We start from the raw sequence: 72,089 nt of genomic DNA on the forward strand, positions 1-72,089 counted from the left end.
GTATCTCAGCATGTGAGGCATTGTTCATATTGCCTGAAATGCTGTCCACAGATGCAGCTTTAATAATGCACCGAGCTCTTCCTTAGCCCAAGAGTTTTGTCATTCACAGGAAATGCATCCTAACATTTCAACCCTGAAAGCAATGGGGAACCAAAAACATGTCCAAAATGCAGCTCTTTGAAGTAGAACAAAACAAACAGTAATATCAAGCTACATCTGAGAGTAGGAACAAAGGCGTTAATTTAAAACAAAAGTGATCTTTTTGTCCTTCCTGTTGTCTTTACAGTGCAGGTAAAATATGAGATACGGCTCTCTGAATTCTACTGATATAGCATCTCCGATTGCCTTAAAGAACTAACAGCTTGCTCAGCCCCTTTGGGGATTTTCCGTCATGATTCATATAAATGAATGTGTGGCAACTGCATGAAAGAGTGTGAAGTCTAGAGATGCTGTAAAACCATTGATGCACTTGGGTAGTTTGGAAGCCCACCACAGTGACTGACGTATTTTTAACCTACAAGCTTTAATTTAATTAATTAGGATTTCCTTCTGCAACTACTTATCAAAGTATCTTTATATGTAGCAAATTGATGACATTAAAGAGATAAGAGTATTTATTCAATTTTATCAACACACCTGAGAAGATAACCTGGCCTAGTGTTATAACTGAACCACAGAGATTCTGTCTGAAAACAAAGCAAGGCACTTTTATTCACTGGGAATGCACTAAATGGCAAATTGTATTGGCAATAAAATAGTAAGTAAATCCTCTGTATATAAATTTTGTTCAGAAAAGTTATTTTTAAATCCAAAGATTATAGCGAATAATTTTTGGAATTTCTGGCTTATTTCTGTTAAAAAATCCATAGAGTTCAATTCATTGCGGCTGCCAGATAGTTTCTTACACAGATAGTTTCAAATTTATTTCTATGTACATTTTTTAGTTTTTATTTTTACAATTACATGACACTATTATACACTAGATGAAAGGGAATAGCTGTAACTGTATTTTCTTAATAGAATATTTTCTTATTATTTTCTTAATAGAACTGTGCACACGTAAATACAAAGTACCACTTTTCCATTTGCAGAGGATCTTCTTATCCTAGTCTAACTGTACCAACAAATCTTATCCAAATCTAGACTCTTTAAATTCTAGCAGCAAAGAACAATTTATTCAATGAAAATACTTGCTTTATTCTTTTCTCTTCCTTACAAGTGTGATACAAATCACCAGTGAATTCCAAGGATATCATTATGAATGATATAGAGTCTTTTATGGAATTCTTTAAAATCACATCTAAGTAGCCAGACAGATGAAAATGATCAAGAAATTCAAGTAATAAATTTGAGGATTTTTTCTCATTATCTTAGCCATTATTTGGGTATGTTAAAGTGATCTAGGATATAAAAACTTCAATTCTGCTTTGTTTGCTTTTACATGCTTCGAATGTCAGCAATGCTTTGAATCAATAGGGAATATTTATTTATGGTTTTTATTAACATGAAGGTGTTACTTTTTTGACACTCAGTATTAAGTGGCATATGCCAGGTTTCTCCATACTATGGAAAGACTGTATTCTTAATAACATCTGAATAAAAATTCAGACTATTTAGCAAGCATAAAGAATGTTCAGTAGGCCTAAGATGATTTTTTGAAAGCAGAATTCAACTCCTAAATGGCTTCTGAGTTCTCACTTTCTTGGTCACATTAGAAGTAAACAGAAGACTTTGATTGCTGATTATGAGTGTCATGTCACAATTTTTACTGGTAAAGGGCTCAGTTCATAGCTGTCATAATGATATAAATTCAGCTTGATTGTGTGCTAAGTGTAAAAAAACTGTAGAAGTGCTCTAAGGGTACAAAAAGCATGACAACAGGTGATAGTGAACTACAAATGTAAGCATGCAATTAAAAGTCTTCATGTCTATAAAATATATTTAAAAGACTAAATCTATTGAGGGCAATATATCGCCAATGTGTGAGTTGTCTGATGCATCTCTGTGGTGATTTGGGTATTTACTCATCTTTTTTATTTCCTTTTGCTGTTATCCTTAGGTTTTTTCTTACACCTAACCAGTTCAAATGTGATAGAAATTTGCCACACAGTACGAGGCTATGCCTCTCTTTTCTTGCAATATTATTGATATTCTGACTTAATGATACTGAGTAAAATTTAGCTCCTCTCTAGAATCATAGAATTATGCAGCTTAGAAGGACCCCAGAAAGATCTTCCAACACTGTAAATAATTTTTGCAAGTTTACACTGGGAGTTTTTCTTTTGATGCACCTAAATGACTGTTTCATCAAATTCAGATGAGATTGAATGAGCCAGGAAGTATTTTGCATTTACAACATCTCAGGCATTATGTTTTGGTTTTGCAAGTACAAAACCACCCCATGTTTTGGTATTGAATTGTCAATCCAAAGGAAACAATGAAAGAGAAGAGTGGTAATTATGGCAGCAGAATTATAAGATTTATTTGCCTTGCTATTGGCTGGGGATTTGTTGGAATACAAAAGTTAAACTATGATTTTCTTTTCCTATGTTCCTAAAAAAAAGTTGTAGAGTCTTTTTGAGTTCTCCAATCTTTTAATTAAAAGATATTTTGTGATTATTGTTCTGGACAATACCTGACATAGAAGTTTCAGAAGTAATAGGTTTGACATTTGAACCAAATTCTGGCCAGGCTCAAACTCCAAATACTTTACAGCGTACAGAAAAATCATAGAACCATGAATCACAGAATACCGGGTTGGAAGGGACCTCAAGGATCATCTGGTGCAAACTTTGCTGGCAAAAGTACAATCCTGACAAGAATGTTCAGCACCCTGTCCATCTAAATCTTAAAAGTTTGCAGTGTTAGGGAGTCCACTACTTCCTCGGGGAGAGTATTCCAATGGCTGATTTCTCTCTTTGTGAAAAATTTTCCTTTTCTGTCTAATTAGAATCTCTCCAGGAGTAACTTTTTATCATCGGCTTTGATCTTTTCAGAAAAGAAAGCCTCTACCTTCTTCACAGCTATGTGTTAAATACTAATGGTGATAAAGGTCTCCCCTAAGCCTTCTTTTCTCAGGGCTGAAAAAACCCAGTTATCTCAGCCTTTCCTCACATGGGAGGCTTTTCAATCCTCTGATCATCTTTGTGGCCCTTCTCTGGACCCTCTCCAACCTGTCCACATCTCTTTTGTAGAGCAGCGGCCAAAACTGAGCTCAGTGTTCCAAGCGTGGCCTAACAAGTGCTGAGCAGGGTGGGATAATGGCTCCTTTATCTGTGCTGGTGAAGCCCTCATTGAGCCAACCCAGTGTCCTGCTGTCTTGCTTTGGCACAGCAGCATGTTGGTCACTCACATGAAACTTGTTTTCCACTAAAAGCCTTCCCACAGATATTCTTCCCAGCTGGGTAGACCCCATCCTGTGCTGTTCCCATGGATTATGTTTTCCCAGGTGCAAGACATTGACCTTGTCCTTGTTGAACTTCATAGGGTTCTTGTTAGCCCATTCCTCCAGCCTGTCCAGGTCTTTCTGCGGGAAGGCTCTCCCTTCCAAAGTGTCAACTTCCCCACTCAGTTTGGTATCATTGGCAAACTTGGTCAGGGTACATTTGACCCCATCTTCAAGATCATTTATGAAGACATTGGACCCAATACTGACCACTGGGAGACCCCACTTGTGACCTGTTGACAGTTTGAAATGAAACAATTTACTGCCACCCTCCGTGTGCTGTCCATCAGCCAGTTCCCCACCCATTGCACAGACTACTTGTCTAGATTGTAAGGCAAAGAAAAATGTCTTTTTTGTGCTGCCTAACCCAATGAAATTATCTTTCAGTAATTTATTCTGATAGAGTTTCAATAAATTCTTGTCTGGTTGGAGTTAATGACAAACACAGCTGTGCATTCTGGACCTCAAATATGAACTTGAGAAAGAGTAATGCATTTTTTTAAAGAACATTTTTTAAGGAACAATCTAATGGCAAATATCGAAGGGGCAAAAGGACTTCCATATTGTAACTTGTAATATTTCTGGGAAAATAGTTTTTTAAGTGTCAAGTGTATGAAAAGGCAGGAAGAGGTTCTAGGCACTTTTGAAAATGTGACCTGCTATATTTGGGAACAGACTCTTGAAAGAATCTGTTTTCTGTTTTGCTGTTCTTGGTAATCATTTTCAAAAAGAAAAACTAATTCCACCTACAAACTAGAAGTTAATCAGCTGTCACCCTGCTGGGCATCATAAATGAAAACAGTTTCATAATGAGAAAACAGATCAAAACATGTTTCACTTCTGGTGACTGCAAATACAAAGAAATCGGTCACAAGAGGTAACAGTCTTCTGGGTAAGAAATACCTTGATGAGAGTAAATAAGCTTGAAAGTTCCCTACTTCAAAGCTGAAGTGGGCAAAAGAAGAGAGAAAAAAGTAGAAAGTTGAAATCTCTTCTTCCTCTGGGTGTGCTGGGATGTACGGAGCTGGCTGCTGGCCAGGGCTGATCTGGTAGCTGGCACAACACAGAAGACAACCTCCTTTCTTCTCCTAACCTTTATAGCAGCCAAACCAACCTACTCACAAGGCAGAGGCAGCCTGGGGAATGTGCTCTGGCTTGGAGGCAAGAAAACATATCTCACACACCCCATTCCCATTCTTCTGTGTCCCATTCACATGTGTCTTCCCCGTGTCCCTTTATGGGCCTCAACATACTCCCCATGGAGGAAGAAGGACAGCTCTGCCATTTGAGCACCTCTACTTTTGGAAGAGCTTTGTGTACCCACACAAAGTTACTGGCATGCCTCTTTCCAATGTAACAGTAACACACACAGATCTCTGGTGAATTTTGAAGAAGCCACATTCATAAATAATTTGGTTTCTTCCTGGCAAAGTTGACTGAATTGTGGAAGGATTTCCTGCTTCCTCACCCAACAAATACAGACTTAATGTTATGTTTCTTTCCTAATTTATGTTTCCATAAGTACTTACACTAATTTACATCTGCCTGTGGGTTGAGCCTGGGTGCTTCAGCTGCTGGATAAAGACTGGCTAAAGATCCAAAGCGAACACCTCCTTTTTTTGCAGCCCTGCTCCCTGTCTGAAGTCAATTCAGAGCCGACTGAAAGCAAACCACTGTCCTGCCAGTGCTATTTCAGTTTTAAGGGAGTCCAGGATTTAAACCCAGACCTGGATCCAAACTTCCTAAATGGCTTCCATCCTTTTAATTGGCTAAATCATAACCTTGGATTCAGAAACCCTCAACAATTTCACATTATTCCAAAGGGATTTTACTGAAACATTACAAAACTAGCTTTTGGTGTATTTTGGCAAAGAGAATAAAGTGAAAATTCAGCCAGTGAATAATTTGTTGTGGGATAGAGAAAGCAGGATGCTGGCAGACATCTTCCTCAGAAATCTTGACATGTAAAATAAGATTTCTATTACAACAGGTGTGTAGGGTGGAAAATTAGGTCAGACAAGATTTTCTCCTCTGTGTGCAATCACTGCTGACAGGCATATGTCTCTCAGAAGACCTAGGGAGCCAGATATTGCTCCACTGTTGTTCTGAGTCTCAGGACTGCTACAGAATTAGCTATTGCCTCAACCACTTTTAGGTCATGGTTCACTTTTAGGCATGGTTCCAGTTTTTTATGGACATAACTGCACTTAAAACACCCATAAAAGATGGGAATTACAAAATAGTGGTTTCTGTGGAAAGCACTACATGGAGCATATCTTATCTTGTTTTTCCCTTCAGTCTCAAGGTTTTATGTCCTTTCTTCATGTTGATTGCTATGTTTGTAAAGAACATCCACACAACTTTCCAATACTTTTATTTTTGGTTTAAGTTCATATGTTCAAGGACAAAGGCAATAGCTATCAGCTGAATATTTTTTTCCAGTTAATGAATTTTTGTTTGGTTTCCCATTTTTTTATTTTGCATATTATTTCAAAGTCTTATGATGCAGTAACAACTATATTTAGCTCAGTTTTACTAGCCCTGTGACTTCCCAATCTAACAGCTGACTTGCCAGCAGACCAATTAGGAAAATCTAAAGATGAGAAACTAAAAGGCGGAAAAAAGATCTGTATGTTGTTATCTGTTACATGGTATGATTCTTACTGAACATATTTATTGTTTCTGTAATTCTACCTCAATCTCTATTATTAGTATGTAAACTAAATGCATTAAGTACAAGAAAAAAAGCACAGAAACAAGACAGAAAACAGAACATAAGCAATACCACATAGGATTATTTTGCCTTATGGAAGCCGATCACTCAGTGCTAAAAGGATTAGCTACAGACACTAGATTAGGCTTATAACTTGAAATGTCTAAATTTAGGTGAAATTTAAATTCTACTTCAAAACGTGACTGAGGTTCTAATATAACTCTTCTTCAAAGCACAAGTTAAATGATCCATTGGGATATGCCTAGAGCTACTCAACAGGAAAAAATAGTTCAGGTAAGGATCAGATGCACCCCCAGCTGCGACTTCAGAGAGTGAACTTGACTTTTGGGGTGATGTGTCTGACAGCATGAGGGCCAAGGGAGGGGGCTGGGAAGGAGGTTTGTTGGTACACTGGCTCAGTGCCCCTTCAGGAAACCCAGGGGTGGTGCTCAACAACAAAGAGTAGCTGACCTGCCAAACACAGAGCTTCAGGCCAAGGATATTGACAGACTTGAGGCCTAGGCCAATTGAAAACCCATGAAGTTCAATATGGACAAACAGCAAGTTCTGTACCTGGGGCAGAAAGAGGACACATATCAGTCGAGGCCCTGGTAGAAAATACGTAGGGGTTTTAATGAATGCAACATTGAAAATAGGACAACAGTGAACTCTCACCAGAAATAAGGAAAACTGAAACATCAGGAAGTCAAGGCCAGAATGTCATGGGAACTTATGACTGCCCTTTATACAGTGCCAGTGGGGCTATGCTTGGCATAATCTGCAAAATTTTGGGCTCTCCCCAGTTCAGGACCAATGTAACAAAACAGAGCAGGGTCCAGCAAAGATCTATCAAGATCATTCATACATGTATGAAGGAAATTTCATCCTCAGAGATCTTGGAGACTCCACCAGACCATAGCATGGCTGACTTGATCTGCTGCTGGCATTTGTCCTGTTCCACATGAGAGATCGCACTTGATCTCCTACAGGGCTCCCTTCCAACCAATGTGTGTCTAATGCCATGATACTGTGATTTTATTTGCCTGTGATGCAGGGGATCTGAAACTTAGGTCCTTGCTGGTCTCAGGGTATTTGAGAACCTAACTCCTGAACCGTTTTTAAGCAAGTGCTGTTAGCTGCTCTCCAAACATCCCAATGATCTTGGTCAAGATTCAAGTAAAACAGAAAGGAAGAGAGGGAAAAAGAGAGAGAGTGACAAAGCAAAAAGACACCAAACTCAAACTCCTGTCCTGTGTTTTCACTTCCTAGAATCATGGGATGAAAAGCAAACAGAATCTGGAAGAGGAATTTAAAGCAGCTGATAGCCTGTCCCACTACAGCTCGGACTATTCTTCAAAGTGAGCAGTATGAGTCACTGCCTGACACTTTCGTGACTAAACTCCAATATAAGCATAATTTAAGGAGTATGAAAATATCCCAAAGTTTCTGGTTGGTGGGCAATTGAGGGTGAAAAACCTTAAAGACTGCTGATAGATAAATCAGCAGTGGAAAGAATTGAATACCCTATTGAAAGAGGGAGATGTAATTTTTAACTTTGTATTTGTAAGGATGGTGAAGATTAAAATGGGGGAAGGGTTGCAAAAGATGAGGAAGAGAAAGAATAATGAGCAGAGAAAGCTGGAGGGAGAGAGGTAAAAAATTGTTGCTAAAACTGAAGAAAAAGTTTAAGATTAAAATAGATTAAGTCTTCAGTGTTATTATCAGGAAATGTAGAACAGAGTGACAGCAAGAAAATAGAAAAGTGGGGAGATCTCCCTAGATCTGGATAGATTCTTTAAAGGATAAATCAATGTTCTTTGTAAAAACAGAGGAGAAGTCAAAATACTTTCTATAATGAAGCCTAAACGCAATGAGAAATGAAGAACCTCAGATATCATCTTGCCAAGAAGAAATGCTTGACTGAAGAATGGCAGCGTAAATTAGAGTCCTGTAATTCTACATGCTAATGAGATTTTTTATAAACGTGTACAGAAACACAAAAACAGAAGCAAAGAGAAAATTTTTCAAAATGAGCCAGCAGTGGAGATTAGTGAAACAGACAGTGGAAAAGAAGAGATGGGCAGGCAGACCTGAAGGGGTGCCAAGAGTGCCGTTAAAAAAAAAGGGCCAAAACCATCTGACAACAAGATCAATAGGAGAAGAACAAGGACCTGAAGACAAACAGAGGTATTTAAATCCTGGGGAGTACTCAGACACTTCCTGAATATTATTCCAGACCAATGACCTGAAGGTGAGTTCATTTCCCTGCTCTGTCAGTCTTTAACTATTTTGCTAAATCTGCCCGGGCAGAGATCCACATTATTCTAATTGAGGTACTGGGATGAAAATGAAGTGGTATAGAGACAGAAGACAGTACTCTAAAACTACCTGTTTCTCTGATCTAAATTGATTAAAGAGGTCTAGGATTTGAAATAGTGACTTACAACATCTCTAAAGATAAGACATTGCTGCAATGACAGCATTCAATAAATGTTTCCAAGATATATATTAATTATCTAACTCTGGAACTGCAGGTCTTGTTCTGACCCCAGACTCTGTGTTACCATCAAACCTAAGTATAAAGTTAAATCACAGAAATTTGCCTGTGCTGCCTCCAACTATGCCAACTCTTTACAGCAATTCAACAGTGCCTCTACTTTACAGGTATCATAGTATATGTGCTAACCAACAGCTTTAGAGGAAATATAGTCAGTATCCTGTCACTAATCCCTAATAACTAATCCCTAATAAGACATACCATAAAAGCATGAAATTTAAATTAATGAAAAAGAAATAAGTTACAGAGGTGTTAAAAGGGTTTTTTTTTTTAAATTATATTAGTTATAACTTAATCACTGGCTATAAAATTGAAACTCTGAAACTGGACAAAACCCCCAACTTACTTTGCAAGTGCAGAGCCAGCATTCCAGCCCCAAGCATTGCACATATTTATCTCACCACATTCCACCTAAAAGTGGAATCCAGTCACTTTACCGAAAATCCTAATTTTAAGTGAAATACATGTGTGTTTTTAAATATTAAGTTTTAACTGTTCACAACCACAAATTCCCAGATGGTAAGCAGTTGCAAATAGAAAAGGGAAAGCTTGCAAAGCATGGAAAAAATGCTCTCTGGCAAAGCTAAAAAATTATAGGAACTGGCTTGCCTTTGCTATACTTTTTCCAAGATATAGAAAAGAAGCCGACAGATGGCTGCTTGCCATTTGTCATAACCCATTTCAAATATGTCTCCTTGTTACCTTTTCTCATACACTTTTCCTATTGTATCTTCAATAAAAATCTACTTCTTCTCAAGAATTGTTACAGCAGAAAGATTTTTCAGGTCTTAGAATGTCATTGGAATGCTATGAGATTGGACCTAGTGTAGGGGTCTCTCACAGCTTTGTAGCACACGCTGACAAAAACAGGACAGTTTGCCCCTTTGATTCATTTGGTCTTACTGCTCTGAACTGTGAGTGTTAAAGATACTATGAATTAGATTATTGGAAAGCAGCTCTCTGGCATTAGTCTTCAAATCATATTCATTTTTGTCATTCAAAGTTTTCACATAGCAGTCTTAGAATGTCTTGATGAATATTAAATAATTTATAAATTAGTTAACCTATTCAGGTGCCTAAAGAGGGAATTCTAGAAGCATCCAAGATACTATAAAGTATTCTTCACCCAGGCCCCAGATGCATTTACAAAAAGACACAGGTTTCTTATGTCTCTTATGTCATACATGCTGGGCTCTTCAGGGTGTCTGGGGTTCCCTAAGGAACCTCAGGGGATACAAGACATTTATGGTTTCATACACGAACTGTGCCCTGATCACAGCTCCACTGAGCTTTTCTAAGTTGATCAAGAATCAGTGATTTTACCTTCCAGTTGCAAAGCTATCATGACTATAAACAGTGATAATAAAATAATGTTTTCCACTGATGTGGTTTTAATTCAAATTTATATTAAAATTATTAGCTGGCTGTTTGAGATTTTTTTATAATTCTAGTATGCCTCCTTTCCCCTTCTTTATTCTTCTATGAAATGAAAGCTTTCTAAACTCTTGCAGAATACAATTCTCTTGTTTTAAAGAGAACCAAATTGGTTAAACCTATACATAAATTGTGTCTGGGCCAACCATCTAGAATCTAACAATGCAGAGATCCAGAGATGAAAAGCAAAGTTACTATATGCAAAAGACTTCATAAAATTATGTATGGGAACTTTTTAATAAGTACGTTATTTTGTGGAAACACTTTAAGTTCATTCCAGCCCTTACAGCAAATGGATTGAATTCTGCATATTCCCTTGCACAAACAGGATAAAGCTCCCTTTTCTCACCCTGTAGGGCAAAGGATATTGGATCTTAAGGCCATAATATATCTGTACATAGGAAACTTATTACAAATCCTGGGTCTGGTCCAGACATACAGATATTTTAAGGAAACCATTCATTTGGAGAGAAAAGAAGAAATTATATCCATCTCAGATTGAAGTTTGAGGTTCTGATTTTTTTAGGTTTTGTTGTTTTTCTAATGAATAGCAGCTGTTCAAATGTGCTCAGAAGGTAGAACGCTGAATAAGCTCCAGTGCATGGGATTATTGGGCAAGGATCCGGGGACAAGGTCAAAGGGGAGATATAAATAAATATTTATATAACAGCTCCCATTGTTGTCAGTAAGGGATGATGGGTCAGCAAATCTAAAAATCAGCAAAGCTTTATTTAGGTGTCTGGATATGAATATGAGAGACTGTACACAGTCCAGATATAAACTATGCTATGTAGCTGGAAAAACTAATATGACTGTGTTAATCTGACTTCTTACCTAGGCTATTGATTCCTAAAGACAATACTTCTGATTGTATGACACTGCTTTTTTAGATACATCCTTCATTTTAGAATGGAAAAACAGTACATGGAATGTATTGCACAAATGTACTGTACACATGTAAAGGTATATGTGTTTACAAGGTTTACTTTTTTTTTGGAAAATCTATTTCAAAAATTAAGAATTTTTTCTGACATTAATGTTGGTCTTCTAAAGTACAGGTTATAGAAACCTAACTTTCAATCAGAATATATTTTGTTGATGCTGAGAGGAGTTGTCAATGGCTGAGAAAATAACGCAGACGAGCTAAAGATATTTTACTAAGTCTTACTGCTTTAACATTAGTGCACTGTCTACAGGCTTAATCCAAATTTCTCATGCAGCCATCTTTGCTGCTACTTGCTTCTGCGTACATACACTAGTACCCTCTACTGGTCTTAAATTTACTGTGGTGTTCAGCTAGTCTGAGGAGGTAGAGGCAAACCCTAAATAGACATCTGAATGATGAATATTTTCTTTTCTTCTGTTTTGATCAGGAGGTCATGATCTCTGTTCCAGTTAAAGGCACGACATTACTCGGTAATGTGGGGTGGTTTCTATCTGTCCTACAGTTCATTAAAATTGTGCATAAAAGCACGGATAGGGGAATCAACAATAAACCAGCACTGCTGGAAAAGACATAAAATACTGCACAGCTAATCATAGAGAAAATATGGCCCCTATAACAGCTCTTTGTTCTCTACATTCTTGCTGTCATCTGTTGTGCTGTTTTCAAAAATGTCAGATGTGAATTGATTGGCAACATCTTTCCTTGAGGGGAGCAAAGCTATTTAATGTATATGGTTTTCAAAATTCTATAGCAGCCTATGAAATGCTCTGGAAATATGTAAATTCAAATTTAACTCTAGCTGAAGAAAAAAGATCAGTAACAAAAATGTTCCAAGAAGAAAATATGGCTAAAAGGAGCACCATGGACAAGAAAGCATTGCATTTCTCAAAAGGCAGATAAGTAATTGTCCACATAAGAACTCTTATATGCCACTTGTACAGTTTGACAAGTTATAGCAAATAATGCAAATCATTGGATTCCACCAAAAAGCCCCACATTTTTCAATACACAAATGACAATTTTTATCTTAAATGCTCCTAACACAAATATTCCCAAAAGGTTTCTAAGTGGGCATGAACTTAGTCATAATGATTTCCTAACATAAACCAATAAATAAAGCTATTTTAAACCACAGTTTCCAGAAAATGGAAAAAGGAGTGATAATTCTTATCCTGAGACTTTGAAACATCCATGCCAATATTTCCAGTTTAGCCACTGACTAGGATGCTGAATTTCAGTAATATTTAATAAAGCATGATATTGTGCACAGATCCTACAGCTCCCAATGGCTGAGATACTCTAAAAATAATAAGTTCTGCTTTAGCAATGGCACACACTGATGAACTTTTGAAGCAAGAGGTTGGCATGGTTTTTCAGTGCCAGTGCTAGAGGATTCTTGGAGCCCATAACTAGAGCTGTATCACCAGATATTGTCACCACCAGGTTCAGCTGAACCTAGAAAGCATGAGCACCAAAAAAACTGCTGTAGGCGGAGGGAGAGCTACCCTGGATGTTTCATTTGGATTTTTTTTATCTTATTTGTTTGGTGTTTATAGACTGTTACTTTGCATCAAAGAAATACATCCAGAAACTTTTCTGGTTTGGGTTATTTTTACTGAGCAAATGTTTTATATAATACTAAAGCCCTTAAAGATATTTTTTTCTATTATGCTTAAGCTTGGTTACCCGTGGACTTTCTCTCCCTTTGTTTTCATGCTTGGCCTTGTTACAAAGGATCACAAATTTTATGCACACCAAGGAAACCTTTGAACAGTAACAATAAGTTAAGAGACTGGACGACTTATTCTGAATGCTTGCTTTTTCAATTGTAAAATGAGAAGAATGATCTTTCCAAGGGAAAAAATTAAAAAAGAAAACACTTTCTTTTTCTCTTGAAAAATGCTAAATGATTTTTAGTGACTTTTCTTATCCAACTAAATGGAAATTACCTTAACTGATTTCCTCAGCCTGGTTCTCTGAGAAAGATCTAAATAATCTCTAAGATCTAAATAATTCCCATCTACATGTCCATCTGAATGTCATTCCCTTTATTTCCCCTGTTCCCTTATCCAGTAACCTATTAAATTCTTAAGCTATTAAAGAATATATGAGAGGGAGGTGAATGATCCAAGCTATAGTATGTTCTGATATTGCCATGAAAATAAGATGGTAAGAAGATTAGAGTTCCCTGTGTCCCCCTTGAAGGAAAAGGGAAGGAACACTAAAGAGGTAGTGGCTGGTAGGCCAGTCAGGAACATACATCTCTAAACTCCTGACTTGGCACACTACCTCTTTCTTAGCTAGAGAGCAATAAAATGTGCTTAGGGGTTATGGTACTAAGTTGAAAATATTGTGATTGCTTGGATCATATAAGGAAGTGAAGCACTGTGTTTTAAGCAGCAGGAGATGTAGGGAGGTATGATGAAGGGCCGGTAAGAGGAGGTTGGTTTGCTTAGTTCTGCTTCTCAGAGAGCCATTAGAGGATACTTTTAGTTGTTTGTAGTTTTATTTTTTTTTAATTAGCCTGATTGTATCACATTTCTTTTCAAGTGTGAACTAAAGATTATGAATATTTCATTTTCTGTTTTATTTCCAGATTTGCCTGCACCTTTGGATTTGGTTTGGATTGCATCTTAGACTAGCAGGTAAGGTATGTTATAAGGACAAACCAATTCACGTAAGAGGAAGAAACACCCTTTTCCCACTTCTCTCTGAATAGAGATAATCAGATATAGAAATCATAGAATCACTGAATAGTTTTGGTTGGAAGAGGCCTTAAAGATCACCAACTCCCCTGCTATAGGCAAGGACACCTTCCACTACAGCAGTTTGCTCAAAGCCCCATCCAACCCAGCCCTGAACATTTCCAGGGAATCCCCAGCTGTTCTAGGCAACCTGTTTCAGGGTCTCACTGCCTCACAGAAATGAATTTCTCCCTAATATCTAATCCTACTCTTTTGTTTTAAAGCCATTACTCCTTGTCCTCTGACTATATGACCTTGCGAAAAGTTTTCTTAGGGGCCTTCTTTAGGCACTGGAATGTTGCTGTAAGGTCACCCTGGAGCCTTCTCTATTCCAGGATGAACAACCTAACTCTCTCACCTGTCTTGATAGGAGAGGTGCTCCAGGCCTCTGATCATCTTCAACCTTTCTTACACAGAATAGAAGGGACATTCTTCAAGAAACAAAGAATTGGGAAAATAAAGCTAGAGAAGTACTTGGGAGAGAATTTCATTCAACCCACAGTACAAATCTAAGCCAAATGCACTTAAACTATTATTTTAAAAGATAGGTTTGTTGAATTAGTCTCAAATCTTTTGATGACAAGTATCCAATTCCACAGTCTTTGCTACTGTATATATTACTTAATTCAGGAGAGAAGAATTGACTCTTCTTCAATGCCTTCATAAGGTTTAGAAACAAAAACTGCTGCATTTTGGGTTCATCCCAAGTCTCATGAGGGATAATTAATATCTTCTATGTTTCTACTAAGACAAAATAAAAACAGAACCAAGACAAACAGAGAGATAAATGAACAGATAAATGGCAAACATTTTAATTCAGATAAAAGTACAAAATAATAGATAAAAGAAAATAGGACAAGGACATAAATTAAACTACCATCTGCTAGAAGTAATTTCTGGGAATACAGCTGTCAAGTCCTTTAAATTCTAAGCAGTACTGCCATTGTGGGGATCTTTTATGCCTAAATTTTGCGTTCACAACTGCCTGTGTGTTTCAAAAATACATAAGAAAATTATAATCTTAATTAGATTGAGAGTGCAAAATGAAAATCAAATTCCAACTATGAATTCTGGGAAACAACTTTAGATAGAGATCATGCAGGGATGATTCATTTGACAAGTATCTAATTTAAGTAAATATTGCTGGGTTGCAAAAGTAATTTTAAAGAAAATGCAGAGCTGGTAGTTACAGTTGCCCTAGGGAAAATATATGAGTGATATTGTCTTCATACTCCTACTCAGTCTACCCTTTGTAAAAATATTTTTATTGCCTGTTTTTCAGTCTTGGTTCACATGATATATTTTTGCTGTGTTTGGTTGAAAATCATTTATTTTACAAAATATGTGGAATATATACCCTTTCATTCACAAATGTATACATATATGTGTAGATATTTTTTCACAGAGAGATAAAGAAGAAAAAGAGTGGATGTGTGTCACGAAAGCAAAGACAATCAGCTTCCCTGGCTTGTAAAATGGAAACAGCAGAAATGTATTTTATCCTCAGGTCTGAAAAAAGTCTTCCTCCAGTTATTAATGTCTCAGATGACTGTTTTCTGTGAATGAATGTCTGAACCAAGCATAGCCATAGGAAATTTAAACAGCTATTATAAACTGTCATGTGTAAAAACAGTTGAGATTATACATGGGTGGAAGATTCACCTTGACTACTATATTATAATTAATGCCCATCTTAAAGCGTCCATTTGGCAATTTTTTTGTTTGTTATCAAATGTTTATATTTTATTTACTGCCCATCCCTTTTCCCTGTCTCCCATGAGAGTCATTTCATGTTTCAGGTGCCGAAACAGTTTCAGAAACTGTAGAAACTGTCCATGTATAAAAAATGTGACAGAATTGTGACCTCTGAGACAGAGAATTTATTTATGCTGATATTTAGCCTTTTTCAATCCCTTATTTCCCTTTTCAATCACTCTCTGGAAATGATACTTTACTAATTTTAGATTGCATCATCCATTTCAGCAGCTGTATAAGAAACAAAGAATCTTTCAATCCAGCACTTGTAATAGAATCACAGAATTAATGAATTTGTAAGTGAACAGCATATAATACAAATAAAACTAAAAAGTTTTTTTATTAGGCTTATTTTTTTCTATGCTGGTTCTGGCTAGTCCAAAAAAAGCTTAGATGGAAAACGTTGTGTCATTGTTTCTATTCTAGAAACTCTATTATTTTCAGAAGTTTATAACAGAATTATAATAAATATATCATTCTGTTTACAAATTACAATGCAGTTATTTGGGTTTTTTTAAATATAATAATCTTCAGGGGAAGAGATAGGATTACACTAAGACACCATAACTAAAGAATGGAAAAATTCCAAGTTGGTATGTATATATATTTGAATCATTTAAAGTGGCACAAAATCTTCTACAGGACATGAACATTAACTTCATTTAATTAAATGATAATATTTGTACAATCAGCAGGCCAAGGTATCTCAAACTGCTCTATTGTGTGGGGCCCATGGACCCTTTTCTTCTGACTGGGTGAAAAAGCTATAGACTATATTTTCTTTGAAATGTGTCCTTTTGTTTGGTGAAAGCTGTCCCAAAGCAATTAGTGTCACAGCTTTTAAAGAAGCATAAGTAAAAATTGAAAAAGCAAAACTTACAAATCTGCCTCTCATGCCCATAAACCAGTGCAAAGTTGAGTGTCCTGGTCTAGTGAAGTAACCCTGTTGGAGGAGATCCTCACAGCCTAAAGGTGATTTCTGTCATGAAGCCACAAGGCTGCCTCTCGTGGGACATGTGTCCAGACCACCCAGCCTTTAACGTGGTTTTATAAATGTGGAAAACAACAGTGGCAGCACGGTGCTGGGCATGAGCTAACATGCACAGGCTTTTAATTCCAGGTTGCTTTATCTGGCTGTCCCAGGGCATGGGCCAAACAGATGCATAACTGCCTCCAGCTGCTCATGAGCATATCCTGCATGCAGATTTCAGTGAAGGAGGGGGAAAAGGAGGAGAACATACCCTTCACAGCAAAATTTGGCTGTAACCAATTTGTTTTGATTACCAGATCCCCTATTCAAAATAACTATCTAGCCAGGTCAGCGTTTGGGCAATAAAAATTTGCACATCAGGCTAAGACCAGATGCCTCAAGGGAGGCCCTGTTGCCACAGACCCAAGTCCCAGAGATGTGATGCCACCAGAATGTGCTTCTCATTAAAAACCACACAGCATTGTATGCTGCCTGTTTCTAATATTCTTAGGCAAATAGATTAATATTTTAAAATATTCCTGTCTTTCCAGTCTTCTAAAAACTATATCCTGGAATAGACCAGGTTTAATATTTGATACAGGTACACCTATTCAGGACTTTCAGCTCAGTCTAATTCTCCTAGGAGGACATTTGGCAGAAAAGTCATGACTGTGTGCTCAAAAAGATGAGGAAAAAATCATTTTATTTTCACATTTTGCTTTTGACAGCAACTATTTTTGCAGACAATCCCTGTTCTGTGGTACACCCCATCAAATAGAAAAGACATGTAAATGGCAGCATTGGTCAAACTGAAAAGCAGAGTAAGCTTCAAAGTCTGCACAAGAAGAAGGGAGGTTGCTGTAGGATAGGACAGGACAGAGCAGGATAAGGTAGTGAAGGCAAGGCAAGTCAAACTCTGTTTTTTAATGTTAGTTATATTGGATGTCTCTTTCCCACATTATGTTGATATACATTCCACCTTCCATTTGCAGTAAAAACTAAATTGCTTAGTTGATTTATTTCATATGAAATGAATTTCTATTGAAGAAAAAGAATTGGCAGGTTCATAGCTAAGAATCTGACTTACCTAAGTGGCTGATAATTATGCCACTAACTTGAGTGGATACAGAACCAAATCTTTATTAACATGTGCTTTCTTATTGACTCACTGCATTTAAATTGTGTCTATAAGTGCCATCTACAAAATTGTTCTGCAGGCATTTTGTGATGCTGTGTCACACTATTACTTATAAATTGGTGTAAAGGTTATACTGAAGAGCAATATCAGGAAATTAGTAACTTGTACCTAATAAAATCCAGACTGTATGCTAGGCAGCTGCTTTCTCATTGTGAGACTAGTTTTTCCTCACAAGGAAACTAAAAAAATCCAGAAAATGGCCTAGCCACAGTGCAGTTCTCAAGAAAGTCAGAACACAGGAAGTTCATATACCTTGGAAGAAAGCAATGTGTAATTTCACAACCCTCTGCATCCCGTCTAGATAATTTAACTCTCTGTCTGACAATCAAGGAATGACACAATAAATCACTAAGATGGCTGTTGCATTATAAAGTAGTTTATTTCTGGTGTATCGCTTCTAGATACTTTGATGAAAAATATTTCTTACTGAAATTGGATTTTAAGCTGTTCCCCCAACTACACCATTACATTCCTTTATTCCTTTCCTTTATATCTTGATGTACTGGGTTTTCCTTTGTTTTCCATGAAGTTCTGTGTAATTTTTAAGGCCATCTATGATCTAAAACATGGCAGAGAGGTGGTTCATTTTATAAAATCAAAATGGAGTATCTAATGCATATAATGTATGTTATTGACACAACTAGTATCCAACTGCAATGGAATCCCAGAATTTTGTCTATAAGGTAAGACACAAAGAATTTTTAAGATTAAAGGTAACTATGCCAAAACCTGGGACCCATCCATTTCAAAACACATGCCCAGGTGATGCCTCACTGGAGTGAGGGCTCAGAGCACAGGAAAAGGTGTCCCTTGGAAATCTATTAGTATAATGCACTGTTGCATGGCCCACTGTTCCCAGATCCAGCATACTTGCCACACGGAAGCAAGATGTTGATCCACCACTTTATGGTGCCAAGTATGCAGAGGAAACAGAAGTGTTTGTCCTCTACCCTCTTGTTGGCAGTGCACTGGAGAGCAATCAAAGCTGGATGCTGCACATAAATATCACATGGAGAGTGATTGTATATTGGAAAAAAATATACAGGTTTTGCATCACAGTACAAGTGCTGCCAGAAGTGGGTACCACGCAAGTGATAATGCAGAATACCACTGTGATATAATTCAACAGAAAGCTATGAGAAGGTAAGTACTTGATGTATGTCAAAAGTTGTTTCAGTAATTCCCCATGTTTCAGCAATGTTCAATAAACACCCAGTGATATCCTTAAAGTTCACAATTCATGACACTCAGCTTATATATGGTTTCCATTAAATTTATGGATTATTCAACTTTCCTATGCAGCCATCCCCTTGAAAAAGAGCATTAAATGTTAAAAAATCACAGTTGCACCCCTGTCATTTGACTTTTTAATATGTATGTGTTTGAATGCAGCTTCCTTCCTTCCTCTACACCTCCCCATTGTCCAGTTTCCTCTTAGATAATATATACTTCCTAAAACAATGAATCTGTACCTAGCTAGAAAGAAAAAGAGAAAAGGGGCAGACTGGATTGGATCAATCTGATCACTCATATTATACATATCTGTATTAAATGCTGAATTTAATCACCAAGTACATTATACATATGAGAACGCTGCAGCATTAAGCAATAGAAGAGATCCACATGAAGATCATTGAACAGATATCCCACAAACATGGGTTTGTTGGCAAGCTTAATCATGCCTATTATACCTGAACCATATTCCCTTTTTTTTTTAATTAAAAACATGACAAAACCAGAAGTTGGGAGCTATTCAGTCATAACAACCACAAACCCTTATTAAAGTGAGGTTATCCTGTATGTATTGAAGCCATAATTGAATTTTTGTTGACTTTAATGGGGAGAAGATTTTGCAAACATTCAGAAATCTGTAAGAGTTAAAAAAAAAAAGTGAAGACACTCAAGCTGGTTTCACTCTGAGTACTAAATAAGAGGAAACCATGATGCTAATCAGGTTTGACTTCTAAAATGCAGTGTTTATGGAAAGAAGTTTGAACATTAAGAAATCCACAATGGGGACTATTCAAACAAAAATACTTTATGATGATTTAATTACTTTGGGTTTGGTTATAATTTTGGCTTTTTTCTCAGGACTGTCAGCTGCAGTAGTAATGAGTGTTGATAGCTCCCTCAGGATGAGGATGTGGAAGGAGGGAATGACTGATCTTTTCTATATCACAAAAATATTTTAAGTGTTCTAAACATTACAGTTTGACTTTTCGGTTCTGAACCATATATAATATGGTTCATATATAACCACATTATTCATAATAACTACATTATAATTGTTCATAATAACAACATTATTAGTTTTCAATCCTGTGCTTCATTAAACTACAGAGGTATCTAAATTACTTCTATGAAAGCTATTTGTGAACAGCGAATTTATTACCGGTTGGCCAAAATTGTTCCCCACCTTTCAGATGCTCCATGAGAAAATTGTCAATATTTCAGAACAGGAAAATGTTAATTGGCTCAGTTGTTTAAAGCATGGTGCTAATGATGTTGATCTTGTGGGTTCAACCCCTACATGGGCCATTTGCTTGAGAGTAAGGCTTGATGATCCTTGTGGGTCCCTCCTTGCTCAGAATGTCCTGTGATTCTGTGAAAAACTGAACAGAACAAGGAAAAATAATTTATTTATTCATTAATTTACAAAACAACTTCAGACAGCCTTTGTTTTCCAACTTAGAGCAGACTCTTTATTACCTACATAATAGAAATTGCATTTCTGTTAGAATCAAAGACAACCAAACACTGAAAATATCAGCTGTGAAAGAAAATCTACAGCTTCAGACATTAATAGTGTGAAGCACCCAATCCAAAATGTTGTATATCTGGTTTTCAAAAAAGGCTGAAGTCCAAAGATTTCCCCAGTTCAAAGTAGAAATCAACCTTAAAAAATAGGTTTAACTTTTATCTGGATGTCTAAATATGACTTAAAAGCCTTGGCTAAATTATTTTCCACTATGAAGACACCATAACACATCTAACTTATCTTCATAAATTTTAATATGCCAGAGACTATTTTATCCCTGGGAGGCAGCATGGAACTCCTTTCAGTCACACAAATTGGACAGCAGTAATGGTAGGCATCCCTGCTCCAAGAAAGAAACTTTGATATCAGGTCAATATCCATCAATTCTTTATTAGCTCTTCCTTAAAAAAGAAACTCATTAGAAAGAAGCAGTTCGTATGAAAATCTTAAAATACAACAGGCCTGTTTGGCAGCAAGGAGTCCTCATAAGTGACTTCTATACTTGATATTCACAAGATGTGAAGTTTTTTACTTCACAGCTAAAACTCATTAGGCCCAAAGGTCAAGCCCATTTCTCTCTTCAAAATTCTTTTACTAGTTGTCTAGTTTTTATACTCTCTCTGTTGGGCTGAGCTGTGTATTCACTCCCCCCCATGCTGGTCTGCCTAGCTCAGGAAGTAATTCCCGTTCTTTTAGGGAACTCAGGGAGCTTGATACACTCAACTGTTGATAGCTGGTTATCTAAACCAAAGGTCACCCTTTCAGTTCTCTTTTCTGCTGAGATAAAGTCAGTTTCTTTGCAAAATCTGAGGTTAGTCTTGCCTTGCATTATTTGCTGAACTTCACAGTCACATTGTCCTTGACCATCTTCTCTGAGCCTTCTCTCATCTTAAGCATTTATTGGTCAGCGACACTCAGTAAGGTGACTTAAAAGCATTTTTATATCATTGTTTCAGTAGCTAAAGGTTATAAAATACAATGATACCAGAAAGCTCCTCTTTGCTCCAGGTGTAACTTTAGTGTGTGCCAAAAGGAAGCAATTCGGCAGGCCAAGTGGGCTTCACCACCTTATTTAACTAGCACTGTAAAGAGGCAAGATTCTGATTAAGAGACCTCACTGCCTGTAGAGCTAATGTTGTACCCTTGGCAAAGAGCCAGTTCCATGCCCCTGGGTTGTTTAGGCTCTACAATCCATAAAATAACTTGACGAGCTTTTGACAAAATTTTCACATTCCCCAAGTGTGTAGAAGTTATTCTTCATGCAGTCTTCAAACAAGCTGACACACGAGAAGCCTGCTGGGGTTGGCTCAGTTTATCTGTAATGAGCCGAAAAAAGACAGAAGCCAATATTCTACTCTATAACTGGAATCAGCAGCTTATCTCATTAACTATTCACAGTGGAGCTGCTATGCTTGAGGAAGCTTGATAATTCTCCCTTTCTTTAGGTGAAAACATATTCACTTGAGCATTGTGAGGCTGCAATTTACCCTTAGCACAAACCTCCATGAAGTAACTATTTTACTATTTAGAAAAAACTCATGGCCACTTAGAGTTTTTACAGCATTTTAGCTAAAGATGATTCTAACATTCCAAAACATAGTGTGATGATTTCCATTTGCTAGTCAAAGGTATTTCAAATCTTTACAATGTCTGAAAGCATGGATAAAACTCTCAAGGAACATCTGTAAGTTCAAAAAGCTACCCTGAAATCAAACTAGCAATAAGTGTTTCTTGACTGATATCTTAGATGCCAAATTGTACTCTGGAAGCATTTTTATAACCAGATTCCGAACTTTGAAATAGGGCTTTAGGTTTATAACAGAAACAATTACAAAAGCAAGGCCAAGTCCCTGCATCTGGATTCAATGGTCGCACCATTGGTCTTAGAAGTTCCAAATCTAAGTCTGTACAAATAAATGCTAAGAATTTCTGTAGTGCAAATACAGTGGAGGTATATTTTTTTCTTTAAGAAAAGAAAAGAAAATGGTAGTAATAAACAAGAAATATTTTTAATGTATCTACCGTTCGAGTAGGAAAAAAAATATTTACATTTCATTTTTCAGAACATATTTCTGAAAAGTTTAACCTAGTACTTTCAGCTGTGTTAACCCCTCTCCCTAGATATGGCCTCAAGTGTCATTTGTAGCCGAAAGCCTAGATTTTGCTATATCTGCTTATCAGAGCAGCCATATGAAAACCACTGATTTCTAATGTTCTGGCCACTGGATTTCATTCAGACATTCAGATCACACAGATCTGTCTAATGCTGCACTACTAAAAACATTATAAAACTGAATAAGATACAGCAAAACATAATCTAAATCTGCACTGATCTGTCCTGACATGCTGAGCATTAGGAAAACATATTTTGTCTTTGATTACATGCTGTTATGCTACTTACCAGCTCAGATATGTAACAATTGTATTCTGCAAATCTATACATGAGTAAATAAAAAAAGCTGTTCATTGCTAAAATCCTCTAACTTCTAAAATGATATATTGTTTTTGTTGTGTCCAGTTCTGTTCTTATTGAGGGCATTAAGGTATCTATAGCCTATAGGAATATTTAAAAGACAGAGCAGAACACATCTCATGATTTCTCCAGGGTTTGTGGCATGTTTTGTTAACACACCTAGAGTTTTGTTAATTACCTGGCACCAGCTATACAAAGCCTCTTTCAGTACAGCCAGTTTTACTGCTGAAATACACTCAGTGTCAAGTCACCTGGGCATCCACTTTAGGATTAAATTTTGCCTTCCACTATGTAAAATCCAGCAACTCTGAAGTGTTTCTCTGTTAGTTTTTGATGCAGAAATGCACAGTATGAGAATACCAAGAATGGTAGGGGAAGAACTTGTTTCAGTCAAGAGAGTGTTTCTGAAAGCAGGGACAGATAAAAATGGAGCTGGAATAGCTGTCCAGTGAAAGAGGGAAAATATCTCTGATTAGTGCTCCTGAGGACCTTGTTAAGTTTCTGGAAATAGTTGTACATCAGGATAGCCTGTGTTATTAGGAGGCTAAGTTCATTGGCCTAAGAGTCATATGTGCTTCCTAGTCAGGTAACAAGTAGTGACAACACATTGCAGTGTTTCAAGTGTGCACCTCAAAAAGGGTAGCAAATCTTGGAGCTTAAAGGGAAGAGCCAAGTATTTGGGTCTAAGTTTTATTGGCAGACGGGACTTGAACAGCTGAGCAGCAGTTTGGCACCATTCTTAGGACAGAATTTGTTCTTCGACTTGAAATGTTGTTCTTCAGTATAAAATGAACAACACAGGCTGAGAAGGTTAAAACTGAGGAAGTGGAGAAACTTTTTGTAATTCTCAATGCCAAATAATACAGTGAAACCACAGTACAGTGAAGAAGACTCAAGTGGAGAATGTTTACTGCCCACTACTACAGATTATTCTTTTTTTTTTTTTTTTTTTTTTTTTTTTGGTAATACTTTAATAAAAGTTGAATTCTTAGCTGAGGAAAGAAAGCAAATGAAATAAAGTTCTCATCACCTCTTTTATTTCAGCTCTTTTTTTGAAAAGAGGGAAATATTTTTCTTTCCTCAGCTAATTCTTTAGCTGACAACATAAAGAAGAAAATTTGGCTCTCTTATGCTTCATTTGAAAGATGTGGAAGTGGCATAGAAAATGCCTAACAACAGTTTCCATGTTATTACTCCCAGGTTATTAACAGTCTGATAGAAGTATCCTATGCAGTTAAAAGAAAAACTTCCTCTTCACAACATTTCACTGGGAAAACAGAAATAAAATAAGAGAAATAAAGAGATACTGGCACACAGTCAGAGGAAACTAAACCTACTTCTTCTGTGGTATCTCTCATTACAGATTGAAGTAGATTATTTCATTCATCCTTTTAATCACAGTACCTCTTTATTCCTTCACTTGTTAATACTTTAAGAGGCTACACCATTTCCTGCCCTTCTGCTTTGTAACTTAGAACAAAGGTAAAGCAGCAGTGCATCTCTCGAGGTAACAAGAGGAACTTGCCTCATGGGTTTTCATCCAAGCCACCCCTCAGATAAGCCAGGTCCAAATGTGCTACACTCGTTTGGGGGAAACTGAAGAGCCCTGTGTAGCTGTGGCAGTGTATACAGCACTCGTCTGTCCTGTGCTCAAAGGTCTCCGGATGCAAGTCAATCCAGAAATACGTGATGGGCAGAAGTGTCAGCCCAGCACTGTGCTCAAGCAAACAAACTCTGTGGAAAGGCAGACATGGGATCAAGCTAACACAGCTATGCAATCCCCGTCTGGAGCTGCCCTGCAGACACAGCCACTGGGCTCCAGCCACCCACCAGACATGCCCAAAGGCACTGGAAGCAAGAACAGCCGTGTGACATTTTTGTTTGCACTGGCACAAGAAACAGTTCTGTTTTGCTGATGGCAGCTGAGGGCCCACCAAGGCTGTGGCAGCCCCTAACACCCTCTGTTCCTAACTCCCTGCTTCCTCTGCTGCCTGTGTTTCCTGCATACCTCAGTGAGCCTTGGCCTAGCATTGATTTCCCTCCCACACTGCTGACCCTCATTTTTTCTTCATTTCTTGTTAATCAGCATTTACTTCAATTAGTTTGTGATATAACTTGTCAGGCATTATAGTTCAAACACATGAAAGATCAAAAGTAAATAAAGGAAATACTGACACTGGCAGTAGACCCAGCATGCTCTCCCAATACAAATACTCAGTGCCTGAAGACAAGCAGTGAACAAGTCATGACAGCACATGGGTATTATTTCTGTAAGCTAACAGTTTGTTTTTCTGCATCATAAAGTTGAATGCAGTCCATCAACTTTTCTAGAATTCTTCATTTTTCTGCTGGAAGTTAAACAAGGCCCTAATTCATCTGCAAAAATTTATCCCCATTTGCTGCCAAGTGGTAAAAGCAATAGTTAATTTATTACCAGCTCCAACAGAAGGCATTTAAAAACTTTTGCTTTTTCATGTGGGTCACTCATGGGATTTTCAGTCTTCTGGGCTCCCTTTTTCTGCTCTTTTGGAGACAGCTGTCAGGAAAGTCCACTTGTCCATCAAGTTTATTCATCAGTAAGACTGTGATGGTCTATTCTTCGCTTTGTTAAACCATAGCAAATAAAAACCATCTGTTTCAACTCCAAAAAATTTCTCTTCTTTAATAAACAGAATTTCAGCCCTCTCTCTCTTTCCTGCATGAGGCTGCTTGACAAGAGAAACTGAGAGAGAATCCCAGCTCGTTGCTATGAGAAGGATGGCACTGGACAGAGATAATAGGGGAGGAAAGAAGACTGGAAGTTTCATTGAACCTACAGCTATTCTTTCAGCAAGGACCATGGGTTAAAGCAGTACACTTTGTATACCAGGAAGCAGAAGCTGGGGCAAGAAGGATAATCATAGGATGATAGAGCAGGTTGAGTTGGAAGGGACCTTAAAGATCATCCTTCTACCACTTTACTCAGAGTGCCATAAAACCTGGCCTTAAAATCATAGAATAGAATCATTGAATCATCAAGTTTGACAAAGACCTCCAAGATCATCAAATCCAACTTTTGACTGAACACCACCATGCCAACTAAACCATAGCACTAAGTGCCATGTCCAGTCATTTCTTGAAGACTTCCCAGACTCTGTCACCTCCCTGGGCAGCCTGTTCCAATGTTCCTCATGTTCAGCCAGGTGTTGACCAACACCCCCAGGCCCTTTTTCACTGGGCAGCTTTCCAGCCACTCTGCCCCCAGCCTGTAGTGTTGCACAGAGTTGTTGTGCCTTGAACACTTCCAGGGATGGAGCGTCAACAACTTCTCTGGGCAACCTGTTCCAGCGCATCCTCACCCTCACAGTGAAGAATTTCTTCCAAATATCCAATCTAAATCTACTCTCTCTCAGCTTAAAACCATTAAGAGCAGCTAAACCATGTAAAAAAAAGTCCAAAGAGGCAAGGAGAAGATAAGTTGTCTGAAGAAGGGTATAGAGAAGAGCCCTTGCAAAGGGCAGTAACATACTAGCACTGCAGCTGCAAAGAGAGAAACAGATAACTGGCTCCTAGAAAACCCAAAACTTCATTTCTGAGAGAGCAGTCATGCTACAATAGTTTGCCAAAACCATGCTTTGATGTTGGCTCTTGCTGAAGGTTGAAGGTAACTTCTCAGCCTGTGAGCTAAGTGACCACAAGGACAGTGGTAGTGATGGAATTTTCCCTCAAACATTGCCAATCTGAACAAAGTGAAGGTATTTCACAATTAGTAAACTTCAGTGAAAATAAGAAAGACAGTTCTCTCTAACTGTATCATTTCCTCAAACTTTCATGCTTGACCTACCCTTAGCTGCCTCCCAGCCCTGCCAAAAAGCCTGTCATTTGCTGCTACCAACAACAAACAGGTTCTTGTTCACATGAACAGCCTTTTACCTTCAGACTAACTTTCAGAAATGACTGTATCAGAAACTCACTTGGTGCGCCCTACAGTTCAAGTATTTCTACTTGGTTTTTCTTGTTCCTTTGAAATATTTTCCTACCACTTCATAAATCTTCTGTGTAAACAGCAGGTGCCACAGCTGAAATGGCAAATATCACTGACATGGATAATTTTCTTCACCATTCATGTGCTCTGCCTGTCCCTATACACAGTGTAAAAACTTGAAACAGTTTGTAAAGATGTTTTCCAACCATTTGCTGTACCAGATGCCAGACAATCTAGCATCAGAGAAATTATACTGCTGCAGCAGCTGTCTATCTAGATACCATTAAATGCCTCTGCTTGAAATATAGCTGAAACCTCAAATTAAAAAACTAAAAAAATACTGTGACCACAGGGCTGTCCAAGCACATGTAGCATCTACAAGTTTCATATCACGGACAATATTTGCTGCTAACTCCCTAACTGTAAACACTACACATCACTTAAAAAAAATCCTGTCCTTAATACTTTCATTCTCACAATTTACATTTAAAAAATGGTAAAACTTTGCAATAAATTAAACATACATATTGGAGCTGGATGTGCTTTGTTATTAAAGTAGTGTGGTTTTTACCCTGTGAACTGTTGATGCATTTACTGTTAATACAGAGTTGATACAACAATATGGGTTGGTATTGGCTTTGCTTGGCTGAAAAAAATTATGCTGAAGATAGTGAACATCATGTTAGTGTTGTTATTCTAAATGTCTGCAATATTTTATTCTGGCATTTATTTAAATGTAGCTTATATGGTGCTGTGTTTTAAATTTGTGACCAAAGCAGTGTGGAAAACACAAGGATGCTTTATCTTGCTGCTGATCAAGGCTGGTGTGGTGCTGGGGTGTTTTCTGCTTCTCACACTATCCTGCCAAGAAAACAGGCTGGCAACACACAAGAAACTGGCAAGAGACACAGCTGGGACTGCTCCTTGGATCAATTCCCAACTGATCCAAGGGATATCCACCATATGGTGTCATGCTCAGCATGTAAAGCTGGGGCAGGAAGGCAAAAAGGGGGGATGTTTGGAGTTACAGCATTTGCCTTCACAAGTCACTTTTGTTCATGATGACACCCAGCTTTCCTGGAGGTGGCAGAACACCTGTCTGCCCATGGGAAGTAGTGAATGAATTCCTTGTTTTGCTTTTGTTGTGCTTCATCTATCCAACTGTCTTCATCTCAACCTGTGATTTTTCAAACTTTTCCCCTTCCAATTCCCTTCCCCACATCAAACTGGGTAAGTGAGGGAGACTTACTGGAGTAAGTCAGCTGTGTGGAGCTAAGCTGCCAACATGACATAAAAGACAACACACAACACAAAAAAAGATTCTGCAGGTAAAAGCATGGATAATGAGCTTTTCTTTTGAAAGTGAAACTTTATTAATGCATTTGGAAGATATGACTTGTCCAGATTCTGACAACAGCTTATTGCAAACAGCTAAAGAGGTTTGCCCACAAACCCTTTTGATAATCACACCTCTCACACATTTCAAAGTCAAAAACAGTTAATCAATTAGGATTCTGATTATTTCTATTAATTTGGTGATGATCCACTGGCCACAATTTTACAGCCTTGAACATAATGCCATTCCCTATATTTACTTACCTTTGAGATGGAATTTGAAAGTTCCATACCAAAACTCAGAGGCATTCTTATGACTCAAGATCTATCCATGCTCATTTCTGCAACTTGAAAGACTGAGTTTTATGGCTTTTTAGAACAGATGAGGGAAATGGTCACATTGGCTATCTAGGGAACAGAAAATTGTGCATATCCAAAATCCACACAGCAGAACCAATTAGATACTACTGCATGGTCTTCTGAATCATGCATTTTTCACTGGACTAGAGATAGGCTTACTTTTCTGTACTGAAACAATTGCTAAGAGAGAAGTTGAGAAGAGGGATGTCAACGATTTAATGACTTTAAACTAAAGTTTGCTTCTCTGGTGTATTTTAAAAGGCAATTAATGACCGCGTCTATGTTTATTCTGGTTAATTACTGGTTCTTGTCTTTTCCTCTATTGTTGTAATTTCCTCTCTATTTCAGTTCTGAGGTTTTCTGTTCACATGCATTTATTGGAGTGTCTGTCCTTGAGTATGAGTACAGAGACCAAATTCCCACATACAGACAGGATACAGGTCTCTGCAGCAGAATTGCGCCAGTATGAAGTATAAGCATTAATGTCAGGTTGGTTCTTTGTGTTGTGATGGGAGACCTATAACAAAGAATCTTTAAGGCTGGGAAAGATCTCAAGATCATCGAGTCTGACCATTAACCCTGCACAGCCAAGCCCACCACTAAACCGTGTCCTTAAGCACCATATCACTATGGGAAGAGGAAGAAACCCAGACTGGTGGATCTAGTTAGGGATTATGTGCTGAACTCCTGTGTGTATACGTGTGTGCGAGCGCACAAGATGCGTAGCTGCACGTCTTGAGTGCTTCAACAGTGCTGCATGTACCCAGGTCCCAGAGACAAACTTTCCGTAAACCTCAGAAACGGCAATTGCCGCGACCCCTGTCCGCCGGCTCCGGAGCCTATTTCAGCCACCCCCCCCCCCCCCGGGCCCGCCCGCAGCCGCCCCCAGCCCGGCGGTGCCGCCCACCCCGCAAGAGGAGCCGCTGCGCCGCGCCCTCCCCCAGCACAGCGCCCGGCGCGGGGAGGCGGGCGGAGCGCGGCGCCCCGGCACCCGCATCCCTGGTCCCCATGCGGCGGCGGGCGGCGGGACGCTGCCGCCGCGGGGAGAGCTGCGCGCCCAGGCAGCCCGTCCGGCGGCGCGGGGCCGCCCGCATCGCCCGCCCGCCCGCTGGCCCACGGAGCTCCCGGAGCGACGCGCTGCGCTCCCGCCGGGGCTGAGCGCTTGCGGCGTACCGACTTTCGGCGGAGTCGTGGGGCACCCGGAGAAGCGGAGCGCTCGGAAACAATAGCAGCCAATACAAACCAGCACCCGGCGGTGCCTGCCCGGCTGCGCGCATCGCTTATGTTCGTTCGGGGGGACCCAGCCGCGGCGGCGGATCCCGCAGGATGATGAGTGATGAGGAGTCCTAAGTGGGCGTCGAGGCGAGCCACCGCAGGCAGCGATGAGGGTCGGCGAGCCGGTGCCGGCGGGGCGGCCGGGGTCCAGGTGACCGCCGGCCCCGCGGTGCCGGCCGCCCGCAGCCGCACGGAGCATCCGGAGCGGCGGGCATCGCCTGCCGAGAGCGCCTCGCCCAGCCGCAGGTAAGGAGCGGCGTACGCCACCGCTGCCGGAGCGCGGTCGGGTGCGGGGCGGGTTGGGTTTTGGCGTTCCCCGGCAGGACTGCGTGGGAGCGGGGAAGCGGCTGGGCTGCCTGGCTGGCGGCCGTCGGGCGACCCGCAGCCGGTGCCGCCGTGTGTCGGCGCTCGCCCTCAGCCGAGCGCTCCCGTCGCCCGGTCCGGTGGGGACATTCTTCTCTAATGGGAAGCATCTGTCCTCCGGTACGGCAGAAAGAAACACGGAGGCGAGGGGGACTACGGCTGCTCACGGCTCCCCACAGCCCCCTCCGCCCAGCCGCTCCTGGCGCACGGCCCGGTCCGAGCAGCACCGGCCGCGCCCTCCCGCCGCCCGCCCCGCCGGGAGCCGTGTGGGCAGCGCCGCCGCTCGGGGCTCCGCCCGCGCCCCGCCTCCCGGGGCGGGGCCGCAGCCCATTGGCCGGCAGGCTGCGCGGGGCGGTGGAGGCGGCCAATGGCGGAGGTGGGGCTGAGCGCGCCCCCGTGCGGCGGGGCGGCGCGGTGCGCGCTGCCGCGGCAGATCCCGGCTCATCCCGGAGGAGCGGGGCCGGCCGTGCCTCCGTCCGACTCGGGCAGAGCGCGGTGAGTCCCGCCGGCCGGCCCTTCCCCAGCCCCTCACAAGGCACTGCAGCCTGCCTCCTCTTCACCTCAGTAAGCATCTCCTGAAAGGGACCTCTCACAAAAGGAATCTGAATGAGTAGGCTGTTTTGTAGAAGGAATTTTCATTAAGGAGAATATAAGGAAAACAGCACCTGAAAATTCTTCAACAAATTACAAGCTATTTGTCTCGTAAAGAATGCTAAACGTCCCATTAACTTGACCACAGATATTTGGGAAAGCTCTTCATCCCAATGAGCCTCTCCTTTGAACTGTAATAGTTTGCACATGGTAATCTTAGGGAAAAAATGTGTATCTTGTTGCTTGCAGATCTGAGAAAATCTGAATTTTATACTGCAAGCAAATAACTAATGGAACTAATAATACCTGGTACAAGTGAATTCTGTCATTGTCACAATGTTGTATAAAAGCGGGAATATTAAATGTCTGTTACTATAGCGGGCTGTGTTCTTGTATGACTTTAATTTGAAAAGCTTTCAAATTATTCTGTTGGTACAAATAAGAATAGAAGTGTTTTAAACCCTGTTGTCCAGAGTTAGGGTGCTTAATTGGTAATAAGACATTACATAAATTATTTGATTTTCAGAAATTACTAGTGCTCAAAGTCAGTAACAGTTGTGTTTTCTTGTCTGCTTCTTTAAATGACTCTCCATTGTTGTAGCCATTCACACTTCGACGTGCAGTTCCAAGAATGTGAACTTGAGTATTGGTAGACATACTATAAACTTTTTCTCTGAGGTCTGTGCTTATGGTTTTAAACAAATTGTCTTAGCTTTATCATTTCTGATCGGTCATAATACCTGTTTGGTTTAGATTGGAATGTTAGGGTATATCCAGCATCACAGAGCAACCCACGGCAAAGGATGACAGAGTCTAGATCTATGGCCAACCAATTATTTCTTTCACTTTCTATCTCAATAATTTCCCGCATCTATTATGAATGAGATTAATTGAGCCACATTTTACCATACCAAAAGTTAATAGCCTGCCTAAAAGTTAGGCAGCTAGGTGAGGCGAGTTTGCTAATTTGGGACCTAATGAAGCTCAATTGTACTATTTCTAGTTATCTGATGAGATACATAACTGATATTATTCATCTTCAAGTGATTATGGCTTGTTTTTTTTTCTTTCACTGACTGTAGAGGGAGCCCTGGCAATTTGCTTGAGCTAGATATGTCCCTAAAAGTTTTCTAGTTTTTCTGTGAGATGAGTACTATTCTTGGTGTTCAGAATAAGCCTATAAAATTTATTACCATAGGGAGATAGCATAACTTTTTTAGAATAGGTATTTAGTAGAAGTGAATAATGGGGAAAAAATTGACACTAAAATAGAAAATGACATGGAATAAAGAAAATGGCTTTCCAACTGAACTTGGCCTTGATTGTCTACAGACTTTCTAGACAATGCAGGCAATCACTAGGTATAGAAAGGGTTTAAAATATATAAAGAATGTGTAAAAGCTTTAAAAAATAATAATTTCTTCTCTCTTTTCTTCCTCCCTGCCTCCAACAACGCAGGAGGAGCCAGGCGAGGGGAGGCGCCAAGATGGGGGAGCGGGCGTTGGCTGGGGCGCTGTCCGTGGTGCTGCTGCTGGCGCTGGGGCTGCCGCTGGGCGCCCTGGGCTGCCCCCAGCCCTGCGCCTGCTACCTCCCCACCGAGGTCCACTGCACCTTCCGCTCCCTGGCAGCCGTGCCGGCACGAATCCCCAAACACGTGGAAAGGATCAACTTCGGGTTCGTATGGCAGCTCGGGGAAAACAGTTTTGTGCTCTCAGTGCGGGAGCCTGGGATGCTTCGCGCACGTGTGGCAAACCAGGATCTCTGTGGGTGCTTCTCAGGTAGAATCATAGACATGGGTGGTTACCCATCAGTGCTGAATTTCCAACACTACAGCTGCTGGCATGGAGGAATTAGCTTAGCCTTTTTGTTTCAAACAAAAGTTACTGTTATTTTCAAATAAATCTTTATACCAAGTGTGAGTTCTTTTTTGGCAAATGGAACATTTAGTCTTTTAGAGTGTATAAAAAAAAAGATATTTAATTAAATGTGTTACAAGATTTCTACAGAATATGGAATTTTATACCTGATGTAAAAAATTATATACAGTAGGAGTAAAATTCTATGGTGTAACCCAGGAGCATTTTGGAGAACAATGAGATATAGCATATCTTAAATGAATACAGTGGAAAGAGATTTGGTCCATTGCCTTTGGAGTTGTGGTTTTGTTGCAGTTTTTTTTAAGCGACTAAGCGCAGTATAAGCATATTTTGGGAAGAGATTGCTCAGACTACAACTCACTGTCCTCTGCCAGGATATTGCCAACACACATCTGTCAGATTTTGAGACAAGAAGGCAGGGATTGTTGGTAGGCTTCATATCACAAAAGTCCCATGTTGGGTCATTGTGTGACACAGAGCAGTGCAAGAGTTGTAGTCCTCTTCTGCTTGGTGTCAGGGCTGCTGCACTGCCCATGATGAACTCACCCTGACAACCTCAAGGCCTGCAGCCTAAGCTGCAACTGATCATGCAATGACTGGCAATAGTGATATATTGGTTAGGGGTTTTTTTTTGCTTCTCTATAGTTAAATTTTTTATCCACCAACATTTTATCCACCTAAAGCCTAATTTTATTCTCAAAATGCTCTTGTGCTCAGTAAAGCTACATTAAAGACATATGTACTCAGATCCCTCAATTGCTTTTGGAAATGGGATGTAGGCTTCTAACTTACTAAGGCGTTTGGGCTGGTTTTTTAGTAAAGTACACTATTTTATATACTGTTAGCATAAAAAACATTTCCTCCCTTTGTATTTCATCCCTACAAATGACATTTTCTGAGCTATGTCCTTTCCCAGGAAGAAACTGTCTTAACTGTCTGTCATTGCACTTTCACTTTGAAAGAGTACCTTTATCATATTGCTGTTTTAAGTGCTATACATTTAGAAGGTGAAGGTTTTTTTCTAACCTGTAATTATTCAGGAAAAATTTTTATTTAGACAAGTTAATATTTTTTTTCAAAGGACTGATTTTGAAATAATGAATTTTAATAAGATGTCTGCTATAAGCTTAGTTGATCTGCAGAAGGACTAAAAATATTAATACAGTATTATAAAATTTTAGCAAATTAAGGATCTTTAGATAATAACATAGTGAAGATCCAAAAGTATTTTCTCCATATGCAAAGTATGTTAATTTCATGCTGTGTCTTCTCTTGCTTGCTAGAAAATACCAAGAAATTGGAAAAAATCTCTAAAATTCTATGCTTAGTTTTAAGACTTCATGCCTAGATTAGATACTACATTTAATTTTCTGTATACATATGAAAACCACAAATCTAGAGCTAGGCCACCAAATGTAACTCTTCCAAACTGGTAAATAAAGCCTGGTTTGCTTGTCCAAAGCAAAACTGATTCATTTTCAAAGAGTAGATTTTTCTGTATTCCTTATCTAAGAGGAGTTTCAAGGCTCAAATGATGGAATTGGAAAGTCAATTCCTAGATCTTCTGTGTTGAGTTAATATAGCCAATTACATGTTGTAGCAGTAAGTGAAGCAGGATGTGCTTCTTGTGCTGTTTGGGAGATAACCCATTTTTAATGTTTACTCTCCAAATCTCTATGTATTTACTTTTAAATGCTGCTTTGGCAGCACTGCAGCTTGTCTAGTTTGCCAGGCTCCATAGCATCATGGTTTGGCCACAGGCCATTAACTTATTTCCATTCTATAAACTGAGCTGCATGGAAAAATATACTGACAACTATTAGAACTTAAATGCCTATTTATTACTTTTACTCCTAATTTATGGCAAAAGTGTCACAAAGTGAGTTGAAAAAAATCGTAGTGTAAACATGAGCTAAGTATGCTTGGGCCTTGTAAGAGTCTTTCAGTAACTTCTGGCCTTTTGACAATGCATTAAAGTCCCTCCAGTTTTTCCTGAAAGTTAGATTATACTAATTTTACATTTGCAGTCCGTGACTGTCAGTGTATAAATTGTAACTGCATGTGTGATTTTTTTCCCCAGGTTCAACAGTATACAGTCTATATATGAAAACTCCTTTGCAGGACTTACAAAATTGGAATTGCTCATGATACATGGAAATGATATTCAGAATATTCCTAATGGCGCTTTGAAAGATCTTGTGTCTCTACAGGTAATGCTTATATTTTCCTAAATTTCAAAGCTAACTTAAATGAATAACAGAAAATAAAACAAAATGTTCTTTATTGTGCCTTTTTTAGGATTAACATACCATTTCCCCCAAAATACATTGGATATCTATTAACTATGCCTATGTCTAACTTGATAATGCCAGCTAACACTCAGTTTTATTCTGACCAGTATATCATTTTTCAGTGGTGCAAAAGATTTGAATGTGGGAGGAAAAAATTTGCTTGATTGCTATTCTATTTGGATTTAGATAATAAAAATAATCTCTGGTTCTTTTTTTTTTTTAATTGATGTTTGTTATGTTTTTTGTTTAGGTTTTCAAAATTAGTTACAATAAATTGAAAGCCATAACTGGCCAAACTCTCCAAGGACTTTCAAGCTTAATGAGACTGCACATGGACCACAACAGAATTGAGTTTATTCATCCAAATGCTTTTAATGGTTTAACCTCTCTAAGACTTGTCCACCTGGAAGGAAATTTGCTCCAGCAGCTTCACCCCAACACCTTTTCAACATTTCTGGTCCTTGATTACTTCAAATTGTCAACAGTAAGACATCTCTACCTATCTGAAAATGGTCTTAGGACCTTGCCTGCCGGGATGTTTCAAGGCATGCCACTGCTGGAAAATCTTTACCTTCATGGAAATCCATGGGACTGCGACTGCAGTTTGAAGTGGCTCCTTGAATGGAATGAAGTTTCTGGAGGTAGGAGCATAGGCTACCAGTGTTTATTGAACTCCTAATGATGATTTTTTTTCGTGTTCTGTGTGTTGATTGTTTTGTTATTTCCTAAGTGTTATTACTTACATGATGTCTGTGCAGTATTAAATTATGTTACTGATCAATAAAAAACACTGTAAAAAGCAAGCAGTTTTGTTTCATTAGATAAACATATGTATTTAACAGCAAAGAAATTAGCCATTGCATTTGGGATGATGGAAGTGGTAGTGAAGTTTATAACTGGAAAGGGGTTATAACCTTTTACTCCATTTTCTTGCACAGCAGTGTACCTTTGGTAAGGGCTGCCGATTGTCCTCAGCCAACAAAGCTGCTGATTGTATCCCCTCATGGAAGGTGGTAACATTGGATTTGAACTTGTTTGTCCAAGGAAGGAAGGGAATCAGGTTACCAAATTCCTGGTTAAGCCCTCTAACTTTGAATCTACTAATATTAAGGCTGTAGTATGCATTCTTCATGTCCATCTGTATTTCTTCATTGACCACAACTTCCTTTTATGATGAAGCAAATATATATTAAGTATTTTTGCGTGCTTACAATGTATTTATTTTCAACCATGTATTTTTTTTCATAAAATAGCTTGTCTATCTTTGTTCAGTCTTAGAGATGAGAGAAGTATCACAATGTCTAGGCTGGAATGCTTCTGTGTGGAGAAGCAAAAACGAGAGCTTTATAATGCTTCTGTATCAGGAATACACTAAATGAGGAGGGGTTTGAGTGTCAGTTTTTAGTTTGGGTATCTCAGTGCAGCAGAAGAGCTGGTGTCACACCAGAGCTTCTGCTAAATTATTAAAAGGGAATTGGCATTTAATTATAACTGAAGATGTCTCAAATAAGTGATGGAGTCCCAAGGTTTATATAATTATTTTGGAGCACGTATGGTGAATGATGGTGGGTCTTGTAATCTTAGAATACATAATTCATTGCAATTTTGCACTTGACTGTAGGACAGTGCTTTTTAGGAATGTGTGCTGCTTGAATTAGTAATATAAGTCTTCCTGACTAAACAGATATTTGAGTCATCTAACTGAAATACTGTATTTCACTAGCTTACATTTTAATGTTATTACATTCTGTTCTTGATTCAAATTGTGTGTGTATGTCTAATGGGTGTACTTAAGTTTTACTGTAAGTTATAATAGTGATATATTAGCTGAACATTCTTTCCTTAGTGCAGTGTTGGCTTGCTAGCATTTTTATTCAGTTAGGTTACCTCTTTATGCTAAAACAGTAGTGATTTTTGGAGGTAGGAATAATTTATCCATGCCATTTTCATGTATGACAGATTTTGTATCTGTATATGACTATAACATTTACTTCTTTGGGAATTCTGTCTGGAAAGAGTTATTAAATTTCTTCAGATTAGTGTAGCCACTGCCAAGTTGATTGTGGGCCAGTTTTTCCTTATCTTTGAAACATCCAGTTTGAATCTGCAAGTGACAAACTGCAGATATATATATATATAAAATAGATGTGTGTATTTAATTTGTAACACCTTTTCAAGAAAATTGATTTTTCAGACTAGCAAAGCATCTATTTTCAATTAAAATAATGGTATGAAAATTTGCCATGCATTTCCCTTTCTCCTGGCATTTTGCCTTATAACCCACTGGTATATTGTTCCTTCATTCAAAGATACCTCATTCTTCAGGACAATACTTCTTCCTAGAATAACTGTAATACATTTTATTTACTATATGGTTTCAAACTGAATCCCTAAGATACATTTGACATTTGAGTGAGCAGAACAATGTAATAAATATATGATTGTTACTTTGCAGGCAACAGTCTGCATTGACAGAAGAGAGGAGTCAAGGCTGTAATTTCCTGGTCTAGGTCTCCTTCTCTCTTTTACCTTTTTTGTATTATTACAAAGTTTGCAGTTGTTTCAGAGGTCAGGGAAGAAGTGGCACTTTATTTTTTTCCTGCTGATAAATAGCTTGTAAGTGCAAGAACTAGTCAGCCTTTTTTGGTAGCTACAGTAAAATGTTTTGTGTACTGCCAATGCTGTTCTTTATAGAGAAAAAATAAAAAGCTTCCTGGATTATTTAATGAGGAAGTCCTGCATTTCTCTGGTAAATGCTATATTTTTGAAAGCTGAAAGGACCCACTCCTCTTCATATTAGATCCACAAGTTAGGCTGCCACTACAAATACAGACTTTTTGACACAGAGAGTAGTTTGATGCTGATTTAAATGTTGCCCTGCACACTTGGGTTTCTATGCAAAGAAGTCATGGTCAGATTGAGAATCAGGTGCCCATTCAGCTGTAAAACAAAGAGGTGCCACTCTGTAAGTCTTACCTTATAATCATAATGCAATCCTCATGAAATTTATTTCATATTACTGAGAGTTGTCTAACTAGAACAGTTTTTCAGCTTATTTATGTCTTGTTTTCCCTTTTATTTTTTTCTTCCTTTTTTTTTCAGGTGTTTTAAAATGCAAAAAGGACAAAGCCTATGAAGGGGGACAGCTGTGTGCTAAGTGCAGCAGCCCAAAACAACTGCAGAAAGAAGATATTCAAAACTTGGGAGATATTTCCTGTAGGAAGCCTGTAATTCAGTCCTCACTGAGGCAAAATAGCAGCACTCAAAATGAGGAAGATGGTGACAGTTACGAACTCCCTTTGGAAGAACTTCAATCCTTGCCATGGAACATTACTCTAAATATGACTGATGAGCATGGCAATGTCGTCCACCTGAACTGTGAAATCAAAAAACCAACAGGTTCTACCAAAATTCAGTGGAATCAAATCCAGACTCAGGAGATAGATATAAATGCCACAATTGTACTGGATTTTGAATGTCCAATGAATCGAGAAAACTATGAAAAATTATGGAAGCTTATAGCTTACTACAGTGAAGTACCTGTTAAATTAGAGAGGGAACTTATGCTCAGAAAAGAGCCTAAAATAATCTATCAGTACAGGCAAGGGTCAGATTATGATGCTCTTTACTACACAGGTGTAAAAGCTCAAATACTTGCTGAGCCTTCCTGGGTGATGCAGCCTCTTATAAATATCCAATTAAACAGGCGTAGGAGTACAGGGAAAAAAGTGGTGCTATCTTTTTTTACTGTGTTTTCTCAGACAATTCATACCAAAACCACCAGGCAGCAGAGAAACTGGGTAATGATAGAGCAAAATCAGAGCATGAGGACAGTACAGAGCGTGGTGGAAGGATCAGAGTGTCAGCTGAGCTGCAGTGTGAAATCTTCTGAGAGCCCCTCCATTCGGTGGCTTTTTCCAGATGGAACTAAACTGCAGGCACCTTTTAATGACAAAGACAGTAGGTTTTCCATTCTCAATAGTGGCCAACTAATAATCAAAGCAGTGAGTTACACTGATGGAGGTGTGTACCACTGCATTGCCCAAGTGAGAGATGATGTGGACATAATGCCTTACAGACTTGTTGTGCAGCCTGCCGCTATTCAGGTAGCTGATTCAGAGGTAGTGAGAGTTGAAAAAAATGTTGGAGACCCAATAGCTTTGCCATGCAATGCAATTGCCATCCCAGACCCGCAGTTGAGCTGGATTCTTCCAAACAGTCAGGTACTCAGTGATTTATCAAACTCTTCAAAAGGCTATATGCTGCCCAATGGTACTTTGCTTATTCCAAGGAGCCATGTCACTGATAGTGGCCATTACAGATGTGTGGCTGTCAATCAGCAGGGATCAGATCAGATTGTTGTAAGGGTCACAGTAAATAAAATGGTGTCTGACAGGTCATTTAAACGAATCAAACTAAAGAAGCGCCTAGGCTCGAAAGGTTTGTCAAAAACAAGAGGGCGGGTCATAGATGATGACGAGGGATCAGGGGCAGGAAGGGTGGAGGAGTTCCCACAAAGAAAGAACCGCCTAAAAGACTGGGAAATACCTTTTAAACAAAAAAGTGACCAAGTGCCAGAGGCTCAAATTAAAAAGGGAAAGAAGGGCAGAAGGAAAATGAAAATCTGGAAAAGTACTGATGGAACCCAAGACAGCAATGTTGCAGAAGGCCGGAGAGTATTTGAATCTCGAAGGAGAATTAATGTGGCAAGCAAACAGATTAATCCACAGCATTGGGCTGACATTTTGGCAAAGGTCCGTGGGAAGAATCTTCCTAGAACGACAGCTACAGCTGTCTCTGCAACAACTTCACTGCCATCAGTCATGCAGGAAACTACTCCTGCCCCTTATCCCTTAGCCAGCCCTCCATCTTCAGAGACAGGAGCTGATGTGGTGGATTCCTCTGCTGATGCATCACTTATGGGTGAAGATGAGCAATTCTCGGTCACTGTTTCACAGAACATGGAAGTGTTTTCAGTCCAGCCTGTATTAATAAGGTCAGAAACGGAACCATTCTCCAACCACAGGGCTTTAGAAACACCTGCAAGTGTGGACACTGTAGAAATTGCTTTGTCAGGTCCATATTTGACTCCCATCTCTACAACTCCACAACTGCAAGGAGAGCAGCGTCTTGATGTCAGGACAGATGATTCAATTGCACTTACTGAAGAACCTCTAGCCAAAAAAATTGTGACAAACTTTCCTAATGTTCAGAGCGGTTTATTCACAGTGGAAAATATAGATAAAACTGGATCTTCTATATCTGTAGAAAATTCTGCTTTTGCTGAGCTACCCCTTGATGCTACTCTCCTTGCTGAGTCTCAGACTGTGGATCTTCATAGCACCTTGGAGGAGGGCTTGAAGTTAAATGAAGTGCGCCCAGTTAGTGTTGACACCGTAACTTCGGCACCTTCTCAGTTTGATGAGATCATCCCAACAGATTCTGTAGGCACTACTACTGCTCCTTCATCTGCTTTTCCATTTGTTAGAGAAAAGAGCAATGGTGCAAGATACCAACGCAAAAAGATATCCACAAGTCATACAAAAATGGCAGACTTAAGTAACAGTTTTCTAGCTGTCACCCCCATTAGGGTTCAGAGTGAAGAAGAACCTGCAACCCAGAGGAATACAGTGACTCAAGAAAGCATATCCAGCAGTTATGCTGACAATTCTCAAACAGAGCAACATAGAAACTTGGGTATTCCAAAACAAAGTCCCATATTCATTTTGCATAGTGCTAACGCTCCTCATAAAACAGCAGAGGGGTTAGAAACAGCTTCTTCCATGATTAGATTGACCACTGTGGCCACCACAACAACTCCATATACAAAGACTATGCCTTCACTTATTACTCAGCATGGTAGAAAAAGGCCTTATGGGAGAAGGAGAAGGCCAAACAGAATCCGACAAAGACCAAAGCCTTTGCCCCGTCTTGTTTTAACCACAGAGGCAGTGCCTGTAATTCCAAGGACACCTGAAATTGAAGCTGTTACCAAAACTTCTGCTGCAACTCTTAAAAGTCCCGATCTTAAAAAGACCAAAATACAGGCTAGGAAGGAGGAGCATATGGAATCCACTGCCTCCCTAATTCCTGATTCAGGTGTCACAGAGAAAATTATAAAAATCAGAGATGTGGTCACAACTTTCTCTTTTGGGCCTACTGCTTCTCCACCTGGAGCCAAGCATGTGACACACCCAACTAACCTTGAAACCTTGGAACTTCCAGTGAGTGAGCCCATCACAGTTTTATCATCATATGCTGTACATGATCTGCTTCCCACGAAAGAATCAAGTGTATCTCTGAAACCAGAGCAAAGTGAAGTGCCAGCATACCACTCATTAGGCAGTGTCTCTGCAGAGAAGGACATGAAAGCAGATTCTAAAACTGTGGATCATAAGGCAGAACAATCAAGTACCACAACTTCTCCTCCATATAGAAACAGCTCAATACTATCAACAAAACCAAAATCTCAAGAAGAGCCTAACCTATTTGACTTAGAAGTTGTGGTTAATGAAACAACTGCTGGAACATTCCAGTTGGCATATCCCACTATGAGTGACTTAAGTATTCCTGTTGGCACAGTTGAAGTTTTTAAGGACCTCTCAGTTTTAAAGGAGCCAGGGAAGCCCGCAGTATCTGTAGAAACACCAACAAAAGTTGAGCCACCTCAGCAGTATGAGATAATTACTTTATCCTCCTCTTTCAGCACTGCAGAAACTCAGACTTTTCCAGCTAGAGAGACAAAGAAATCTGTTACTTCCCAGGCTGGGACAGAGCCATCTTCCTTGGACAGAAAGGAATCTATGTTACATGTGTTTTATCATTCACAGACAACTGAAAACCCTCCTACTACATCCACTGCTTTTATGCCATTTACAAAACTTGTCACTCTTCCCCCTTCCATTTCAAGCACTTCACGTCCTTCTCTTCATTATACTGCCAAGGAGAGTAATGCCTTTAATCAAGAAAGGTTCCCAGAAGCAAAACAAGTTGGAGCAGGTGGTGACAAAATAGTGATGACCTCAAAACAGAATGTTCACCCTACTCCTTCCTCTAACCAGAACAGGATTAGCATACAGTCCAAAGAGCAGCAATTCAATGAGTTGTATAGTAACAAGTCAAACAACAGTTTACTGCTAAATCCAAGTCTTCCCCATCCACCTGCTGGAATGATACCAAGCATAAACCAAAGACTACCCATTGTGCCTCCAACGCACATTCCAGTAAGAGGCACAATGAAGCTTCCCGTAACACAGGGCCCTCTTCGCTATTTTATAACACATCAGCCTCTTCACTACACAAACAAACCAGAGATAACAGCCTATGCAGCACATACCATCCAGGACAGGAAAACTTCTGCTTCCCAGAGAGAAACAACTGCCCCAACACAAGCCTCTCCATTTTACAAAACAAATCCATTAACTGAAAATAAGTTCAGTAATCAGGGTCAGAACAGATACAATCTTAATTCAAGATTTTTTGGGAATAACCATGTTCCAGATAACAGAGGCACAGCTGGGAGACTACCAGGTCAAGGGATCCCCTATTACCCCAGTTCCAGAATACCATTCCTTTTCAACAGAACAAGGATTTTCCCTAACTTAAGTATACATCCTAAACCAGATGTTCCTAGTCAACCAGTGCCAAAAGACACAAACGAGAAGAAGGTTGCTCAGGTCTTACCTACTGGGATTACTGTGCAGAAAGCTACAGCTATTCCAGTGCCTCCAATGCCACATGCCACAACGACCACATCACCATGGGTGGTTTTAAAGATCACCCCTCCAGCCTTTCAGCGCACAAAACCACAAATAAGCACTACAGTTCATCCTTTTAAAAATGTCCATTATCATCATCAAAAATTTCCATCTGTTCCTTACATGGGAGGCATTAAGCCACACAATTCGACTGTAATTCAGTCTTCCACTAATTTTAGAGTACACGGAGAAAGACCTAAAATTATCCCGAAGGCATCTCAGACCATGTCCATCCTTGCTGAAATGGATGCTTTTATCCCTTGTGATGCAGTTGGGGAACCCAAGCCTTTTATTACTTGGACAAAAGTCTCTACAGGTAAGACAGATAAAAAATTTATTCCGCATGGTTTGTAGGGGTATTGCACAGAAGTGCAACATGATCACAAGAGTCGTTCAAAATACTGAAAAATGCTTCCTGTCACTTAAAATCATTGTAGAGAAAATTATTAATTGCAACTAGTCATTACAAATAATAATAGATTTGCAGTGTTTCTTGTAGTAAAAGAAAACCTCTACCATTTAATGAGTTTGTTTTTGAAGAGTAATTTTTGTCTGTGAAAAACAGCCAAATCTGCTTATTCATAGCAGTTAGAATCTATTACAGCAATACTTTTGAGTATGGGTTTGTTAACATTGCTACCTTAAATATTGATGTGTATATCATCTGCATATGCAAAAGGAACAGAAAAGTTACATGAAGATTTAAGAGGGATCCTAAAACAAGGCCTTCAAAAATTTCCTCACTGTCCATGTTTGCAAGATAGTGGTTAGTTCTGCAATAGAAACAAAGAGTAATTTGTGCTATGGAGAGAGTCTGAAGATGTTATGTGGGCCCTCCAAAGTTGTAGTTGGTGTTGAGTAAACCTAAAATCTCACTTAAAGCTTCTTTCTTGCAATAATGTACATTTTAAACCCTTTGACTTTGTCTTTCTTTTTTTCCTTTCACTGTCACAGGAGCTCTAATGACAGCCAACAGCAAGCTACAAAGGTTTGAAGTCTGGAAAAATGGTACTCTCCTTATCCGAAATGCTCAACTTCAGGATCGTGGACGGTATTTATGCACAGCTCAGAACGTGCATGGCGAAGATAAAATGATTGTTGTGCTCACAGTTGTAGCCCACCAGCCCAAAATTTTACTTTCCCGCTATCGAGATGTCACGGTCTACTTTGGAGATACCATAGCAATGGAGTGTCAGGCTAGTGGGACTCCAAGCCCATTAATTTCATGGATTTTCCCCGATAGGAAGATTTTGCAGGCAGTCACAACCACAGAAAGCAGGATAATGCTTCATGAAAATCGAACCTTGTCTATCAAGCAAGCAACTTTTTCAGACCGAGGAGTTTACAAATGTGTAGCAAGCAATGCTGCAGGAGCTGACAGCATTGCAGTGAGGCTGCACATTGCAGCCTTACCCCCCATCATCCAGCAGGAAAAGCAAGAGAACATTTCCCTGCCCCTTGGTAGCAGTATTAACATCCACTGCACTGCCAAAGCAGCACCTGCTCCCAACATCCGCTGGGTGGTCTTCGATGGCACGCAAATCCGACCTTCTCAGTTCGTCAATGGGAATTTATTTGTTTTTCCTAATGGGACTCTTTACATTCGCAATGTCTCCCCCAAGGACAGTGGGACCTATGAGTGCATTGCTGCTAACATGGTGGGAGCTGCCAGGAGAGCAGTACAACTCCATGTGAAGAAGCACGCATCTAATGCTAGGATCACTGGGAGCTCTCCTCAGAGAACAGATGTAACATATGGTGGCATCCTGCATTTGGACTGTAGTGCTTCTGGTGACCCTTGGCCTCGCATATTATGGAGGTTGCCTTCCAAAAGGATGATTGATTCCCTTCACAGGTAAATTACTATTTGGGGTGTTGCAGGTAAATTGCACTTTGGATGAACTTACAGAAAAGCCCACTCACAGGTTTCATTCCTGACTTCTGCAGGTTTTGAATTATCCTCCCAATCCTTAAGAAGGAATTTCAGATTATATCAAAAAATATAAGTCATATTTTAGCATAGTTTTCTTGAAAGCAGTATTACTCTTGAAAAGTTAGCTTCAAGTTTTTAGGATAAGCTGCCACTGTTTGTCTTTTACAGCCACTTGTAAACGTAGCAAAGTCCTAATATACAGCTTGTGTACTGCTTGTTCAATGTGCTTACTCTGAATAATATTGCACAGGTGCCTGCTTTTCTCCTGGAGAACAGGGATCGTTGAATTTTATCTCTTAGGGAAATCATTATACACAGTAAATACAGGGCAAATAAATCAACTTATAATTACTTAAACAAACAAAATAATTTAAACGTCATGCATAAACAAATGTTACTGCACAATAAGGTCTGTGCAAACCTGGTTGTATATAAATGCCTAAAACAATACGTTCTCCAATGCTTGCAATATCAAGTAAAGTATCACTTCTACAATAACTGTCCTAACACTAAGTTGAAAACAAATTTCTGTGCTATAAATTATTCATAACTCGCCTTAGAGCACTATAAAGAGATGAGAAATGCACTGTAATTAAAATGCATAAATGGGGACAACTTTCTTCACAGCTGAACATAGTCATAATTTTTTTTGTATTGACAAAAATATATTTAGGTAACCTGTATATCACAAAATATATAGCACAAAATCCAGATTGCATTTTATACCTCATAGTGGTAACAAAAAAATACTGTGTTTCTTCTTAATTTTCCCTCATGATCTTTATGTGGCCTGCTTTTCAAATACTGGAGATCTACTTTGGGAAGAAAACTGTGGCTACTGAGGAAGTTGGTTTTGACCACAATACACCAATTCCATAGTGAAATGGAAAGGAATAATAGCTTTTTTAGCATGGAAAACTGGAATTTTTTTTTTCCTTAAAAAAAGGAAAGCTTAGCAACATTTGGCTTCTTTGTGACTTTTCTAAAGGTTTAATATTTATACCCAGAGCCAGAGGAAGTTTCCTCATCTCTGTTTTCAGCTGAAGACCAATGTACCAAACTCCATTATGGTCCATATAGGCTCCTGTGGATTATATAATTCAGAGGTCTCATGTTTCAATGTTATAGAATAATGTACAAGTAGTCAGAAATGTCAAAACCACCATAATTTTTTACCATACCATAATTAATTAAACACAATAAAATTACTTAGTTACAAGTGAGTAGAATTATTTTTTTTCATTTGTTTTTTGGTGGTGAATATCCTGGAAGTTTCTGACCATCTAGTTATTTAACAGTAGCAATTTTCCTCTCCTATTCTTTTTTTTCTTTTGATACTGTTGAGTTGTTATTCTCCCACAGATTTCCCTCAGTAGTTTATACACAAAACGTGATTTTGTAGCTCATGTTAGGTTCTTTTTTCTTTCCTTACAGCACTTTGGAGACTAGAATCAAAGTATTCAGCAATGGGACTTTGGTTGTTCATTCAGTTACAGACAAAGATGCAGGAGACTACTTGTGTGTGGCCCGCAATAAGATAGGGGATGACTACGTGGTTCTCAAAGTGAATGTGATGATGAAACCAGCAAAAATAGAGCATAAGAACGAGAATAACCACAAGGTCAAGTATGGAGGGGACCTGAAAGTTGATTGTGTAGCCACAGGTCTGCCAAACCCAGAGATCTCCTGGGGTCTTCCAGATGGCAGCATGATCAATACTTTCATGCAATCGGATGACAGTGGCAGCCGGACGAAGCGATACGTGGTCTTTGATAATGGAACCCTGTATTTCAATGATGTTGGACTGAGAGAGGAAGGGGACTACACCTGCTATGCTGAAAACCAGATTGGGAAGGATGAAATGAAAGTGCGGGTCAAAGTGGTGGCAGAGCCTGCAACCATCAGGAACAAAACATTCATCACTATTAACGTACCTTATGGCGATGTTGTCACAGTAGCGTGTGAAGCCAAAGGAGAACCCACTCCCAAGGTGACCTGGCTTTCCCCAACCAACAGGCCTATTCCTGCCCTGTCTGACAAGTACCAGATATACAGAGATGGCACCCTCCTCATCCAAAAGGCCCAAAGGTCTGACAGTGGTAACTATACTTGTGTAGCCCGGAACAGTGCTGGAGAAGATCGGAAGATAGTCTGGATCCATGTTGACGTTCAGCCTCCCAGAATCAATGGTCATCTCAGTGCAATAACATCTGTGCGGGAGACGGCCACCAGAGACAGCCGGAAACTTATTGACTGCAAAGCTGAGGGCATTCCTGCTCCTCGTGTCCTGTGGGCTTTTCCAGAAGGAGTAATCTTACCGGCTCCCTACTATGGGAACAGGATCACTGTGCATCGCAATGGAACGCTGGACATCAGAGGAGTGAGACAGACAGACGCCGTGCAGCTTGTGTGCATTGGACGGAATGAAGGTGGGGAAGCGAGACTGCTTGTGCAGCTCCTCATTACAGACCACTTGGAGAAACCCTCCTTCAGAGACCCTGTCAGTGAAAGGATCACTGCCATTGCTGGGCACAGCATCAACCTGAACTGCTCAGTCCAGGGGAACCCCAAACCCAGCACAAGTTGGATCCTTCCCAATGGCTCTGAAGTGCTGAGTGGCAGTCGCCTGCACAGATTTTACCATAAGAGGGATGGGATCTTACACATCAGCAGCTTATCTGCTGGGGATGCTGGCACCTACCGCTGTACAGCCAGAAACCCGGGAGGGTATGTGGAACGAGTAGTCTTCCTGAAGGTGGGACTCAGGCCAGAAATTAGCAACCAGTACAACAACCTGGTGAGCATCATCAATGGAGAAACTCTGCAGCTTCACTGCATCACCCAAGCAAACCAGCGGGCGCAAATTTCTTGGACACTGCCCAGTGGTATGGTTATGGATGCCCCCCAGGCCATGGGTCGCTTTTCCTTGATGGAGAATGGCTCATTGACAGTGCGTGAGGCTTCTGTATTTGACAGGGGCACCTACCTGTGCAAAGTGTCAACAGAGTATGGCACTTCTGTTATGACTGTGCCTGTCATTGTCATCGCCTATCCTCCTCGGATCACCAGTGAGCCAGCACCTGTCATTTATGCCAGACCTGGAAATTCAGTTAAACTGAACTGCATGGCCATTGGGATTCCTAAAGCAGAAATAACATGGGAGCTTCCAGATAAATCACATCTGACAACAGGAGCTCAATCCCGTCTGTATGGAAACAAATTCCTCCATCCTCAGGGGTCATTAGTCATCCAGCAGTCCACTCAAAGGGATGCAGGCTTCTATAAATGCACTGCTAAAAATATACTAGGCAGTGATTCTAAAACAACCTACATACACATATTCTAACATTAAAACTAGTGCCTTTAACTGGATACTGGTGTTCAAGTCACTGCCAAACGAGTGCAATGAGGAGAGTACTGCTTGCAACAATAGCTAACAAGAGAAGAAAAAGGAATTAATCTGCATCTCTTTTGTACTCAGTATGGTAGTAAGTCTGGAACTGAGAAGACTAACATGTTATAAAAGGTCTTAAAATTGTTAAGGCAGTGTAATGTTTTTCATGCTGTCCAATAGCATCTAAGACCTAAAGTACTCTGTGGTCAATAGTCCAAAGCTATTTCTTGTTCTAACAAGCACCTTAAAAGTACCAAAGAAGTATTAACTGTTCATAAGTGAGCTGCAGTGATAGAAGTACTTTAGTAAAACATAATTTTCTTTATACCCTGCAGCGCCTTTTCATAATCTAGGCTTATAGAATATGATTATTAACCTTTCTGTTCATGCTTCTATCAGCTCTTCAAAATCAAAGACTAAATTAGCAAATAAGAGTGATCTATTTTAATAAAAATACATGCAGAGATTAGCTACCTTAACATATGAACATACATTTGCCAGCTACTAAGGATGCTATGGTCAATTAATTCATTATCTATTTTATATATATTTTTTAATCTGACTATGAGACTAGAAAGAGTAACAATGAAATTGGTCTCATTTTATAAATTATTGGTCTTTACAAGACTCTGATACATTACAGTGTTTTATAATATTAAGGTCAATATACTGTACATTTTATAATAAAAAAATAAAATATTTTCCAAAGAATATATTCATTGGTTTTCTTTTTTTTTTTTTTCTTTTTTTTTTTTTCAGAAAATAAGGAACTCCAGGCAGTGGGAGTATGGAGTTAGGTCAAAAAGCCTGAAGTAATGTAGTGTTATATGTACTTGTATTTGACCCAAATTCTAGTTCATTCATTTACAGATGTTTTAGGGAAGACAAATTAATATAATTGTTTATCTTTTTAAAAGTGATTTATTAATAGAAATTTATGAATATTTCAGCATATATTTGAAATGGTAATACTTTTTCTGCAATCAAGTATTGTTTACTGGATAATATCCGTAATTTGATGAATAGTTATCTCTTGTGCTTTAGAAATATTTGCTACAAGGTGCTGAATATGCCCATGTTTCAACAAAGTATAACAATCAGAATTTTGGAAATGTTAACTTACCTTTAAACATGTGGCTTCTCTCAGATATTCCTGAATTCTTAAAGTTCTGCTTGCTCATAAAACTCATGCTCATATTTTAGGATATGGTTAGAATAAAAGCTTTATTTTTATTTTCTCTGTTGATCAAAACATGTCAGTAATGTAAAGTGTTTTGCTAATATTTACATTTTGCAAAAGCTGAAATCAAAGATTTCCTGCCCCACAAGTTTATCCAGTTTAGAAAATAGTAAGCTGTTGCAAAATGTATACTTATCATAATGGCAAACAGAACTGAGCTACTTAAAGTAAAAGGTATTTTATTATAACAAGAATGTAGAATTAAATGAGAAGGACATTACTGAAGATAGAAGGGGTACAGTTTATATTATAAAATACTTTATAAAACTTATTTTTAAAAAATTCAGTGCAGGCTAAAAATCTGTGGTTTGTACACAGCTTTATTAAAGTTGTGGATATGTTGCCTAATTAAATAGCACTTAATTATGTCTCAGTTTCTTTTTTATAGTTTAAACCCTTGGGCGTTAAATCACCAAGCAGTGCTCAAGGGGAAGCATGTGCCTAAATACCTGGCAGGGATGTAGCTGCTTGTGAGAGCAGTTAATGAAGAAAGAAAAGAAGCATTTAAGATTTTTAATTCAGTTGCCCATGCAGTACTTTCTAATCTGGCTGTTTTCCTTGAACATATCAGATACATCTTTAGATCCTTTACTTTTAGCTTTATAGTAGTTTTCCGATTTGGAAAACAGTCATGCAGTATTTAATAATAACAATACGTCTTGTAAAAGAGTCTGAAGTCAGCACTTGGCATTGTAGTAGGAGTCAAGCACTTTTAATCATCTGTCCAGCCTTCACTTAACAGTTATGGGAATTTAGAGATATTCTTGGGTGCTGAATTACTTCTGCATATTTCTATTAAGTAGATTTCTTTTTATGTTAGGAGAAGAAAACAGAATCCAAACCCAAATTCAAACATTTGATCTTCCAGGATCAAACAAAGCATCAGATCATGTTTTATTCCTCAGTTCAGAATTTTCACAGCTGCCAATGGAAGTTTTGGAGGCTAAGATATGAAAGATTTGGCTCTAGACATTTTCTTAAGTCAAAACTTGCATGCTTGCAAAATTCCTTCAAAAGGGGATTTAACATTTTTTAAATGTGTTATAATTTCCATTATTTTTGCCTTTACCCCTTTTATGAAAATATGCTCCCAATAAGAGATCTATAGCATATACTTTTCTTCCAAAATAAATGTAACTCAACTTAAAAATATCAAATGAATGCTTTTTACACTCAAGCAGTGTTGGGCCATATGCTGTGTCTGTCATACCCTTTCTGTGCTGATATGCCTGTTGTCCAGGATATCTATCTTGAGTCCCTTTTGTAGAAATAAAGAGATTCACAGGGAAACTAAGTCTGTTCTAGGACTTAAATTCTTGGGCCTGAATCTATATGTCACTCTATGTGCTGAATCATCCATCAAACTAGGGCAGTTGTAGGACACTGAATTTAAATCACAATTTATTCCTTTATTTCCAGGTAATTATCTGTAAGTTGTGTTAAATAAATCAATGACAAATTCACATTACTTCAAGGATGCAACACTTCATTAATTATTTTTTTTTCTTCAGAAGTCTTCATTCAATCAGGACCCAGGAATTCAAAGGCAATGTAGTTTGTTCTTTTCTGATTTGGGGAATGCTGGGATATTAGGTGCTTGCTCATGGTTTGAGAAGATTTCTAAGTTTTTACTTGATCAATCAAAGCAGGTTCTGGATAGTTTCCATGGAAAGGAAAAACATTCCTTGCTTTTGCTTTATAAATGGAGAAGAAAGATTTGTTTGTCTTCTATTTGGAGAAGCAGAATAACAAGGTGACTTTTTGGAACTGTGCAGATTGAAAATTTCTGCAGTTGTAGATAGATTTTTTGCAATGGCCTTCCCAAAAAGAGATTCACTGTGACCATATCCAGAACACAACTAGCAACAGAAATGGATGTCGGAATATAGACCAGAAAAACACTAAACAGGGAATTTAGCAGGGTATTCATGTCTAGATCTGATAAAATTACTAAAACGCGATTGAGTTCACTTGCATGTTTTAATGATTATCTTCAAAAGCTAATGAAGTTCAATTGTGGTACAAGGAGACTGGAAAAAAAATACCAAAGCTGTAGTTGAGAAAACATGAATCAGTAAAACTCTGGTATTGAGAGAGGAACTTTGTTTAGCTCATTATTAAACAATCAGTTTAAGAGCATCTGTAGAATAACAGTGATATGAAGCAGCTGCTCTGCCTGTTTCTGTAACAAATCAAATAACAACCATCTAGTTAACTTCTCACACAAGTAGTTAGTTCAGAGTATGAGAAGAGAGGGTTGATACAGTATATCTTTAGCAGTTTGTTGGGGTATTTTTACACAGCCATATGGGATGTCCTCATGTCTAAACTAAAGAAATGTGATTTATAAAGTGGGAAGTTGGATGTTACAGAGAAGTCATGAGTAACTGCTTCTCAGTTAGGAGAACATGTCAGCTGAATCCAGCTTAGGTCTGGTGACTTCCCACATTCATTAATGGCTATCAGGTATAGAGAAGACATTTCAAAAATATGTAATTATTAAATTAAAAAATATTAAAGTACATAGGACCAAGTTGCAATTTTGAGGGATCTTTCTAGATGGGTGAAATTATTGGAAATAAAAACTAATCACTCCCCCCTCCAATAAATATAAGTGTGAGAATTATATTCAAAAGAAAGACAATGAATACACATACAGTAAACAGTGAAGAGTAGGAATGTGTAGGAGTTGCACAAGTTAATAACATGACATTCCAAACAAAACCTTATCACTTTGCAATCTGTTCAGGAGGGCTGTGTGAATGAACATAATGGACATACTTTTCTTGAAGTCAGGGTCAAATACAAAGAAGTTGGAAAGAATCCAAGGAAGTGATTTAGAAAAAATAACCTATAATGCTGATTTAAATTAGATGAGCTTGTTCTGCCTAAGAAAAAAAGGCCAAATATTAAATGCAACAGTTAAGAAAATGTGTAGTCCTTATCAAAAGAGCGATGAGTTGTTCTTCAGGCTCACTGAGGTTAGTATGACAATCTTACACTGAGCAAGCTCTAGGCTAGATACTAAAACCTTCTAACTGTAAGAACAGTTGAACAATGTATTATTTTTCTTGAGAAAATTTTGAAATTCCCATATTTGGAGACAGTTAAAAGAAGTTTAGTCTGAGAACTGAAACAGGTAATCAGCATCCTTGTCCAAGAAACTGAGAAATCTTGGGGTTTCTTTACATTTACCTGGGGTGTTTATTACATTTATTTGGGGTTTCATTACATTCCTATCTTTCCTAGATTTTCCTATTAGTTAGATGCATTTGTAAAAGGAAGATTTGTTTGCTACCTTTAGTCTGGGCTTGTGATTTTTATCTATGTAATATTCATGATAATCTATGGGGTTGTTAACGATTTAGTACATAACAGATATGGGAACATGATAAATAGGTCCACTTTGACCACATCTTTATGAAGGAAATCTCATGGAAAGAATTTCTAGAAGCAGCAATGCCATAGGATCTTTTTGTCATTCAAATATTTTGGTGTACAAAGGCATCTCACACCACATCATTCACAGGCTTGCCCAGAGCAGAAATAAGGAACTACAAGGACTTTATGTATTTCTTTTACCTGGCCCGGGTTTTATTTATCTGCACATTTTCAAAAATACATTTGTAATCTTTCAGTGCAGCCAGCTACCTTGAAAATATCCTAAAAGCTGTACAAGCATATGTATAGCTTTTAATATCATTTCCTCTCTTTTATTGTTTGCAAATTGACCACAGCAGGTTTTGAATGATAGAAGGCAGAGTAAATCCTCACAGAGGACATTTAACACTCTGTTAATCACCCCTCAATCATCCTGAAAGAGATGATAAAACAGAAGCCACTGCACACAGTGGGGAAGTATGAGGTAGATTGTGGCAGATTATCATCCTGTGGAAGCAATAGTATTTTGTTAGAGCTGTTGCAATTACTTGATGTATAAAGTTAAAAATTTGTTTGCCCCAAAGGTGTGTATACTTTTTGCTGCTATTTCTATTGGCCTAAGAAAAGATACTGTTTTTTTCCTGAAAACTTTTCTTGCTGGCTCAGTCCAGTAACACCAGCATGGAATAGTTAGTTAGCAGAAATGCTAGTAGCTTTTGTAACTATCTGAGTTAGACTCTCACCTGCCAGAAATCAGTTGAGCCTGGCTCAAGAGCCACCCAGAATGTTCACCCATTCTGTGAGCATCCCTACCTTTTTATTTGGAAGGAAATTGAGTTTCATAGGTGTTACAATAGTGAGTGAAAGAGAGTGCAAGCAATAAGAAGACAGTGTAACGGTAATTGAGGACACCCCTATTATTCAAGAGTCGTTAGCACATGGGAAGTTCTGAGCCTCCGCTTACCTTTTTGAATAAGCAAACTTTTCTTTGCCTGGGAGGTAGACCTCTTATGTTTCTTCCTTTCCTATATGCAAGACCCATGCTACTCTTCATATATGGTGAGAGTGATGCTTCTGACACATGAGGTAATGCAACAAGAAAGATGCTATCACGTTGGACTGTGGATGCTATGAGGTTGAGCTGCAGCTGTGTGCCACCTACTAAGCACTTCTTTGAATGTGGGACCTCCACAAAGGGAAATGCATCTTGGCAGCAGTACTGCTGCTTCTTCCCTTCTCCATGACCCCATTCATCAAGCACAGCTGGCTGTCATATCAAAGAATTCACAGACTGGCCACGCATCATGTGCCAGATCACTGAGTGGTTAAGAGGCATAAATATATGATGTCTCACAGCTGCCAGGACTGGAGATGGCAGCCAGCAGCGCGAGTCTTGACAAGTGAGGAGTAGCATGACATGAGATGCATAGTCAAATTATAAAATTAATGAACGAGTGGTGCTGTCACACCTAAGTACCTCCTCTGGTGCTCTGTATCATTCAAAGCACACCTGATATCATATGTATGTTCCATAACCCTTGAATTAACAACACATGTATGGGTTTCCCTGTTACCTTTATTACCAGTGTTAGTTAAAAAATATTCCAGACTCTGAATCAAAACTAGATTTTTTTTCCTTGCTTCTACCACAAAGTGTCAATGGATTACGCTGCTGTACTTACCTACTAAGAACTGCTCTGTGCTTTTATGAGCTTCTTTGGAATATTACAATAATGGACAAAATGAGGAACACTTTAATAAAACCCTATTTACTAACCTGGGGAAAAAACCCTGGTAGTCATGAATGACAAATGCATGCAGCTCCTGTGAAGCTAGCAACCCAAACATCTCTCTGAAATCAGTGGGAAAGTTCCTGGACTCCAAATTGTCCAGACAAAGAAATTCTTATCTGTTTCTTAACTGAATAATCTTTTTCAGTAAAGTGGGACTGGGAAAGGATAAGGATAAGGAAATTAAAAATTTGAGTATTTTGAAAAAGCAAAGGGAAAGTATGACAACTGGGACTTGAATAAGTGATGCAAAGAGGGGCCTTTCTTATATAAAAATGGAGGTTAAATTGTATACTTTTAGAAAGCTAACATTTTGTCAAAGTTTTTTTTATAGTGCGCAAAAAAGACATTTCTATCCTGCTCAGTTGCTTTTAAAAATTCTGCTAATATCTTTCTTAAAATATGAATACAAATTGTTACTAGGCAGTCCTAGTGACAATATTCCTGCCCTGTTATTACAGCAAATGTACGTAAAAAAATACACGTAGTTATAGGAAAACTATAACAGGCATCTTATACTACATTCTTCATATTGTAAGCTGCAACAATAAAATTTATTTCTCTTCATCTTTAGGTCTCACATCTGTAACACAATATGGGGGGCAGTGGCTGTGTGGATAAGAAGATTGCTAACAATGCAGTTAGGCAAGGTGGAATTAGCTGATATATTAGCATGCTGCCAAAAAAAACCCCAACCTACACTCTCCTTTCCCTGTTTCAGCAGTAAATTTCCCCATGATCTACTTATGCCAGCTCTTTTATTAATGTGTACTCTGTCTTCAGCCTGTTCAATTCATTAATTTGCTAAAATAACTAATCAAGAGGGGTGGGAGACACATGGAGTGTATAGTTTTCTGCTTGGTCAGTATGCTGAACTGGCTCATCCAGGTTACTAGTGAAAGGTCCATGAGCGAGAAAGCAAATATGCAGCAATCTGAAATGAAGCAAGGAAAAGTAGGATCACCTTCTCCAACAGCAGTAAACTGTTAAGCCTCCCCTGACATTTCATCTGTCTTTGACCAGTGGCTAACTGGGGAAAAATACCTTCTTAGACTATAAAAAGATGTTTCTCTTATACCTAAACTGTTCAATATGCATGATTTTGTAGAGCCTTGTGGATGTTTTCCTGAAGAATACGTACCTTCATAACTGCAGGTAATGATGCTGACAGGCTGTAGCTGGGGAGTTGGTGACCCACATCACAATTAACCTGAGCAGGCGCAGACCTGTGCAGAGCTTGCACTGCTGTGTGACATACAGCATGGCCTTCAGACCCACCTTGTCCTGCTCACATCCCTTGACTGTAAAATTAACTCTCATAGTAATTATAAAAGAGAAGCCTGCAGGCAGCTCCCACTCAATGCCAGCGTTTACACTGCCTGCATGGCTTTGCCTTTATCTCACAGTGTGAGTTCACACATGCATATCTTCTTTGTTTGACAGTAGAAATGATGAGTAGACTTGTTTACTTTTTAAAAATGGTTCAAATTACCAAATTAGGGCAACCATACCATGGGTGGGCTCTGCCCAGCATTCCTCATCCTGATTAGAGGCCTGTTTGGCACTGCACAACTCAGGGTTTCCAGAACCTGAAGGGAAGAAAAGTTATCTATACCAACCTCTCTTTATAATGCTAGCTCTATTAAATTCTGATTTAAAATACCCTTTATAGAGTGCCTTTCTTACTGCAATCATAATGAAGCAGTACTTCCTGGTGCAATGCACAGTGTATTCCTTCCTCTTGATTGCATGATAGCTGTGTATTCTAATAATCATTCTAGGGGAGAAGTGTTTTCTTTATAAAAGACAATATTGGTAAGAAAGAGAAAACTCAGGCAAAATCTATTATACAAAAATTTTTATTGCTTTTCACAAACTGACTTAATTATGCTTTCTCCAGTCTGTAAAGGAGGAACTCCTTCAAATGAATTTTTAGCTGCTTTCTAAGGCCAGAGGAATTTGCTCAGTTTTCTCCATGTGCTGGACATTTTGAAGACTTGCCCTCAAACAGACCATATCCTCAACTTTCTCATAACCTTGCACAACAAAAGGAACATTAATCTATTCCTTAGTCACCACAACATACTGACAGGCAATTGTGCTTCATAACGGCCATGAAGCCAACAGTAATGAGAAAAGCAAGGGTCTCATTTCTTTCCCCCTCATTAATGAACATTTTGTGTACCCTGGGAAGCACTGTAAGACACACACTTACAACAAACGGCTGCTTGGCCCCATGAACTTATGCTATATGTCATGCTGTTCCATTAATTATTGTGTTTTGACTGATATAAATGGATTCTTGCTGTGTAAAGAGAAAGACATATAAAGGGTTAAAAATAGAGGAGGCATGAGGTGACCCTCTGGATATATGACCCCACATAACCAAAATTATCTGCAAGAAAAGGTTTGAGGGACTGAGTTTTGAGTTTTCTTTATTGTGACATTTTTAGTATTTCAGAATTCACTTTGGAATGTATTTGGAATATGTTGTGCCAAGCCTTTAAAACAAAATATATCCTGTTACAGTTTTTTCTTACAGCCCTCAGTTCCATTCTTAAACTGCTGGACAATGTTTAAGAGTATTCAGCTTACCCAGTTGAACTTTTATAAAAGACCTATTATTAAAATAAAAAAAGTTCTGATGATTCATTCAGCATGTCAGTGAATCTGAGGGAGATTCCCAGCTCATAAAAAATAAAACAAATAAGAAACAGGCTGTTTTTGCATAATCACACACAGAGCAAATGGTGACAGGCTTAATATTTGTTAGCTAACAGAATCAAACGGAAGAAACCACAATGGAAGAAAAGTTGTGGTTTTGTTCTCTCTGATTAACCTCACATAAAACATGGCAACACATGGATACATAACTTTTGAAATATAGGAAACAAAACTACTTGATCATGGGACACACACAGCAGACCGTCTTGAGCTGTCCCTCATTAGAGATTTCTCCATACAGGCTGATGTAGCCAATCAGCCAAATTCAATTACTGAAGATTAGAATTGTGCTTCCTGACATTTTATGGGGTTGCACCAAACAGAGGAAAACAAAAACTTGCAGTAATTAGAGATGTCAGACCACTCCTGAGAGCAAGATGCAGCTTAGAGTAATTTCTTTTACTGAGTCATTTCTTTTACTGTCCAGCTTTTCCCACCCTTACTACAGCCTGCCTGTAAAATATACCTGTCATTCATAAACATACCTATGCAGCAAGGTAATAATAATTAGAGGCTGAAACGTGAAATTTTGGTCCCAGGTATGGGGAAGCAAAATGGCTAAAGTCTGCTTCCTGTTCAACAATGTCCAACTGCTTTGTGCCATCTCCCTGTTGCAGCTGTTCTGTGAGTTTAAGTACTCATGGAAAAAAAATAGGAGTTGAGGTGCTGTCACTTACAGCCAGTTTCTAATAGCCTGGGTCATAGTGACTTACTCCAAAAGTAATCCTATGGCGTGCTGTTCAGCGTGGCTGTCTGGATCAGAATTTGCTTTCAATCTTCACTTGGACCAAACAGCTGAATAGAAACCCCAGGATTATACCATTGTATCAAGTTAATTATAAATTAAGTGTAACATTTTGCAGATATATCCATTTTCTCCAAAGGTGCAGATCCTTGTATGTGTACATGTGTTTGTGTGTCTTTCCTTCTTTCTTTAGCTAGATATGTGTGTCTTTGTGCATATATTTTATGTTTCCACACATATGTTCTCTTTGTATATATGTGTGTATCTGGATGTGCATATTTAAAGTTTTGTTTAAGTTCACACTGCCCTTTCTCTGTAAATAAAGGAGGGAAATAAATAGTAGAGGTTCATGGAACAAATTTATTTGGCTTGATAAGAAAAAAACACATGTTTTTTCTTTACGTCTAAAGTACTCTACTGTCATGTGGAATGAAGTCTTAGATTTAAGGAAGACCAGCCAGTGCTCCAAAAGTCTGAAATATCACACTTAAGCTAACTGAGGGAACATTTTTTATGATTTTGGAAGTACCCAGATATTCCACCTCACTCAGAGGCTCAGTTATTGCTTTTCCTGGCAGGGGAGTATCTTCCAATTCATCTTTGAATAGCCTTTTTTTGCTCTTCTCAGCCAGCATGAAATGCTTTGGAAATTGATGACCCAGCTGCAGATGCTAAAGTGAAACAGCAAATTTTGCAGTGCTTTGATCATCTCAGGAAAACTCTTAGTTCTGGAAGTCTTTTATCTTATATTCTGCCAGCATGATCCATAGTAGACACTAGCAGTAGCTAGCAATAACTAGCATCTGCTAATGGAATATGAATGAGATTTACAATCTAAATAAAGCAAACAGATTTTTAAAAATTCCATCATGATTTTCCTTGGCTTTGTAATAACACAAATGAGCAGGAGGATTACACTACATATTTAAAAATACATATATTAAAATGGTATTGATGAAGATTTTAATTTAATGTTTTCTTAGTCTTGCAACATTCTCTTAGAAGTTTTCAAGGCTGCCAAAATCTATATCCAGCACAGCAAGAGAGAAACGGTGTCTGTTGAACTCAAGCATGCTTGGATGGTGGTGGATATTTATACAACACTTCCTATTTAACCTTTCCCTCTACTTTTGTACTAATCTGCAAGACATGCTGAGAAAGATAATAAACAAGATTACAAGATACAACAGGCAAGACATGCAGAAGTTATCAAAAGAACTATTGCTGTTATAGGCAGTCTGACAGAGAATGGAGGCAAGTGAATAAATGCTGCTTTGTTTCACGTTGGTATGATCCTTTTGACTTTGATGAGATTAGATAGTTAAAAATTAGGAAAGATTTTAGCCTGTGTTCAGCTCTGATACATGAACATAACTCAATCCTTGGCAACGATTTCTCCATTGAAGAAAAATAAAGATGACACAGAAACATAAGGAATCTCAGATATCAGGTAGGAAGATTTTTTTGGGGGGTTGAGGGTTACTTTTTGTTATGACTATTATAGTATCAAGACTATACTCTCAGTTTTTAGTTCAGGAAATGTATGAAGCAATCATTGTGTTTGGCACCAATTTTCAAATCACAGGACAGCAGCTGGCAGGTCTTTGTGTAAGAACAGTAAATTAAAAACAAGTACTGAAAATTTTGGGAAGAATTTTAAGAACTAGAGAACTGAACATAGAAGATGGACAAGAATAGCAACAGAAACCACTGGATTGCTTGAATCAAGTTAAACTTTGAAAGATTTATTTGCACAGTAGTTCGAAAGTGAACTGTCCAAACAGTCTGTTCTCGCCAGTGTCTGATTATTTTACTTCATGTGTTCATTAGATTAGAACAATACTCAGACAGATTAGAACAATATTCAGACACAGAGTCTTATTTCTACATTATCTGCATGAAGAGTCTAAACAAGTTTAAATAGAAACCATCAAATAAGTAATCCTGTAACTGAGACCTTTTCATTTTTGGAAGGCCAGGGGAGGGGTATTGTGTTATAGGCATAGCAAGTAGTAATGTCTAAATTAAGACTGTCTAACTCAGTGGAAACATGAAAAGCTTCAACTTGCAGATATTTATAACTTGGTTAAACTAATTGCTGGATTTAAATTTTCCATACTTGTCCTTTGCTTATGATGCAGGATTTATGGTGTTTTCAGTTTTTTTGTGGTTTTTTTTTTCTTTTTAATTTTTAAAGGGTATTGCTGAAAAGGCTCAATTGTTTCCAAAAATGAAGCTAAGGAAAAACTTTCCACCAGTATTGCAAACACTTTCCAACTATTTCATTGAAGCATTTGGTGAAGACTAAGATGTTTGGAAGAAAATAATTCTAGGATCAAAGGAGGTGTGTGTGTGTTTGCTGTTTTAAATCTCAATCTCAGACAGCTTCTTCTTACCACAAATGATGTGGATATGGATAGAACATCATATTGGTTACTATGACTCAGCAAGAAAATGCTGTAAACTAAATTCTCAGTGGTGCCTCCACATCCTGTAAGGATGACAGATTCCATCTTGGAGAATAAGAACCTAAAATTAAGTTGCCACACTTATAGATGTTCAGAATCTTTCAGAATAGGCTGGGCTTCTTCAGTGTGCTGAAATAAACCTCAGGTTAAATTGAATAAGGATTTGATCTCTTTATGAAGTGTAGGAAATTTTGATAATGAAGAACTGAATTCTAAGAAAAGGAAAAAAACTACCACCACCATTACCAAAACCAACAAAACTCAAACATTGACATGGGAAATCAAGATGAATCCATGACAGCACAGGAACTGAATTTTTAAACTACTTGACTTGACTACTGGAGTTTGATGAATGTAATTTTATTGAAATCAACTTTGAGGACATAGCTGGAAAGAGGTCATCAGATTAAAAACCAACAATATCTAAGTAAAACAGAGATACAGGCAAGTATGAGAAGACCATAGCCTTTGAAAATATTTCCCACATCTACATGGAAATAAATGTGATTCAATAATTATACTAATTTTTTGCCAGCAGTCCTGGAAACCTCAGACTGGGACAACAAGATGAAATAAAGGCTTTACATCCCCAAATAGTGTGATAATTAATTGTAAACACATATTGCCATGTTGTAAAATTCTGGGCAAGCATGATATGCTTTGAGAGCTTATTAATTTTTTTCAGACATTTGAGAAGTAATTATTTTGGCAGAATATCTCTTTTTTATGATTTTATGTCTTCTTTCAGGAAAACGCAACCAACTAGATGTCAACTGAGATCTTCTTCCTCTGCCCTACTTTGATTTCCAGCAAGTTTGAGGGCTCGGAAATGAAGAACTACTAGAGTGATCAAATCCCTCCTGCTTTATAAAACAATGTGCAATCAAAAAAAAAAAATTCATTATCTAGACTTACCTGCTGGGATTCACTGCAGTGAAAATCATGGTTCTGTCTCCTGGTCTTCCAGCTCAGACATCTGCCAGGGATCCCTGTAAGCTCACATGTCCAGGCCTCCTTTCTGTAAAAAAGACTTGAATATGAAGCAGAAATGTGGGTGACATGCCAATATCTTGCCACAAAATGAATACGGGATACTGGGAAATTGGAATGTTTCCTAGGCTCAGTAATATAAATAAATATGTTCATTGTCCAACAGACTAAGAGAATATTGTTCTTTATGGGTTCCTTTTTTTTTTTTAATTTTTTATTTCTTGACCATAAGACGATGTTGTAAAAAGAGATGTATTACACTACCCCAGTCAGTCAAATTACACTTTTTCTGGGATTCCTGATGACATATTTCTAATGTAGATCCTCAGTTAAGCATCTTTGCCACATAGCAATGAATGGGCCAGTAATTACTGTATTGGGCTTGTATTCTCACCAATTGGTTTAACAACAGTCAAGAAAGATTGCTGACTATATTTATATAAGAAATACTGCTGAAATATCACAGAGTTGTAATGCAGACCATTTCAATTTTTCTGTGAGGTCTTAGTGTCTTTGGGACTTGAATGTAATCACCTGGTTTACCACCACTGAGACAATACTAGACACAGGCAGCCGGAGGCTGAAAGGACATGACGTTGTTCTCAAAGTATGGCCTCACTTGTGTGCTTAAAGCACACATTTGTTTATGTTGTACAGCTTCCTGAGCATTTGTCACCTTAGCAGTTCAGCCCTGCTGTCAGCACTTTTGAAGTATTTGCTATTTTACACACTGTGGACTCCTATGGGCTTTTCCTCCATTTATTTTCCATTGAAACAATCCTTGGAGCTTTCATTTAAATTTATTTTGACTTCTCCTACTGTATCTTATGAAAGTGGTGTCACATCTGGTAGCCAGTGATTTTGTTTACTGCCATAAAAATGTCCCTGACATTACATGTCAAGGGGATTAATGCATTTTTTAGAAAACTTCTGTTTCCTTTCACAATATAAGAAAGGGTTTAAATAATGAGTATAGTCATTGAGAGGTTTTCTTCTGTTATAAACAAGAATTGATTCTATAAAATTATATTAAAGTTTACAATGCTATCACAAATAAAAGTAAACAGAATGTGTGTTCAGCCCCAGCAATAGGGAAAGATTCTTTCTTTAGTTTTCTGGGCTTTTGTCTTCAGCCTAGTTCTGAGAAAAAAATTCAGATTATTGTCCTTGGAAAAACAATTGAGTTATTAACTCATAACTTTAGGTAGGTCTACTCAACCATTGCAAAGAGGGTATCCACACATTTAAGTGCTTTTCTGGATTGGGGCCCTAAGCATTTTTCAAGTAATCTGCCAGAACTGTATTTAGTTCAGTGCAATGCAATAACCTCCCTAGTCTGAGCTATCCTTCCTTGACTTGGAAAAAATCTCTTTCTTTCCAGCTTTCCTTGGCAATGTCAGCTTTTCAGTTCTTACCTCTATGGATCTCCAAGAAAACCAGTGGTCTCCCTAGAACTTGTTTGCTTGGTTTGTATCAGGTCGTGTTATCATTTCACCAATTAGTCAGGCCAATAGTCTTAACAAACTTGCAGTCCTCCTTTGAATTTTTTTCCTATTCCAGAACAAAAAGCAAATTTGGTGAGGAAATCAAACATTTTTTATTTAAAAAAGACATCTAAATGCAAGCAAAATCAGAGCCAGCTTAATGCTTAATGAACCTTTACATCTTTACCTTTTAAGGCAGGCTTTCTTAAACTGAAGACTAGACCTGTTGAAGGATTTAGTATATAGTCCTAACTCACATTTTGCATTACTTCATGGCTAGCCTGCAGCTGAGAGGATGAAAATTTGGTGTCAGGATCCATCTCTAATCTATGTTTGAGAAAACAGTTTTTCTCTAGCTGACAGAAATTCTGTCCAGAGAAAACTCAACATGAGAAATACTGTGCAGTTCCAGTCTGTCTCAATTCTAGTCCCAAAACAAAGACCAACATGCTTGTTCTGAGACAAATACTCATTAAAGTCTACACAAAGCCTGAGGAAAAAAATGAGATGGATAAACATGGTATCCTTACATCCATATTACCTTCACTCCCCCTCCTTCTTTTACCTTGTGGAGGAATAGAATGTAAGAAAATAAAGATAGTGCAGAAAGTAGTCACACACCTGAGGAGTTACAGCTATACTAATCACCAAAGATTAGAAACAGCCCTGCCCTTAATAGGCCACAGCTGTGTCCAATAAGAAGAGTGCTACAAAAGAGTGGGTTAGCTAGGTGAGGAGAGAAATGGAGTTTGTTTGTTGTGCTGTGAAGAGAGTTGGAGTTTGTTGGTTGTACTGTGAAGATGAAGGAGTCAGTGCTGAAAGGAGCTGCCCATGAGAAATCACCAAGAAGGTATGTAAACTTTTGAAATAAAATGACAACATTACCTGTCAGTGCAAATATCTGTAATTAATACTTTAGTTAAGGGAATTCTCTGTCTCACAGATATGATGCTTGGTTCAGTTTCTCTCTGTTGCAGAATAGGATTACTAGTATGTCTTACAGAAGGGCTCTGATTCAGGTCTGCTGGGAAAAGGTGACTTTATGTCCCTCTTAGAGCTACTCTAATTCATATTAAGAAAGTTAGATGTTTAGGAATCCCAGTTGAAGCAGGGTTTTCTTATTTCCCTAAAAAGATTTCTTTCATGAGTAGTTTGCACCTTGTTGCCTCATTTGATAGAATTCTCTCTTATGCCTATATGCTTTTTTCATTAGCTTTTAAGCCAGTTCTGTCAAAAACTCTTTGCTAGAAAAAATTCCCTGTGATTTGAGTACAACTTCAAATAGATGAGTTTGGTGAGCTTCTCTTTTTTTTTCAAGTCACTGGTGCACAAACTGTGATGTACCCCATACAGGTTCCTGGTTTTTGTCTTCTAGCCAATTTCATTAACTATTCTCACAGTTTACTAAGACTTAATAAAAAAAAGTTAGATTATTTATACTAAATTATTTTGAATACTGAATGTCAAATGTTTAATATTTAAATTTGAAGCTTAGATACTTTTTTAAATGAGGAGGATTTTGTTTTGTTTTTTTGGGTTTTTAGATTACTTCTGGGGTTTTATTCCACTTAAACTCCATTGTCTTTCTAGGGTCCTATCCAAAGTTTCTTTGTATACTGTTTCTGTACAGCGTCTTCACCCCTTTCCAACAAATCTCAAACAGCTTCATTTCTTCCCAGATGTATAAGTGATGAAGATATTTATTTCCTTCACAAACATTACTATTATCATTTGCTTCTGAAAAATTAGTGTTTTCTGTAATTACATAATTCTCAATAGTATTTCTCTAGCAATAGTTGAGAAACACACTGACTTCCAACCCAGCGGAAGTACAGCAAATTCCCATATCAAGCTTTGTTTATACTCAACTTTGAGCCAATTAGTTTAGTTTTCCATGTTATCTGTTAATATCCACAGATGAGACTCATGACATAAATGTTATTTTTTACATTTTTTGTGTTTTTAAATAATTTCTTGTGACTTATGTTCTGTGAAGACAGAACCTACATTGACTGTTAATTTTGTTTGGTTTAGTTTTAAATCCTGAAGTATCTAGGATATTATTGACTGTTTGATTTCTTAATAAATATCTCTTCATCAAAAGAAATGATGAAAATTTTTCTTTAAAAGGAGATAACTCTCATAAAGTGAGCAAGCTTCCTGGCTCTGGCATAAATTTGACATTCTTTCTATCTTCTACTTCTTCCTGCTAGATGTAGATTGTTTTCTCTTGTTGTTGCTCAAGATATCCTAAACATCAGCCTCTTCCTCCTTGGAGTCCTGTCTCTGTTACCTTCATATCATAGCTCTTTCTTTCTTCTGGCAGGGGATGCCCTCTTTCTCTGCTTTACATCTACATCTTTCATTTCTTTTCTGTATTCATTAGTATTACCAGAACCTTTCTGCCACTCAGTTCCCCACTTCTGTGACTTCTGTGCCCTTATCATCCATATGTCAGTGTGATTTTTTCAGGTCACATAACTCTCTGCTCATCTCTTCAGGAGATGCCTGCAAATCTTTCCAGCCATCTCACTCATCAGATTTCTTTCAGTCCTGTTTCATTTTTCAGATCTCTATTCTCTATGTTCTGTTAATGAAGTAAAGCATGCAAATATTGCTGAGACGATATGCATACATGCTTGACACCAGCATCTAGTCCCTTTTGCTGTCTCTTTATTCTTCAGAATCTCTTACTGCTGCTCATGACTATCACCTTTGAAAAAGTGGGAACTGAATGTATGACTGTATTTCCTGCTCTCAGGATGCTGGGGTTTTCATTGTTAGAGCCTTTCTTATTGGGTAGTCCTTCTGTCTGAAGAGCTTTGGAATTAATGACAAAGCAATAGAGATGCCAGAGGGCTTTATTCAAGTGCTGAGCTTCAGGATCTCTGTCACGAAAGACAAAATCCCCAAGCAGACAACAAAGTAATAAACTGCTCACAAACTGCATCCCTTGTAAACTGCATCAAACTAAACATTTTTGGGTGGACAATTCATTTATTGCCAAGATAACAACACAGTTGTCTTTCCCCTTCAAAAGCAGATTTTATGTAAACTTTTACTATTTTCTCTGTGTGCAGAAGAGAAGTATCTATGATTATTGCTTATGCAAGTATTTTACATGTTAATACTTGACCTGGACAACAATACTTTCATCTTGCTTTCCTTATCCCCTGAAGTCAAGGTCATCACTTCTATTGCTAACATCATATGAGCATACTTCCTCTGGGACTTAGAGATTATGGGACCGGTCTTTGGTTAGAGTTACAAGTTTATGTCACACATCATAGTCACAGCGCACAGATCACTGATCCAAGGCAGATGTGACCAGGAGATCTGAATGTGTTTAGGCTAACATTTTAAACTGTATCGTGGATCATCTGGTCATGCACGTACAGATCCAGGCTGGGACAAAGGCACACAACTAACTTAATCTCCTTATCAGACACTGTAGCTGATTTGACAGTGCATACATGTTGGCGTGTGTTTACATCATGACCTGGATCATATTTGTGCTCATGGTTGTGCAGGGTGAGGAGGAGCACAGAGTGGGAAACTCCAGTCTGTTCATGCAAGGAGAAGCAACTTCAGCAGATGGGAAGGAGAATATTCTCCCTAGTCCTAAACTATATTGGCTCAATTCAACGGTCTTCCCAGAGTGGTTTGGCAAACCACATTTTTTCTCTTTCAGTGGTTTTAGGAACTAGAAAATACTCACAAAAAACAAGACTGCAGCAGTCAGCAGCTGGAAACAGCTGGCTCTCACAAATGTTTCTCAGTAACGTACTGGCTGCTGGCTCTGCTGAATATCATTGAGAGCTTGTCTGTCTTTGGTTCTACTGCCTTTGTTGATGACCCTGCTCTATTTCAGAGGTTTTTTTTCTCAGAACTGAGCATATAGGCATAGAGATGCACTGAAGGAGAACTGGATCAAGTATTTCATACCTTCCTCTGTGTGTTTTGTTAGGAGGGGACAGAAGGTTAGGCCTCTCTGGCGATAAAGTCTCTAACTGCAAATGATGTCAAGACAAATCCCAGAGGAAGGAATGATATAGGGAAATAATCAAATTTCATATTTAGAGTAAGACTCAGAATGCATAGCTGTCTTCATCAGGAGCTGATGGTTACTTTAGGAAAATTGTATTCCTGGCCTTGGCAGTTCTTCAAATTCATACAGAGCATTTATTTATCTCATACAGGGCATTGATTCTGCTGTTCAGGATAAGTCCATTTGTGCATGGAGGTCTGCTTGCCTGATATAGAAATGTAAATAAAAGTGAACTTGACTGCACTTCTTTATGCATCTCAGAAGTATTTGACTTGTCTGACTAGCCAACAACCATCAGAAAACATAAATGGATTATGATAAAATAAAACACTTTTCCATCAAAATTTCTTTGCAGGTTTTTCTGGCCATGGAAGACTACTTTTACTCTGGGAAACAGGAAAATAATTTTTTTTTTTTTTGTAATTTAAACCTTTTGGATAAAATGTTTCACATATCTCAGTGTCCATCGTATATAATACTAATTTCTTACTGCATGTGTATCTTTTCTATTAGGTGAATTTAATTAACACCTCGCATACTTGAATTTGATAGGTTACCTTAAAAATCATATGGTGATTATAGAATTTCATTTGATGTGAGTAAAAAGTTTGGTATGTACAATAAATTAGGCAATTCCCTACTTCCCTCACAAGAGCTAATGAAATCACTCCATATTCTGGCCTTCACCTATGGACTGGCTGCCATCTACTGAGCCAGTGTTCTTGGCACTACTTTTATAGGGCCATCAGTTGGTGGACTTCAGCTGGCACTATTTTAGGGCTGGGTTAGACACCTGGAGCAGAAGATTTTATCCAAATATAAAATAACCATCTTTCCTCTTGCCCACCCCCTGCCAATGATTTTAAAAAATCCTTTGTCAGTTTTGGGTTAGACAAAGGAGAGAGAGACAGAGATGATAGTTTTTGTTTTCTACAGGACTGAATCATTAATTGAAGTGACATGGTGTAAAACTTGAGTGTGTGGCATGGCAATCACACAAGCTCAGCTGACCTTGGCCTTTCATGTGTTAGTGAATTCCAAAATTAGACTAGGGTCTGAGCACTCAAAACCCCCTATCCTAGCTCCATGTGAGAATTAGTTTGGATTCAACCCAAGATAAGACTCCAGATGTACCTCACTATTCCCATCAGACAGGAATCTCAGAAATCTCAGTTAATCTAGACTAAGCACAATCTAATCTATATCATAGTTATATATTAAAAGCTTTGTCTTTGCAAAGTGATTTATTTTATTAACCAAATAAGATTGATTAGTCTTGTATGAAACATTTCCCTGTTGTCTGTAGAGTGTCTTTGTCTTCTGCAGAGATGTATATTAAACACATCAACATAGGCTGTCTCCTTGAAGCTGTACTATGCAAAGGAACAATTTTATAATACATTTAAGGCAAATTACCTGTCAAACTTTCCTTTGGCTTTTTTCACCATTTCATGCAATCAGAAGAAGAAACATTTAAAGTTCTGTACATAATGGTAAAAATTCCATTCTGTCATTCTAAAATTATCTGTGGCTATGGTAAGTATTACCATGTGTAGGGGGAAACATCAACCGCAGCCAGTCAGTACAACAATATCTGAGGTGGGGTGGTGTTTGGACAGATGGAATAAACCACAAAAAGAAGAGGCAGGGAACTAAACATTGTAAGAGAGGCTGCTCTACCAGCAATGAAGTCTGTCGTGAATCCATGTCCTTCAAAGAAACTGGTTGCAAGATTCAGCAGGAAAGAAAAAAATTTAAAAAGACACATGGATGCTACAGATAAACATTCAAAGCAAACTTTACAATCCTGGGAAGTTTCCTTGCCTCGAAACTCCAAGGACACAGTCCTATTCCTATTTTCAAATGGAAAAGACAGCTCTTCCACCTCAGACAAGCTGCAGAGTATGCATCCAACCACCTGCTGCAACTGCCTGCTGGACAGTTGCCACAGTGCAATTGTTGTCTTATTTGTGTACCAGGGAAACACCATGTGGTTCCCAATGGGCTTGCCATACAAGATATTCCATGGGTACATGCCCTGCCATTATTAAAGCTGTGAGCTCTCCATTTCCAGCTGTTCTGCAGTTCCACCCTTGCTTTCAGGGCTTAATAACTCTGTCTCAAAAAAAGTCTTCACAGGGTCAGTTTTAGCAAATAAAGTCTCAACACAAGTAAACACTGCAACATGAACTTTAAATTATCATCATGTTTATTTTCCATTATTTGGATGAGGTATTTATTGTTTCTACTTTCCTAAAGAATTTTAAATTGTGAGCTTTACTTTTACAAAATGACCAGTGGTAAACATGCAAAAAAATATGAGCTCTTCTCATGTGGTGTTGTAACTTCCTTTTATTTATTATGGCACTTATTATGTGCATCGTTATCTGAACAAAGAATTTTCTAATCTGAAGTTCTGTTAGGGTTAATCACTTGCAACAACAGCAATATTATACTAAAACACATATCGCTGCATGTAGATTTGGGCTTATATACACATTTCTCTCCTTCTCTGAAATTTGTTTTATTGCCCTAATTATCATCAAACTGTCTGTACTACAGCATTCCCACGTGTACTGTGGTCATGTCTCTATTGCCCCTTGACTCTTGAATTGCTGTCTGGCAAAAAGAAGTACATTTCACAACCCCATAAATGTTTCATAAAACTCATTGGTTAGATATTGTACCTTATAGTTTGGCTTTATTAAAATATAATTTCTTACAATTATCTTCAAACACTGATCTTATATTTACATATAATTCAGGAAGATATCTGCCCTCTGTTCAAAAGAAATCTCATTGAATGAATGAATTACAAGGATATATTTCTGACACCTCATAAGTTATAGGGAATGAATGTCTGATGCACATATAGAAGCATTTATGATTTTTTTCCATAGAAATACAGATTTCTTAGACATGGAAGATAAATTGTACAGAGCCTGCAAGAAGGATGCAGAGAGCCAAATTTACAAGAGCATAGAGTGACAGGGAGAATGGATTCAAAGTGAAAAAGAGTAGGTTTAGATTAGGTATCAGAAAAAAAAATCATTACTGTGAGGGTGGTGAGGTGCTGGAACAGGCTGCCCAAAGAAATGGTGGACACTCCATCTCTGGAAGGCCAGGTTGGAAAAGGCACTGGGAAGCCTGGTCTAGTGAAAGGCATCACTGCCCATGGCATGGGGGTTGGAACTGGATTGTCTTTAAGGTCCCTAAATAACAACGTTTTCTGTATTTAAAATTAATTCATCAATAAGCTGCAATTTTTATTATAAAAATATTAGGTAATCAAAACTATTGAGCAATTGTTCTGTTTATTGGGCTGTTTGAACTTAAAATTTCATCCTATACCTATAGACATCATTGAGCAAGGTCCTAGATATTTTCTCTCAATTGTCACAGGATTTTGCTTTTGCTCTCTGACTAGTAGAGCCAAGCTCTACAGCTGTTCCACCCACAGTGAATTTTGGTTCCCTGTTTATTGGAACACATTTTGAGACAAAACCATTACTTACAGATTTGGAATCTGCTGTCTGAAAACATTCATATGAACAAAAGTTTTCTCAGATTATTCACAAATGTTAGTGTACAATAAAACTCTCTACACAGACTGAAGCCCCACCCAGAATCTATTTAGGCTGAAATGCTTCTTAAAAATTCTTTGTACTATTTCTCACTTCTAATCCAACATATTATGTTTTTTCTCTCTTTTCTAACCACTTTCTTAATTCATGTGTTTTATTAACATGGTTCATCTTAAAATGGTTTCTCCTTTTGAACCATTTTGTGTTTTGCTATTTAGATCTGCCAAGTATAAATGCATTGAAAAGAAATTGCAGCAAATGTAAGGAGGAGAAAGGTGTGACTTTTAAACTCAGGTTTGTGTGATAATACAGTTCAGAAGTGAATCACATACATCTTTCCTAGATAGCATCCTGTCTATATCAGCTCTTTCATATTCCATCAGCCTCATTTACATTACAGAAGTCATATAAAAAAGGGTGGAAAGATTTCCTGCACATCACACAGGTAACAGCCTACTGTTGTGTTTCATTGAATACATGTCCCATATCACTGAGAATAATTTCATTTAAAATAAATTTAAAGCAGGAACAAGACATAAGAGCTTAATTAACCAACATCTGGATGGCATCAAGATGAGAGGAATTTTTTCCCCTTTAACAGAAATGTTTAATATCATCAGTAAATAGAAAATAACAGGTTCAAGTTTTCTTGATTTTTTTATTCACATTGTATATTTTCAATTTCTCTATTAAAAAACATTCCATTCCTTATGTTTCAGTTTATTTTTCAGCATTTCTTCCCTAAATGGGGAGCATGGAAGTATTTAAGTTAAATAATTATCAAAATTTTAAAGAATATTGTAGATATATATATAACAATGAAGCATCCTTTGTTTCCTCAAGTAATCTTTCAACTCATTAAATTTTTTGGAGTTCATTTATTTCTAATATATCTGCTTTAAACAAGATGTACTCAGAGCTAAATACATCCAGATTATCCCCACTGGCATAAAGTATAAATAACAGCTATAAGCATGGATGCTTGCTGTTATTTTTAAGAAGTTGAGAATCACATCTGATAAAGATATTTTTGTTTACTAGTTTATCATGAAGTTTTTTGTTTTCTTTTAAATTTTGCCCTCAGGACAAGTTAAGAAGATTTGCATTTTTTTCCATTTTAAACTCCATGCTTCAATTAATTAATTTTAGATCCCATTTCTCATGTATCTCTGCTCAGTAGACAAACATATATCTAAATTCCACTACTTGGGAAAGGGCTGTTACTATGAATATGAACTTCATGCTTGTTTCTGGCTGACTAAGCATCCAAGGGTAGACAAGAGCCAGAATATCCTTAGGGGTACATTGAAAGCATAATCATATATTGTTCATATATTGTATAGAGTATCTGCCATAACAAAGTCGCCATCTGGGGGTTTTTATGTGCCATCAAAGAACAAAAAAAAAAAATAAGGAAAGCAAAACTATTTGACAAGTACCAGTTCCGTGCAGTCGCAGAACACAGATATGATGTCCAGAGTAATGAACATGACAGTGTTCAT

The 72,089-nt window shown here is 38.3% G+C and overlaps 1 protein-coding gene across 1 annotated transcript; it reads left to right on the plus strand.

Moving 5' to 3' along the window:
* Window positions 1-29,688: 29,688 nt before the first annotated feature.
* Window positions 29,689-48,833, plus strand: MXRA5 (matrix remodeling associated 5). Its single transcript, XM_030943158.1, has 7 exons — window positions 29,689-30,173; window positions 32,340-32,555; window positions 34,839-34,968; window positions 35,300-35,690; window positions 38,152-43,122; window positions 43,761-44,661; window positions 46,174-48,833. Exons 1-7 carry the CDS (start codon window positions 29,989-29,991, stop codon window positions 48,083-48,085), a joined length of 8,706 nt encoding a protein of 2,901 aa, XP_030799018.1. The 5' UTR covers window positions 29,689-29,988; the 3' UTR covers window positions 48,086-48,833.
* The last annotated feature ends 23,256 nt before the right edge of the window (window positions 48,834-72,089 follow it).

This window comes from Camarhynchus parvulus, chromosome 1 (assembly GCF_901933205.1).
Source record: "Camarhynchus parvulus chromosome 1, STF_HiC, whole genome shotgun sequence".
Taxonomy (NCBI): Eukaryota; Metazoa; Chordata; class Aves; order Passeriformes; family Thraupidae; genus Camarhynchus; species Camarhynchus parvulus.

Excerpts from the sequence above, each read along its gene's own strand:
- MXRA5 (XM_030943158.1), top strand. The coding sequence starts at position 29,989 with ATGAGGAGTCCTAAGTGGGCGTCGAGGCGAGCCACCGCAGGCAGCGAT. Across the intron at positions 30,174-32,339 it reads AGCGCCTCGCCCAGCCGCAG|GAGGAGCCAGGCGAGGGGAG; the intron begins GTAAGGAGCGGC and ends CCAACAACGCAG. Across the intron at positions 44,662-46,173 it reads ATGATTGATTCCCTTCACAG|CACTTTGGAGACTAGAATCA; the intron begins GTAAATTACTAT and ends CTTTCCTTACAG.